The following is a 70,931-nucleotide window of genomic DNA, read 5'->3' as shown; positions in this document are numbered from 1 at the left end:
ATACTCTGCTGGTGCATAGAAGTCCATGTTGGTAATCAAGTATAGATGCTTATAACATAAGTGAAACAAATATACTTCTGATAAGAAAGCTTCCCAAATGTATTCTAAATCAAGGGGTCGTACTAGTAACACAATTTGCATGAAACAAAGTTGCCCCAGAAAATTATAACCTAAATTTCAATTTGATTTGTATAGGGTAATTTAATTTCCTCCCTAGTAAACTACATGGATTTTATCAATTACACCAATTAACTTGCCAAACAGATTTATTGGCCAGTCATTTTCAAGACACATTCTTTGATATACTGTTCCAATGTCATCAGCTGGCCCTGCCTGTTTAGTTTCAGATGTTGATATCTTTATGTGTATTGGAAAGCAAATAATCAGAACTCTTCTTTTTAAAAGAGTTCTAGTGCGTTTCAGTGAATATTTTATAAAAAGGTCTCAAGGTTGGCATTGATTTGTTATGCCAGCAGCTCGGGGCACTTATTAATGATATAAATTTTAATTCATACCATCAATTTTAATCCCTAACTGTCCAACATTTGTAACTACAAATGAGTTCTCTATATACTATTTAATACCTTAACCAAATTTAGCAATCCAGGAGAGGAATCTTAAAACTGGAGGAAGATGATTTGCTACCACCTGAAAATGGTATTTCACTTTTGGGGATTACATATCCTCCAGCCACCTAGTATTACTATCCAATTTACCTTCTGTTGACTGTTTACCTAGTCCACCACCTAAAACTAATACTCAACTTTGCTAATTTAAAGACTGCCATGTTTCTTTTTTACTTCTGCTGTCTCACAAGGGACCCATGTGTTTCACTTGGGGCTGGAGACAGATCTGAGTAACTGTTAGCATTTACATTTTCCCCCTAAAATGGGGAAATGGCCATTGTTGGGTTTATGTTCCAGCTAGATCTCCACAGAAATGGCCTATTTAAATTCTCCACCCTATTTGTGAGCAGAGAAATTGGGAGGACAATTCTGCTAAATTTCTCCGGGGGGGGGGGGAATTCCTCAATGGTTTCTCAAAGGTAGGGCTCACCATTGGCAGGGGTTGGAGAAGAGCTTCTTTTTTGTTCCTAAGGGTTATTTACCTATGTATGTATGTATTTGCACTGTCACTGCAACTGGCAACAGCATCGACTGTGTTGGCAGCATAGCCCCTATTTTGCATCCTCCACAATGCAGTTGTGAGGGTGGCAGTGTTATGCCAAATGTCTGTCCTCTGATTTCCAGAAAGTTTTCTTTCCCCATGAAAGAGGCTTCTGTTTTTCTGTCTCATTCTCAGGACATTTTACAATTTATAGTGAATTTCTTTTGGAGCTGGTTTTTGAGCTTACCTAATCACTTCAAGGTGGCTGAGGGAGCTGTGTGTGTTTCCTTTCTATTACACATCTCCCCATTGCTCTGCAGCCTCCAGGCTGCCTGCACTTCCTGATCTGGAAAGCCCTATTGAGGAATTGCCTCATAATGTCTTCCGCTGAGCTTTAACTGAAGTGTGGGAGGCTGAGAAGGCTACAGGTTGCCAGAGAGATGATTGTTCGATGAAAGACAGGACACTCTCAAATAGTCCTCAGCCACCTCATAAGTAATATGAATTTCTCCAAAATGTTCTTCTCTGAATTTATTTTTGAAAGTGATTTCTTTTCTATCAAATTGAATGAGAATGCTTGAAAAAATGTGGAAGACATTTTTGGCACAGCACTAGTTCCAGTAGCCCTCAGTGCAACCTGAAACAGCTTTGGCACCTAGCTCGTTCTACTATAATTACAGTTGCAAGCCTATATCAACTTACCTAGGAGTAAGCCCAGTTGAACATAATGGGACCTATTTCGGTGTACACATGTATAGGGTAGCATTGTATGTCTGCATGACCTCCTGCATTCCATTTTAACAATGTTACAAACTGCAAACTTTGGGATCTTCCCCATCATGCCCAGTCTTCTCTCCCCCTTCCCCCCTGTCCTTTTGTTTAACACTGAACCTGAACAAGAGTTCTGAAGAACTTGAAAGTGTGCTCGCTATTTTATGACACTGTAGTTGGTCCTAATAAAAGAATTACCTTCTAGCTGCATCCCAATCTTAAACCACAGAAATATGAACCATTGTGGTTTAGAAACCCTGTGCACACCAATGTATCATCACAAGCTGCAACTGGAGCGTGTGTGCATGTGTGTGTGAGAATACAAACGTTCCTGAGAGAGTGACTAATGCCCCATTTAATATATCTGCACCATGTACTTATCATTCTGCCAGGAGGACTACTCCACACAATGTGCCTGAAGGGATCACATCTTGTGTGAGTGATGGGACTTCAAGTATGGAAGTGAAAAGTGAAATGCTTCATAGGGGAGTTAAGCTACAATCCAACACATGCTTAAGTGGGAGTAAAGCCCCATTGCATTCAGTGAGATTTACACATGCATACAATTGGGTTACACACAATGGATTGGAATGGCTGGATTTTCTATCTCACTGGCTTACAACTTCAGCCAAGGGGAAAGGAGCATTGATTTCTGGTCAGTCAGGTGATGCTATTTTTCTGGAATCTGATGTTAAAAACCCTTAAATCCTGCAGCATTGCCACTAGACCGACTCACTGCTTGGGGAAGTGGGGAGTTTGTGACAATATTGTGTTTTCTTCAGTGCTTCTGATTATTGGGTTTTCGTCAATAAACCAATAAAGGTCCAGCAATTGTCTTAAATTAAAAATGCACAGAAGAATAAACTAGGCAAGTAGGCACTGGCAAGAGCAACTCAAAAAACCGTGGTGGGGGAAACATGAAGCTAAAACAGTGAACTGCTACCATCCGTTACACCCACACCCACTTACATTTATATTGCATCTTGTGAGGGATTTTAATTATAAGCTGCCTTTGGGGGCCAATCCTGGCTAAAATGTGAAGTCTCCCAGGCTTTTGGTAACATATAATGAGCCTTTTAGTAGGTCCTGGATTGTCCTTGGCTGATTGTTTAAAATTTGCTATCCGATATATCTTGTATCTATGTGTGTTATTTGATTATATGTTTTTACATAAATGGTTTTTCTACTTTGTATAATGCATTTTAATGGTTTTTAATTTTTGTGAACCACCCAGAGAGCTTTGGCTATGGGGCAGTATAAAAATATAATAAATTAATATAAATGCTTACTTTCTTGTTTAAGGGATGGAAGTGGGATGTGGGGAACTTAGATTGTTCATTTTGTATGCATGACTTCAATTAAAAGACTGCCTTGGTCCATGTGCTGTCTTTAGTGTTAAGCAACTTGGCTAGGAGGGGTCCCTGAAGGAAACAGGTTTTTAGAGCTCTTGCTAATAAAGAATGGCAGCAATATCCCAGTCTAAGAACCTGAAAGGAATCAATATACACAACTGGGTCGTGATGACTGGCCATAGCAAAGAGTTACGCCTAGCCCAACAGATAATACACAAGAATTGCAAAAATGTAAGTTTCATTGAAGGACAGATAATGAAGCTGAAGCTCCAATATTTTGGCCACCTAATGCGAAGAGAAAACTCCCTGGAAAAGACCCTGATGCTGGGAAAGACTGAAGGCAAAAGGAGAAGGGGACGGCAGAGGATGAGATGGCTAGATAGCATCACGGATGCAATGAATATGAACTTGAGCACGCTCCGGGAGAGAGCGCAGGACAGGAAGGCCTGGCGTGCTATGGTCCATGGGGTCACGAAGAGTCGGACACGACTGAACGACTGAACAACAACAACAACAACAAAGTTTCATTGAACTTGCACACAGTTAAAAAAAAAAAAACATGCATTACTGAGATGCACTGAAATAAATAAATTTGATGACAGTGAAACACAATAGCATTTTGATTAACATACTGAGGAAATTCTCCCCCCCCCCACCGCCCTGCTTCACTAAATGCAACCACATTCCAGAGCAATATCCCCCTTTTTGGTGAAATTTCAACAACTACAAAAGCCTATAAAACCCAAATCATTCTCAAATTAGGTGTTTGGTTTAATTAAGGGCTTACAGATTTTGTATTGTCAAAAGGACCGATCCCATTATAATCCTGATATGGAGTCCATTCTAGTATAATACCTTTTTTCTTTTTCTTTTTTGCAAATTACACTGACAGAGGTCTCAAGACTCTGGGAAATTTCTGAAGTCTTCAATTTCAAATGGACCCAGAAAAATTTAAAATTTTAAAAAGTTAAAAGATTAGGAATAATTGTTTGCAAGATCCTGGGAAAGGCAGCCCTGCCCTGTTAAATATGTTCAATAGCATGATCCAGTCTTCCCCAAACTGGTGCCCTCCAGACATATTGGACTGCATCTCCCATCACCCCCAGCTGGCTGGGTGATGGGAGCTGTAGCCCAATACATCTGGAAGACTCCAGGTTTGGGAAGTCTGGTGTAACCTTATACATGTTTCCTTGAAAGTAAATCCCACTGTGCTCAATAGGAGTACTCCCAGATATGTGTGCATAAGATGCAACCTACAGTAAACGTGATAAGCAACATCAGCCAGTAGAGGTCTCTCTATTTCTTTTATGTCGAGTATAATTGATTATAAAAACAACCAGTAATAGTTTATAAGGGGACAAAAACTTTTGCAGACATATGTATGTCCAAAACATAGATGCAAAATTGTATCAGTTACTTAAGTATATATTTGGGAATGCTTCTCCAAAAGCTCGCAAATCAAGTAAGATTTTAAAATGTACATACTGAAGCACAACATGGATTAAAGTAAAATGCTGAATGTGTGTGTATGATGTTTATATATCTAGGAAGAGACAGACTGGAGAATCTCTGAGCCAGCTTTGCTGAGACTAACCGTAAAGATCGCTTCTCAGTGCCTAGTTTCTGCAAGCCAGCCTGGAATGGTAGCCCAATAGATCAGGAGGCAGTGGAGCCCGGTGGCTCCAGTGTCAGTGGGGTGCTGCATCCACGCCAGGTTTCAGTCAGAACCAACCAGAACTCCAAGCTATCCAAGGTGCAAAACACATGATTTAACTCACATGTTCAGCCTTTTCTGTTTGTGTTTGTAATTTGATATCTTCGTTGAACAATGACCCCTTTGTATGCACATTCGAGACATAATTGTACAGTTCAAGTTCAAAAACTTGTTCAGTACACCCACACGTTTCCAGGACTGGGGTCAGGAAAGGGGTAACATACATTCACTGCAGTCACTGTAAGGCTGATATCTTAAACATGCTTACCCAGTAGTAAGCCCCCTGAACACAGTGGGACTTACTTCTAAGTAAACATGAATAGGATTGCATTGGCATGGTCCTATTTTTATAAATAAAGTAGATGAATAGGCCTCACTGGGAGTGGTGCTGCTTACTCCATACGTCAAAAAAGAACACTGGGTGCAGTGAAAACTAGGAACCTTCAGTGGATCAAATTTCATCATAGGATTACCGTATGTGGAAAGAGCAGGCAAAAATGTATTTACATACACACATATTGTACCAGGGTCACCTCTTGACAAAGCGCTGATGGTGATCTTGAAATGGGGAAAGGCAAGCAGAGCAGTGGTTGTGATAATGGGTGATTTGCTGAGAAGGTGTAGGAACGTACTTGCTGTGGCTAATGGGCATTGTAGTCCAAAATATCTGAAGGGCACCAGGTGGGAGGAGGCTGCCCTAGGCAATGTTAGAATAACTAAGAAAGTAGTGATTTTTTTATTCAGCATGGCAGCCAATGACATTTTGGTTTTGCTCACAATTGCCCCCTTGTTAGGAATTTCAGCTTCTCTTAGTTTCTCATTTTTTCATTCTAAAGTTCAGTTCATCTCAAACTTTTGAGATTTTAAAAAAAGTCTGTATGAAAATTCATAAGCATTTTTGTTCACATTTCTCCTAATACATGCATTGTTGCATGCGTTATTGCCTAATAACATATTTTTGCAAGTAATTTTCCTAAAATACTGCTCTTTTCCTAATGTACACATTTTTGTGCACTATTTTTTTAATTGGTGAACTGCATCACAAAATTCAGAGAAGTGTGAACTTTGAAGGATAACTGAGTTTTGGTTTGCATAGTGGGTCGAATGTGTGAAATTTAATTACATTAAAATGCAAACTGAATTTCTTCCCTATCTTTACTCCTCATCCAGAAACCTACTCTCAATCCAATGTACACTTTATTTCCTTCTCTTACACCTTAGAATCATAGAATAGTAGGGTTGGAAGGGGCCTACAAGGCCGAGTCCAACCCCCTGCTCAGTGCAGGAATCCAAGTCAGATTCCTTGGACTTGTCCAGCCTCGTCTTGAACACCTCCAGTGTGGGAGAGCCCACCACCTCCCTAGGGAATTGGTTCCATTGTCGTATTGCTCTAACAGTCAGGAAGTTTTTCCTGATGTTCAGCCGGAATCTGGCTTCCTGGAACTTGAGCCCATTATTCCATGTCCTGTACTCTGGGATGATCAAGAGATCCTGGCCTTCTTCTCTGTGACAACCTTTCAAGTACTTGAAGAGTGCTATCATATCTCCCCTCAGTCTTCTCTTCTCAAGGCTAGACATGCCCAGTTCTTTCAGTCTCTCTTCATAGGGCTTTGTTTCCAGTCCCCTGATCATCTTTGTTGCCCTCCTCTGAACCCTCTCCAGTTTGTCTGCATCCTTCTTAAAGTGTGGTGCCCAGAACTGGACACAGTACTCCAGATGAGGCCTAACCAGTGCTGAGTAGAGGGGAACTAGTACTTCCCGGGATTTGGAAGCTATGCTTCTATTAATGCAGCCCAAAAGAGCATTTGCCTTTTTTGCAGCCACATCACATTGTTGGCTCATATTCAGCTTGCGATCGACAACAATTCCAAGATCTTTCTCGCTTGTAGTGTTGTTGAGCCACGTATCCCCCATCTTGTAACTGTGCATTTGGTTTCTTTTTCCTAGGTGCAGAACTTGGCATTTGTCCCCATTAAATGTCATTCTGTTGTTTTCTGCCCAGCGCTCCAGTCTATCCAGATCACTTAGAATTTTGTTTCCGTCTTCCAAAGTATTAGCTATCCTGCCCAATATGGTGTCATCTGCAAATCTGATCAGCATTCCCTGCACCTCCTCCTCCAAGTCATTAATACAAATGTTGAAGAGCACTGGGCCCAGGACTGAGCCCTGCGGTACCCCACTCGTTACCTCTCCCCAGTTTGAGAAGGTCCCATTGATAAGCACTCTTTGAGTCCGATTCTGTAGCCAACTGTGGATCAAATTTGAAAATCCTTTTGATCCACTGTGGATCAAATTAGAAATCCTTCTAGCACAGATTGCCAGCAGCCTTACAGCTAATGCATAAAGCTCCTACAATAGGGGCGGGGGTGGAGGTGGAAGAAAACTGGAGTTTCCCCAACATTTTTGAGTAGTGCTCTCCAGACACAGGCTTACTATTGTTTTAGGCCTGTGCCTCATACTTAACTCTGCCCTGTATACAAATTCATATTTGATATGTTTAAATCTATGCTAGCCTACTCACAGCTGGAGCCAGGGAATCAAAATTGAACTGATCCATACTTATGCCTAAGAATAACAACTACTACTGCATTTTAGCTACTTCCTCCAAGGTGCTCCGAGGTAGGTTAGCCTAAGACAAGGGTAGGCAACCCAGTGCCTTCTAGCTGCTTTGGACCTCACCTCCCATAATCCCTGATCATTGGCCATGCTGGCTGGGGCTCAATGGTAGAGCAAGTAGGTCTCAGGTTTCATCCCTGGCATCTCCAGGTAGCACTGGGAAGAAATCCTGCCTGAAACCCTGGAAAGCAGCTTCCAATCAGTGTCAACAATACTGGGCTAGATGCACCAATGGTCTGACTCTGTATAAGGCAGCTTCCTGTGTTCCTATGATGAGAATTGTAGTTGAAAACTTCCAGAGGACACCAGGCTGCCTACCTGTGGCCTAAGAAATAGTAATTGGCCTACTGTTATCTCAGGAAGCCTTCCTCGAGTGACTGGCTGCGGTTTATTAAATTGGTTAAATTAGTTTTATCAGAACTGTTTCTTTTTTAAAAAATTTAAAAACCATTTTAACATGGTGCTTTTATTCTTTACCGTCTGCTCTTTACCGCTCCGAGGTCTTTGGATCTGGAATGGTATACAAATACTGTAAATAATAATAATAATAATAATAATAATAATAATGGTGATGATGATGATGATAATGATCACCCAGTGAGCTTCAAGGTTGAGAGGAGATATGAACCTGAGCCTTCCCAGTACATTCTACTGCACTGGACTACTGAAAGGTGGAAACAAAATTCCCTACCATGTCCTTGAAAGAGGTTTGATATTCCTGAAGTACAGCCGCAGAACGTATTTGTACGGGGCTGGGCAGAACACAGAGCCAGCACAGATGCAGCTGAATGGATGTCTGCAGTTGCACCATCCTTGATGTCAGAGAAGCTTTGGCTGTGCATTAGTGCTAGGCTGTGCATTCATCCCAGCTCAACGAATATGAGCGACTTGCCCTCTTGGCGGTGCTGTATTTGCCTGGAGTTTGAATGCCTGGAGAGAGGGTGTTTTCCACAGAGGCACTCTGCCTGTGGAACTCCCTTCCCTCTCATATACAGGCGGTGCTAAGTCTTACAAGATATTGGCGCCAGCTAGACTTTTTTGTTTGCCGAGGCTTTCAAACGAATTTTCCTCTTTTCTGTTGCTGCATCGTGTAAACCGTTATTTATCTGTTACTGTTCTTCCTTGTCTGCTTATGTTTTTGTGGGGGTCAATGTTGTATTATTTTACTGCATTTTATTGCCTGAACCCAGCTTTGGGATTATTTTATAATTAAAAGCAGGTAAGACATTACTTAAATAAATAAATACATTGATAAATACTTATGTGGTTTGTGGAATGTAACCAGTCTACCACTGGTTACATTCCACAAAGCTACAAAGCACCAGCACCACTCTTTTATGATGTCGTGTGCATGCTCCCTTTCTTACACCGAACTTCCAAATTTTGTAATATTAGTAAAACACACGGCCCCAAATAGTCTTCAAACATGTACTTGCGCAACTCTCATAAACTATTGATACTTTCTCAGCTGGTGGCACCCCAGGAGCCTTCAGATTGACACTGATCCATGCTACTTGCAGCCTTGCTCTCTTTTGCAAAGCTGCACCTATTTCACACAAGGGCATGATGAGGCAGGCTTGCAGACAAAAGTAGAAACTATTACATCAAAATGATTGGGTTTTTGTTTTCTCTTGCAGCATCAACCAGTCGGGGGAAAAGATGTACTTGACTACTTGTGCCCTATGCTGATGCCAATCATAGAAAGGAAGGTCTTGACAAAAGCTGTCAGGAACACATGCACACAACATTGGGCACCTTCCAATTAAGGAACTCCCAGGCTGCCATCAGTTGACTAAGCAACAATTGCGCTCATTTCACATGCCAGCAAGGTTATGCTCAAAATCCTACAAGCTTGGCTTCAGCAGCATGTGAACCGAAAACTACCAGAAGTACATGCTGGGTTTCGAAGAGGCAGAGGAACTAGAGATCAAATCGCCAACATTCGCTGGATCATGGAGAAAGCAAGAGAATTCCAGAAAAACGTCTCTTTCTGCTTCATTGACTACGCTAAAGCATTTGATTGTGTGGATCACAACAAACTGTGGCAAATTCTGAAAGGGATGGGAATCCCAGACCACCTTACCTGTCTCCTGAGAAACCTGTACAAGGGACAAGAAGCAACAGTAAGAACTGGACATGGAACAACCGACTGGTTCAAAATTGGGAAAGGAGTACGACACATACTGAAACCAAAGCTCAAGTATTTTGGCCACCTAATGCGAAGAGAAAACTCCCTGGAAAAGACCCTGATGCTGGGAAAGATTGAAGGCAAAAGGGGAAGGGGACAACAGAGGATGAGATGGCTAGATAGCATCACCGATGCAATGAATATGAATTTGAACACACTCCGGGAGAGAGCAGAGGACAGGAAGGCCTGGCGTGCTATGGTCCATGGGGTCATGAAGAGTCGGACACGACTGAACGACTGAACAACAACAACTCCTTTTTCATCTGACCTGCTTTCCCCCACGCTGAGGACAATAGATAAGGCCAGCAGGTGAACTGCTTGCCATTATGTTTCCTCAGTTACACAAAAGCAAGTTTAGCATGTGGGGGTTGGGGTGGGTGATATTCAGGGAGGCTAACTTATGTCAAATTTGAGAACCTTTGCTTTGGTAACAGTATCCAAACACGGAATTGCAATTCCCAATGACAGGCTTTTCTTCCAGTGAGAGTGAGTCCCAAGATAGACACTGATGGAATCGTATAGTTTGGGATGCTGTTAAACCCCCTTATTTCCCTTAGAGACAGGGACAAAACTCTGCTCAAGCCAAAGAGACTGGAATCCAATACTGTTTTCTCCAAGTCTTGATGAGCAAGCAAGTGGGAGCGCAATATGCACACAGCTCCTGTTACCTCTTACAAGAGACCATATATTGCACTTAGAATCATAGGAGGGTTGGAAGGGGCCTATAAGGCCATTGATTCCAACTCCCCACTCAATGCTTGTATACAGTAACTGAAAAACCAGTGATTTCTCTACTATAGCAAAACATCTAGTAATTGATGGTAGCTTTACAACTGATATCAAGTTGGATCCACAATCTGCCTTCTGTTGACGGAAGGGCTCTACTCACAGAAGGTGCCTCTGCCTGATTTTCACCCTGCCCCACAGCTCAACTCACAGCTCCCCTCTTTTAGCAGGGTCCCCCGATCCCCTGTGTAGCATTTCAGAGGGCCAGAGGGGCTGATATGGGGAGGAGGGATCAGCAGAGTTTGCTTCCACCAGCTCAGCTGCACCTGCCTAACTCTGGATCCAACTTATCTACTGGAGGAACAAGTAACATACAAGTACTTACTCACTCAAGGTAAGGCTACAGATTCTACTTGAACAGTTTGCATGCTAAAGGGTAGCACAGAATTTACCTATGCAGCTTTCTCCTGACCAAAACTTGGACCTGCTTTCCAGCATGGGAATAAATCTTTAGTTGCTAGTCTGATTGTCCTTTTCCATCTTATATATTACCTGCCAGAATTAGAATGATACCTTAGACCTGGGAACCTCAGGCCCAGGGGACAAATTTGGCTGTCCTGGGGTCTGAACTTGACCCTCCAAGTTTTCCCAAATCTCCATGCCCCCGTTCCTTGGCCCAGCCCCCTTTCCCTTGACCACAGATCGGGGGGAAACTGCACCAAACATTCAAAAAAGTTTAAATGCCTCTCCTAAGGCCTAGCTACTGGCAGTAAGAGTTTCAAACTAGACTATGCTGATATTCTGGCCCTACCTCTTTTCCCTTTGGCCCCACCCACCACTGGAATGTGCCCCCCAAGCGCGTTTCTGAAACTGAATTCAGCTCTTGGCTGTAAAAAGGCTCTCTGTCTTTGGTAATTGACTGCAGTAGATAGAACTGGGAAGTTTGCTGGGTTATAAGTATAGTAGTACTACCAGAAGCAGCACTTGACAATAGGGTGCAACCATCCCCACCTGCTACACTGCTATAGTTAACCCAAGCAAAACACCTGCTTCATCAGAAACAACCGTTTGCCAATGTATGCTTGAGGCAGAAAAAGCGCACCCTGGCTCGGCAGCTTCTCCCTGGCAAAACATCTTGCTTACTTGCCATGCCGCCCTGCCTATCTTTTGCTGGCTGCTACTAAACATATGTCTATATCAACTTGTCCTACTTGAGGTCTTGAAGTTTTACTCTACTTCTTTGCTCGGTATACTTACTGCAATACATTTTGTTTGTTCTTGTGATTCTTGATGGTCCTTGAATTTTTGGTGTTGTTTTTTTTTTTTTAAGTCGGCTCTGCACACAGATGGGTGTGCCTTGAGAAATGGCCAAAAATGGCATAAAATTAAAAACAGGAGGAGGAGACCCACATCTGGAAGTTTTGCAAAACTGGGGAGGGGAACAAGTTGTTTCGGTGGAGATGGATGAATTCCTCAAAAGTCACCTCAAGTAGTCACAACACTGTATCGGAACTTAACCAAACTATTTGTAACTTAAAAAATAACTGCAGTTTTTCCCATTTCCCCCTGCCTCCTTTTCCAGCCCTTTGCTCTGTTGTTTCCCTCTGTCTGTTTTTAGATTGTAAGCCCCTTAAGAGCAGGGACCTATCAACCCTGCCAGTTTGCTCATATATATATGTAATGTTAAATTATGAAGAGGGAACATTCAGACTTCACATGCTACTACTGGTTTCCTAATAGAGCGGGTGTCACTAGTGTGATGCATAACCATCCCATCCACCCTAATCTCATTTGCAGAAGCAGGACACGCTACAGGGAGTGGCATGGAAGCAACTATGGTGTGACAGTAACTGCATTGCTGCAGGTACTGTACAAAGTGGGCTCGGACTGAGATTACTGGATTTAAAATTTAAAGACGCGTATGGTCCTGAAACGACTGATTGTTAATCTGGTACTAAAAAGGGTTAATAAACAGTAAAGATGGCTGATTTAATCTGGGGGAGGCCTACAAGAAGAGCCCCTAGAAGACCCGAGACTCGTAACCAGCTTTATATTCCAGACTCTTGACCCCTGGGCAAGAAGACGTGAAGTCTGATTCTATACTAAATGATGTTATTTCACTAAGACTCCAACTGAGATTTTTCAGGACTGTCTTTGAAGAAGGGGGAAAAAACAGCTTCATCTATGGAGTGGTGAGGTTCTAAAAGAAGGAAGAACCTGTGGGTCCCATGGTGTTTGGGGCACTCTGAAACAAGGAAGTGGTGGAAATGTTCTCTTACCTAAGCTGTGGCAAACATCTGGTTTCAAGAAACCTATTATCAGAACGTGTGTGTGGGAGAGAGAGAGAGAGATAAAGTGGTTTGAGTGCCAGCCTAGGACCAGGTCCATATCCCATTGAGCCAGTCACCATCTCTCCACCTAGTCTACCTCACAGGATTGTTGGGAGGATAAAACAGGGCAGCAAGGGTGGAAAAGAACCCGTATGCCTTGGAGGAAAGTTGCAACAAAAATTTAGCTAATAACAAAAATAGTAATTGCACGTGTCCCTGAAACATAATTAGCTACAAAAATGTAGCTAATAACAAAAATAGTAATTGCACTTGTCCCTGAAAGAGAGCCAGCGTGGTGTATTGGTTAGAGTGTTGGACTGGGAGCTGGGAAATCCTGGTTCTAGTCCCCACTTGGCCATGGAAGCTCACTGGGTGACTTTGGGCCAGTCACGGACTCTCAGCCCAGCCTACCTCACAGGGTTGTTGTTGTGAGGATAAAATGGAGGAGGAGGAGGATTATGTATGCCGCCTTGGGTTTCTTACCAAAAGGAAAAATGGCGGGGTATAAATGTAATAATAAATAAAATAAATAAACCCCCCTGGAGGCTAGAGACCTGCTTCATGCTTTGAACCACCCCTTCCCCAACCTGGTCCCTCCAGAAGTTTTGGACTTCAACTCACATCAGTCCCGGCCCGCATCAGAAATGCTGGCAGCTGTCGTCCAAAGTATCTGGAGGTTGGGGAAGGCTGCTTTAAACGTTCTTCTATCACCTCCTCCCAGCTCCGCCAAGAGCGGGCCTTTCCTGGCCCCCTCCCCTCCCCTCCCATTACTCGCTCGTCCTCCGCCATTCACACGTGCTGGCTTCCCTGCGCTCTCCTCCCTCCTCCCGTGTCTTGCCCTTCTATTGGAAGAACCCAGTCGCGGCAGGGCTGGCGGAGAGCGACTTGGGGAGCTCCCCCGCAGGCTCAGCCCGCCTCCCGCCGCCGCTCCTCCGCCCAAGCGGAAGACCCGGCGCGCAAGCGGCGGGAGTCGAGAGGCGCGCCTGAGCGCGGCTCGCTTCCTTTCGCCTTCCCGCCGCCGCACGTGCTCTCCTCTCGTTGGGCTCGAGCCGGGCGGCAGGAGGAGGCATGAAAACGCCGAGGCGGCGCCGGCGCTGCTGCTGCTCGGAGGAGGAGATTTGGCTCCGAGCGACCGTCCTGCTCAGCCTCGTGGGACTCCGGCTGGACGCGGAGTCGTCTCCGCTCCGGCCGCCGAGGCGACTTCCGAACTACAAGAAGGGCGAGCTGGCGGCGCAGCAGCAGCTCCTCTCGCTGCGCCAGGCGCTGGGACGGCGGGCGCCTCGCTTCCCCGCCACGCGGGCGGGCGCTCGGCGAGTGCGCGAGGAGGAGGAGGAGGAGGAAGCGGGGGAGCGCGAGGCGCCGGCGCAGCAGGAGCGGCCCGCGCCGTCCACCGCGGGGGGCGGGCCCAGGGTCCCGGAGGGCGCGCGCGAGCCCCCGCTCTGTGGCGGCAGCGGGCAACGCCGGCGGCGAAGCGCCGAAGAAGTAGAAGCGGGAGCCGCGGCCGCCTCGGCTTGCGGAGAAAGGAGCAAATTGCCCGGTCAGGAGGTAAGGGCTGGAGAGAGACGGTAGCTTCCCGGAAGCCCTCTCTTCGTCGGGTGTGCTGCTCGAGGGGCTTTGGGAGCGGAAAGGTCGTCCCCTCAGCTGTAGCCTTCAGACAGCACCTTGGATCGGGATAAAGGGTTTTCATCACACGACATGTGTGTGAGTTGGTTTACCCGGTGCCGGGGTGTTTCTGTTGTCGTTGCAACTGTTTTGTGAACGGCTGCTGTTAGCAACGTGATGGTAATTTCCTTCTGACCACATGGGGCTGGATCCAGATTTATGCCGGGTCAAGTGTGCTGACGGAAGGGGGCTTCCTTGCTCCCTCTTTCCCAGGGCAGCCCCTCAAGCGCGCCGCAGATGATATAAAGAGAAGTCAGGAGACCCTACTGAATGTGGTGCGTCTGCCAGAAGGCAGATCCTGGATCCAACCCACTGTTCGCAGTTTTCCCCACCACATTATTAGTGGTAGTATTATTGACAGTAAGAATACTTTCATACTGCTTAATATACTGAAATCTTTAAGCACATTCAGAAATATTTAAAAAAAACCCTCATCCGGTATGGCAGGGTACAACCCTACCCCAAGCACACTTTGCAGAAGTAGACCTACAATATAGTCCTGCAGTGACATTGTTGTATTCTGTCATCTGCATAATGTCTCCAAATTTCAGCCACTTACCACTTACTGTTTTCTTTCTGGAAACAAAGAGATGTCTGGGGCATAAAATATCCCAACAATCTATTAATTTTGCCACTGGGGTATCTTTATGACCCATACAGAAGCCATGTGTTGGGGTATAAACACGTCCCTATGGTTTTTCCAAAGAAAACTGGTCTAGGGAAGCAGGCTTAGTACTCTGGATGGCAGTAGGTTGGCACAAACCATGAGATTTCATTGGGGAACATTTACCTCACCAGAAGATTTGTTATGAGGGTAGAAAAATACCCCAAAGTGTTAGTTCTTAGTAGGCAATGTTTTACGTAAAGTTTTACTTTGTCAGTTTGTGATATTTTTCTAATATTTTGAGTTTATAGCATTTTCTGACACCACGAACATGTGTCTGTGGGGGCATTTTACCACACCACGATACATTGGAAAAAGGCTTGTGGTAGTAAAATGACAAGGCCGCAGTGGCTTAGTGGTTAAGATGCTGAACTGCGGACCGGAAGGTCGGCAGTTCGAGACCCGAGTGCCATGTGACAGAGTGAGCTCCTGTCTTCAGTCCCAGGTCCTGCCAACCTAGCAGTTCGAAAGCAAGAAATTGCAAGTAGATAAATAGGTACCGCTTTGGCAGGAAAGGTAACAGCGTTCCATGCACCTCAGTGTTCAGTCATGCTGGCCACATGGCCACGGAAGCGTCTTCGGACAGCGCTGGCTCTTCGGCTTAGAAATGGAGATGAGCACCACACCCTAGAGTCGGGCACAACTGGTTGGGGACACCTTTACCTTTTTTTTTACCTTAGTAAAATGACCCACAAACATGTTTTCTTGTACATTTTACAACCATTGCATGATAAATACCACATCTCTTCCCCCCCCCCTCCCCCAATACTGTATATATACATGGAGCCCTTGATAACACTACATGCATCTGACGGAGTGGATTATTGTCCACTGAAGTTTATGCCAGAATAAATTTGGTCATCTTTAAGGTGCCACAAGACTCTTTGTTGTTTTGGCCTCAATGGGCTACCATGGCTACCCTGATGGAAATAGATACTTTTAGATTCTGGACTTAATGGTGTTACACTCCCTCCACTTCTTTAGACTGTAATGTATATTGTTTCCTTCAAACTGTGGTAAGGCATCCTGGTTGAGTTTGGGGCTCCCTCTTGCTCAGTCTGCTGAGTGGGGGGTTCTGGATGTCAGCCCCAAATTCCTGGCCTGAGTTCAAACACACAGGGGTGAGACAGTTTGGCTCCTTCTTGCTTTTCCGGTGTTTATGCTGAGAAGGGAAGTGTCTCTTGGCATGGAGGAGAAGGCCCAGGTCCACACCCAGGCATTGCTAGTTAAGGGATCTCGAGATTCATTATTTGTATATTTCATCCCACTCTTCAGACAGACGTTGTCTCCTAAAACATCTCCTATCAATGAAAAGAGACGTCAGGCCTTGTCCTCAGGCTTGTAAACTAAAAAAAGACAAGACACACCAGAGAAGCGGAGTGGAGGGAAAAGGTAGAGGAGGGAGACCAGATTGATAACGCCAGAACAAGTGGTGAATTGTAAACAAACGTTTATACATCCAGTTGGGGACAGTCGGATCTTCCCTTGCTGGTGGTCTTAGCTTGGACGGAGGTGCTGCAAGTGACCCTGCAGCCTTTGTTCCTCCTGGGTGGTGTCAGAGGCTAGCTAGGTGGAAAGTGCTTCCAACACTCGGGCCGGATATCCATTTCATGTCAAGGTAGGCTGTATTGGACTGTGCACCGATGGTCCAGTGTCTCCTTAAGGCCTTGCACAAAAAATGGCATCGGGAGCTATTGGATTTGCTGTGATGCCATACTTGGCTTCATTTCTAAAATATGATATGCAGGAGGCTCCAGCCTGCTTAGAAGTTGTATCCCTTGAAGCTCGTCCCTTCTCCCTTTTGTGTAGAGACTGGTGGAACATGAATTGTTTGCACATGTCAAGAGGTACTCTGTTCCTTGGACCAAGTGCCGGCACTGAGAAGGGATCCCAAAGTTAAGCCTTAGTGATCTTGCTGGCTCAGAGTCTCTTTATGATACAGCAGTGTCTGGTGTGGCAACTCCCAACTTCAACTTGCTATGAAATATAACAGGGTGTTGCTAAAACTGTTGGAGTGGCCTTGGGCATTAAACAGAAATATATCTCTGTGCTGAAAACTGTAGGGGAGGGAAGGGAGGGAGTTCCACTATTGATCCATCAGGCATCTGGAATATTCATGTTATTCTTTACATCAAGGGTGGGGTATGTGTGGTCCTCCAGATGTTGGTGGACTGCAACTCCCATCAGCCCTAGCCAGCATAGCCAGTGATGAGAAATGATGGGAGTTGTAAACCAAAAACATCTGGAGGACCGCTCTCTCCATGTACCTGCTTTATGTATTGTCTCTAATCTTCTGGTCCCCCAGAGTATTACTTTGGAGAAAATTTAGATCCAGTGAGCCTTTTATGCAACCCAGTCTGTGTGTTTACAGATTTACATTATTCCCAATGATAACTGGACAACAGCTTTCAAAATAAAGCACACTGTAGTATGCATTTGGAATTTGATGGAGCTGACATTCAGAAATAAGGGATATCTTTCTGTGAAGCCATGATGCTCTGGAATAAGATTCACCCTTATTTTGAGACATCTCACTACCGTAAGCAAAACTTAAAAAATAAAACATGATGTAGTTGCCAATACTGCACACTCCTAAGAAACAGCAAAGAATACCTTTTTTAAAAGATTGGTAGTTCAGACTCACATATGCTGTCTTCACAGCAGAACAGTCGGAAGGTTAAAGAGCAGGCGGTCTCTACAGCTGCACCAGATTGTCTTCCAGACGTGATTTCTCTCTTGCCTATTGGTATATCCAGTTCCATCTTTATTTGGTTTTTCAGATATCAGTGCAAGTGTCATCTTTATATTTAAAAGTCGCATGTTTTCTGGCACTTCTTACTGAAACACAGGGGAGTAGCCCTGTTGACATCACTGTGAACTGGTTTCTGCTTTGTAATAATCTCTTGATTAAAAAGAACATAATGCTTGCAGATGAAAGCTTGTCTATAATTAAATGGAGCTGCTGGAAAGCAGTGTCAAGTTTACGTGTTAGTCATAATCCTGCAATGAACTGAGCATATATTTCATTTAGAATTCGTACCCTACCTTTCTATTCAAAAGGGTACGATAGTCTCAATAGTAGCTGAGTTCACATCCAGCCTATTTGAAAAATATAAAATTATACTGAAATATAGCAGTTGTGTGAAGATATAGCTATTTAACAGAGAGATACTTTTAGCCCACTGAAATCAATGGTCTTAAGCTTGCCTAACAATTATTATGGTCATGGGGGGGGGTGTAAAATTATCACTACCCTTCCCACCAAATGTTACATTTGCCGTATCCATGTTTTAAATTCAGTAGATTCAAATGATATGTATTTATACTGTGATTCCAGATTATAGATATGATATATGGGCACTCCATTGATACTGAGACCATTCTTCATATGGTAGTACTTTTTGTAGCACAAGTATACTTTCTAAATGGGTAGCATTGTCAATATACATTTAGTGCTAAATCTTTGGGCATTTTCACAAGATAGGAAACTTAAATCTCTGTTACTTTATATTGGTCTGTCCTGCAAATGTAAACCTCTATCAGCAAGCATGTATATTTGATTTCTCTTCTGTGTTCTGCCCTGAATTCACTCTTGGAGCACAAATAGCACCCAAAAGGCACATAAGAAGAGCTGTGCTGGATCAGACCCACTGATGCATCCAGCAGCACAGATGCAGCCGCAAGCAGGGCTTGAAAGGTGCAGAGAAAAAGCTCATATTCATAGAAAAAACTCATATTCATAGAAAAGCTCATATTTCCATATTTTCATATTTCTAAAAGTTCATATTTCTATATTCATAGAAAGCTCATATTCATAGAAAAGATGCACAGATGCAGCCACAAGCAGGGCTTGAAAGGTGCATAGAGGTTGAATCCAGTTTTATGCTGGATCAGCTGTGGACTTCCCCACCTCTCTCTCTCTCACACACAGAAGCCCCTTCAGTCCCCTGATAATACTAGACAGAGGCAGGAGATTCTGCTGAATGGGGTAAGCTCTGGTGGGGGGGGGGATCCCCCCAAATTGGGTGGAGGGACCTTCCATGAGGGGAGCAGATATTGGATCTAGCTAAACAACAATCTTGTGCCGCTGGTGCTGCTTATCAGCAGTTGGGATTCAGTGGTGTACCGCAGCTTTCATATAGCAATCACAGCAAATTATTGGTGATAGCTCAGAGAAGCGTGTTAATACCTTGTGGGGCAGTGGTCTTGGATGTCACAAAAATACTTGATAAAAGCATTTCACGAGTCAGTCTGAAGTTTGCAAGAAGGCATGCTTGTTAACGAAGGCCTTGTTTTATTGCTATTGAATCCATCCCATAGTTGATAGAGATTCAGGTTGTAATCCTATACTGTGTGTTTGCACGGTTATAAATCCTATGGACTTTAGTGAAACTTAAAAGTTTGCAAACAGGTGTAGTAATCCAGCCTTTGTATTCAGTGGAGCTTTCTCCCAAGTAAATGTGCATAGAATTGCAGCCTTAGGCAAAGAGGTTCTTCCTGCGTGGAAAGCAACCCATGAAAAATTAACACTAATAAAATATTTATTATATTTTATATTATGTTCTTAATCCATCGAGGTCTTGATGCATATTTGGTGGATAATCTGAAGAAAATAATTTTCTTTGCTTTTCAATATAGGAACTTTATGCGAAACATGCCTTTGCAAAGTAGATTTCCAAGTATAACACAACTCTAGTCCTAATTTTCAGTTAGTTGCCACATGAATTAATTGCCTGTTCTATTTTAAAATATGTTTTACCCATTTGTAGTGGAATTTTGAACAAGTATTTACTTGGCTATGATTCCAGATCTGTTACTTCTGCAGGTAGTTGTATAACGAGTTTCTCCACCCTAACCTAGAGGGATCTGTGCATAGGACCAAGAGATGATTAATTTTCCATTCTAGTTACTGCTTGCTTTCTCAAGAGAACATTTGAGCGTCTAAAAGATATACAGTATAAGATTATGTTCCACTACACTAAGGGAGCAAGCCTATCCAGATAGGCAGCTGCCTCTGAACTCAGAAAGCTCTGGGGAGCTTTCTGGCTGATATGGCTGTCATGTCAAAACCCTGGTTGATCTGTGGAATGCAGAAATGACCCAGGCAGTTGACATGATTGCTTCCAAGCACCCTGAGTAGAGCTCGTATTGCTCCATGGTATACCCCAGAGCTGAGAGCACTAAAACAAAATTGGAGACAGCTTGAGTACAGATGGAGAAGAACTAGTGGGTGCAATTGAACTCTGGTGTGTGCCTATGGTAAGTTATACTCAGGGGCAGTGAGGGTAGCAAAGAAATAGCATTTCACTGCCTCCGTTCAGTCTTCCATATGCCACCCAGTGAAGCTTTTCAGGGTCGATCATGGCCTATGACATGCTGGCCCTGAGGAGACTAGACCCATCTAAGGCCCACTGTAATTCCTTTGCTAGGCACTTCCAGGATAAAATCTCTTGCATCCGCCAGGATTTAGACTCCAGTCTTATGCAGGTGAATCTGGTGAGGTGTCCAGAGCACAGCCTTGTCCAGTTTTCTTGGATGAGTTTCAGTTGGTGCAGCTCAAGGATGTTGACAAGGTGCTTGGACTGGTTCATACAGCCACTTCCATATTAGATCTGTGCCCCTCTTAGCTTATAAAAACTGGTAGGGAAGGAATAGCTGGCTGGGCCAGGGAGGTGATAAATGCTTCCTTGCAAGAGGGAGTGGTCCCAGGCCAGCTCAAAGAGGTGGTGGTGAGACCACTCCTAAAAAAAACCCTCCGTGGACCTGTAAAATCTTAATAATTTTAGTGGCAAATGTTCCTTTCCTGGGCAAGGTTCTTGAGCAGGTGGTTGCCAACCAGCTCCAAACACTCTTGGATGAGACTGATTATCTAGATACATTTCAGTCAGGGTTCAGGCCAGCTTTTTGCACGGAAACAGCCTTGGTTGCCCTATATGATGACCTATGTCAGGAGAGAGATGGGGGAGTGTGACCTTGTTGATCCTCCTTGATCTCTCGGCGGCTTTTGATACCATTGACCGTGGTATCCTTCTGAGGTGATTGTCTGAGTTGGGAGTGGGAGGCACTGCATTGCAGTGGTTTCACTCCTACTCAGATAGTTGGCTCCAGAAGGTGGTACTTGAGCAATATTGCTCATCCCTGTGGACTCTCTAGTATGGGGTTCTACAGGGGTCAGTTTTATCCCCCATGTTATTCAACATCTACATGAAACCGTTGAGCACAGTCACTCCGAGTTTTGGAGTGCGCTGTCATCAGTATGCTGATGTCATACAGCTCTATTTCCCCTTCCATCTTCTTCAGGTGAGGCTGTGGATGTGTGTAAGGCCTCGGCCCTGTAACCAAGTCACCTGTAGTTTTAGAGGGGCCTAGAGATCCATAATGCTTTGCTTTGGTTCATTATTAAGTGCAATTTCCTTGCTAGTGAGCCTCTGAGCTTGTGAGATGAGGTCAATATTGCATCCTCAGCACATTCCATGCTAACGAGCTACCGTTTATCTTATCAGGGCCTAGGAAGTGCCTGAGAAGTGAGGCTCTGTTTAGCCTATGTTTACAGGAATCTGTGCTGGGAACGTTCTGATTGTTTTCCTTCTGAACAAGCGCTGTTAGCCTATGCTGGGAAAGTTGCAGATGAACGCTAATTAACGCTTGCTGCTGTCATGCTGCCTCACTGCTAACATGTATGGTATAAAACATATTGTACCCCTTGGCTCTGGGTTCAGAGAAGCTGTGTGATCCAACCATTGAGTGCTTTGAGTACTTAATAAAGTCTCCTTGTAAGCAAACCTGGATCTGGCCCATCACTATCTCGGCACCTCCAAACCTTAGCAGCCCACGGCCAGGGAAATACAATTGGCACTGCGAGCAGGGTGCCAAGAGAACTGGTATGTTCAGATTCAAAGGAAAGGAGGATGCGGTTGTTGGCATGCAAAACTGATTCCCAGGATGTCTGCAGTTGGAGCTGTGGGGTCCGGTCGCAAAGCAATCAGCAGTCCTGAACAGACTGGGAGCATGGCCAGAGGTGGAGAAGGACTGCATGCCAGTGGCTCTGGAAACTGCGTTGGAATCTCTGGAGCTGGGAAAGTGGTCAACTAAGGAGGTGCAGAGTGCAGGAACTCTGGCATGGCTTTTGCCAACAGCATTGCAAACTTTTGGGCAGAAGAAGCCAGAATGGAGAGAGAAAGCAGAAACGAGCTGGGGAAAGAACAAGACCTGAAGATGTTAATTAGAGAAACATTGCAAGACAGCCTGGCCTCCAACAAGGCGTGGAAGCGTAAGGCTGAAGAAGTAGCTCAGAAGAATTGCCCAAAGACTGCCGAAGTGTGCAATATCATAACCTCGCCCAACTGGGATGAAATCCCTAAGAAGTAGAAACTGAAGATGAAGACCCAGAAGATGAAGACGAAGAACAGAGTAAAAGTGAAGCATCAGCACCCAGGGTATGGGCTAGACCCCTCTTAGAGCGGAAAGTGTGCCAGAGGACAGTCCCGAGGCAGAATGAAGTGGAGAAACCATGTTAATGAAGATCTCAGTCACGGTAATAGTGTTTAGCTTTGGACTGTTCTGGAATTACATAGAGCCTATAGCTACTGACCATCAGCTATATGATTTCTGAAGAGTGTAACCATTAAGCTTTTGCCATGAAATTCTCTGCAATAAAGAAATCTCACTGATTTGGATGTCCAGTGTTGGACTACCTGAGCATGTGCGCTGAAGAGATCAGGAAACCTGGACAGCATGTTCCTAGCCAAGCCAAAAATGCTACTACCACCTTCCTGCAAGCTGCAATAAACTGTGTAAGCTGGGAGACCCAACCTGATTTAGAAAAAAGAAGATATCATAGTAGCTGCCTCCAAAAACAGTGAGATGTGCATAGCCGGCTAGCTGACGCTGTAAATGAGGTTACAACTGCAAACTAAGACTGTTTTCCTTTTTGAGACCCCAGCGGAAAAAAGACCTGAGTAATTTGTCACCCCTGACAAAGCAAAGATTCGGTTGTCCTGTACCTCATCATGTCTTGTATCAAACCCAGGATTTACAAATAAAAACAAACTGTGAAGCTCTACTTTTAAGCCCTGCAAATCACCCCACCCACCTCCCAAAGAAGATGAATGGCTGTGTACAGAATGCAAGTACAAAGCGGCCCCCATCTCCCTGTGGCATCCTGAGTTTCAGCACTCTGCTTAAAGTTTGTGTGCCAAGTGAGGGAAAAGAAGGGGGGGTCATGTTGTGAATCCCTGGCTAGCCTCTTTAGTGATTGATAGCCGCAAGAGTTTTTCCCCTCACTCAAGCCTCAGTTTCCTTAGTCCTCATTTGAGAAGTGTTTAAAAGTTCCGTCGTTGTTCTCTTGCTGTTAAGATCCCTGCAGTTCAAAACAGCCTTGTAACTTAAGTTTACTTTTGCAAAGGGGAGGGGATCATAGCTGATTATAGTGTGTAAAGCCACATGATGACAGCCCATGTAGATCTCTCCTTTTCTCCTTGCAAAAGAGATGGTTTTGTTGTTTTTAATGTGTTTGAAATAACTTAGATTTAGATCTCCAACTAGACCCATTGAAAGCTCAGAAGTGCTGGCAATGTGTTTGCAAGCTCCCTAGTTTAGACAGTCACTTCTCAGCAATCTCCAAGCAACCAGCCTGAGAAAGTGTAAGGGGAGGAGAGTAAATTTTTAGAGTGAAGAAGTGTTATAGGAACAAAGATAATGTCAAGGCCCAGCATCAGTACTACAGTGGGCCTTGTAAGTTATAGCCATGATTTGATTAGAAGTAGCCTGGAAGAACCTGGTCCTGTTCAGTTTCTGAGAATGTCAGAGTCTGTGTGACCTTATCTCTGTCAGTTTTCTCAGAGTGGAGCCAGGGGGAGTCACCCAACTCCCTGTCTGCCACTGGTCTAGCCTTGGCGGGTAGAGAGGCTGGAAGATGTCTGTGAGAACCTGACAGAGGCAGAGTAGGATTTGTAGAAGGGTTGCCCAAGTTGAAGCGTCACTGCTGGAAAGCTGAGCAGTGCTGCTGTGTTTAGACAGAAGCCTTGCTAAAAGGCTAAAGGCCCTTGTCTGTCAGGGGATCTGGAAGGGGTGTACAGTCACACCTTCCCTTTCGAGCTGATGTAGAGGTGGGGAGCCTTTGCTAGGAACCTCTCATCTTCATTGCCCGAAGGCTTCTGTTTGAATCCATCATTGTCTGGGCTTTTGAGAGGCACTCCGCACATGGACTGGAACTTTGGATTGTTAAGGACTTGCCATGAAAAGTACTGAGAGGCTTTTCATAGACTTGAACTCTCGTTGCTGTGGATTGTGCATCTGTGTTTGTAGTCAGCTCAGTGTATGGCAGGCTGAGTTTAATCTATGACTTTTGGACTTTCCTCTGCCAAAACTCATGCAGCGTGGAGTTGCCAATATGAAAGCTGTGGCCTAGAACTCTTTCCATGTGTGAGTATGCCGTTCCCTTGATCTTGACGGGCCCTGATCATGTAACCTGCAGGAGCAGTACGATTGCTGAATCTGCTCCATCATGCCTCACCATCCAGGAAGTTTTCAGCTCATGGTGTTAGATTCCTATGAAAGTTTGTTGTGTGCATTTTATGATTTCTTAAATACTACATGATACCTGCAAACGTCTTTAATGTCAGTTACGACTCTGAATGATACTGAGTGTGGTTCCCAATGGATTGATGTCAGTGCTGCCTGGGACAGAGCCTCCAGAGTAAACACACAGAAGGCAAACAGATCCATGCGAATCCGAGAAGGATTTGAGCAATTACATGATGGGATAGATGGCTTACTCCATTAAAGGTGTATGCCCCACCACAGCCATTTGTGTGTTGGGAACAAGTGAGACACAATAGGGTGGCACCACGCTTTTAGCGACAAGTAGGGTTCAGTAGGGGGTGCCAGACCATTCATTCATGCCCTAGTAACAACACTCAAGGATGGGTATGCACAAATTGGAAAGAGCACCCTGGCATTAACTGGGTGGCCCCTAATGGCAGTTATTGGATCTGTAGAGAAAAAGCATGGGCGTGGTTGCCCCAAGGGTGGATTGGAAGGTTCTCCCTGGGACTGTTATGGGGTCCCCATAGGTTTGTGAATACCTTGGAGAGCCCTGCAGTAGGTAATTGCAGGGCCTCAAAGGTGAGATGGCAACGAGACACCTTCAGTTCAGCTGATTATGCTTGGAGCATGTTGCCTGGGGGTGGGGTGGCTACCATAATGTACAAGGTAAATGTTTTTGCAAAAGCAATGGACAATAGGCTTTTTCAGTGGTGGTTCCCCATTTATGGAATAATCTTCCTGACATGGCCTGCCTGGCACCAACATTGCCTGTCATCTTTTCAGCGCCAGGTTAAAACTGCTCTCTTCTCTCAGGCATTTGGTGGTGTACAATGAGTCTCTTGATTGTCTTTGGCTGATGGTTTTTTAATTGTTTTAAATATGTTATTGTGTGTGATATTTGTTTTATGTCATGTGAATGATTTTTATATTTTATATAATTATTTTAATGTTTTTTAATTTTTGTGAACCACCCAGAGAGCTTCAGCTATGGGGCGGTATAGAAATATAATGATGAAATGAAGGCACTCCCAAAACCAGGCCAGAAGCCAAATTTAAAAGGATCAACATAGCTGGTTTCTGCCAAAAATACCTGGAGCTGGCCACCATTACATGCTTGAGCATCTTGCCCAACTTTGGTACATTTGAGACAGATTGATCATTACTTAGGTGGAGTGAAGACTGTTTTAGAAGGAATTGTGCAATGGTCTCCTTCAGGGCTGCTAGGACAACACCTTCTCCTAATGATACGTTAACCATCTCAGCCACTGTGCCATTCCTGTGTCAAAAGTCAATTTCTGCCTTAGCAGGAGCAGTCCTACAATTCAAGGATCAGGAAGGCCAGGTTCTTGTCAATGTTGCTTTATGTTTCATACTGAACTTTCTTCCCTTTGACAGCTGAAATATACAAGGCAATAGGCAAGGCGAGGTTATATATATTTTTGGCAGCTGCAAGTGCGCACTTGTGCAACTGTGAAAAGCCTAATAATATTTGCGCAAATTCCTGGGGCCAAAAATATTATATATTCTGCCCCATTTGCACAAATGTCAGAGCCAGGAAAAAATGCTGGGGAATGAAAATGGAGTCATGATCGGAGCAGGGAGGGAGACAGGAAGGGCAGAGAAGACAGGTTCAGCTACAAAGTCCCCTGGGATATGTGCTGGGGCCAGCTGGAGGACCAAGCAGAAAGGAGGAGCAGAAAAACCCACAGTAAGCCCAATTGTCTTGGGCTTACCATGGGTTGTTCCGTGAACAACCTACACTGCGTAGCTTATTTGCAGGGTGGGTTGTCATGTCATGCGAATTTGCCCATTGATTCATTCCAATCAAGTCTTTATAAAAATTGATTGAAATGCACATATTCATGAATACAGTGGGTAGGAATTTCATGTTTTAAAATGTAAATCTTAATATTTCTGCAAATCACTAAACTCATACTGAGTGGTCAAGCTTTTTGTAACTTCAGAGCTTCTTAATATTTAAAAAGTTGATTCTAAAATGAAGTATTTTCTCCTGAAGACTTTTAAATTTAATTATAAAAGGAGGTGGTGTTGGTTTGTGACTTTGTGTTACCGCTCCACTGCAGCTGCATGGAAGCTAAATGCAATTGCAGGGATGGATGGATGGATGGACTCACTCCTGTCCGGTTTTGGCAGGTGCCCGCTGAAGCGCTGCCCCCACTTGAGCCCCCCGAGACCTGCGCTTGAGCCCCCATGAGCTCGCAGAGCCAGCCACACTCATTCTGGATCCTGTCCGCAAGCACCCACCATTTTCCTGAGCTTGTTTTTATGGGAAAAAATGGAGGTCTTTAAAAATGTGCATATTTAAATCTGCACAAATTTGGGCTGGGAAAGGTTGATTCATGAAATATTAGAGGTATAAATCAGCCATTTATGCCTCTGATATTGCATAGACCAGCCTTTCCCAGCCCAAATGTGCACATATTTAAATATGCACATTTTTAAAGACCTCGTTTTTTCCCCATAAAAACAAGCTTGTGAAAATGGCAGGCAGGCACACGAAGACAGGTCTGGCGGAGTACTGGGAATGTCCAGGAGGGCATGAGGCTAGACCGGGGAGCCCACGCCATCCCTAATTGTGGGTGTAACTGCTTGATAGAGGGTGGCAGGATAAACAAAAATACAAAATAAAAATAAAAACAATGCAAAAATAATCAAAATAGCAATAAAGGGCAGCAGACATGAGCAACCATAGGTGATTTACTCATCCCTAGCGTCTATGGTGGCCTGACAACATTGTTACTCTCTCCTGGTCTCCCTTACAGTTCTAAGTAGCCCTTTTCCTTATTTTTGGAGACATGCCTGTTTCAGCGTGTGGCTAACTTTTTTCCCCCCCACCAGAACCACAGCAGCACTACTGATTCTTCTCCCCTCCTGGAAGGTTACTTTCCACTGCTAACATCACTGACTGAAAATGCACTGGAAGTAAGTGTGAAAATTAAGATTGTAAACTATCCCAAACAGTTGATGTGAATTTTCTACTATGAAATGTTTAAAGGGCTGAAAAGCAAGCTTAAAGCAATCCCTTTTCAAATTATTATCTTAGAAGCCATGTAGTTCAACTGTGTACTCAGTCAGTCTAATCAAGTTTGCTATTTGCCTCTTTCCAGGTGGTTTGACTCGTTACTAAAATCTGAAGAACCTTCTAAAAAATCTCCCCCCCATCCCCCACCCCTTATTCCTAGAACTCTACCTGTTGTGACAGAAGCCTCTGCTTATGCTAGGGGAGGGCAACTTGTGGTCTTCCAGATGTTGCTGGGCTGAAACTCCCATCAGCTTTAGGCAGCATAGCTAGTGGTGAGACTGTGGGAATTGCAGTCCTAATAACATCTGGAAGGCCACAAGTTGCCCACCCCTGGCTTACACTGTAGTTACTAAAGTAGTAAGATCCATCTGTTGTGTTGCATAGCATTTGTTTTAGGTGTGTATGTGATTGTAAGTAGCAAACTATGTGTAACTTTTGAAGCCATTTTGGAGAATTTGGCATCTTGAGCAGTGTATGGTATAATGCACAGATGGGGAACCTGTGGCCCTACAGATATTATTGGACTTCAGCCCCTATCAGCCTCAGCTACCATGGCCAGTAGTTAGGGATTATGGGAGTTGTCGTCCCAACATCTGCAAAGGCACAGGTTCCCCAATCCTAGTCTAATGTATAAAATTACACCTGTGGACAGGATAACCAAATTAGCATAAAAGCAGGTTCAGCCATTAAGCCACTTGTCCAAGTCAGTCATTCACTACAGCATTGGTGATTTGTGCATGGAAGCAGACTTTCCATGACTTACCTTGCTGGATACTCTCCCTGTGCACAAAAGGATAGGAAGCTCAATATCTGGTCTGCAATATTTTGGTTCTTGAATCTATCAAATTCTGTCAGCTTCCATCAGTCCATCCAAGTCAGTGCCTGGGGCATTATGTTCATGAGCTCCCCAGCTTGGGCAAGCAGAGTACTTTAGAGTTGGGTGGGGGTGACATGTTCTGCACCTGCAGCCAAGGAGACAATATGTCCCATTGGTACATCACCCTTTGGCATGGTTTACTGGTCTGAGAAGGCCCCGTATGTGATATTAAACCTTAGGTCAAGGATAGGCATGTCAGAGAAATCCACAATGGAACCAAATGAATTCGGATTTTCATGAATCCAACCTGTGGATTCCACAGCAGACCAACTTCTACCCTCTCAGGTGGACTCTGCAGATTTGCAGACCGGTTTTCTAACTTTCCTGAATTTTGTACAAATTTTGCAATTGAAAAATATGCAAAAAAAAAAAATCAGCCCAAAATGCACATTTGGGGAAAAATTATGCATTTTTGCACATGAGCATTTGTGCTAATGCAAATTTCTGTTAAAATCTTATTCTGTCAATGGGCGGACAATGGAACAAAAGGCGCCTGACAGTCCGCAAAACACAGACCGAATGGATTTTACACAATCTGTACATCCCTAGTCAAGGATAGCAAAAACATCTCTTTCCAAGACTTTAACATAAAGAAAAGCAGATGTGGTGTTATGTTGTTACAAGCAAGTCAGACAACTACATTGCTGTGGCATGGATTATGGTGGCCTCAGACTCTGAGCAAGTGCAGAGGAGCCATTTAAGATTTCGTATCCAGAATTATTTTAGGAGACTTGACCTCTGGGATTTTGCTAGCAGGTGTTGACAAAATAGTAGTAAGGCTGGAAACCAAAGTCAAAAAAGAAACAGCTGCACCTTTTGAATTCCCAGAGTTCAGTCTTCTTTGGAAGAAGCAAAGGAGAGGGAATCCTCCACAAGAATCTCCAAGAGTTTTTCTCTTGATAGAGACCAAGTGTCAAAATGTGTTGGGAACTCAATTGGTGCAGCTGTTTTTTTTTGTTTCCAGCCTTACAGCTGTTCTATCTGATCCCTACTGGCACTATTTTTGACAAAATAGTATGCTAGCATCCTGTGTTTCTTTGGAGATATTCAGCATCTTGTTTTAGAGTAGATGAAATGCATTTAGAGGCAGTGCAGATGACTTGAGAGAGGTGTGCTTACTTGGATAAACCATGTTTATGCTTTAATCATTTTTGTAAACCGCTTTGATAGTTCGCTGGAAAGCAGTACACACATATGTGAAATAAATCATGTAGAACCTATTTGGGAACTCCACAGTGGTCTTTGTGTTTCTCCTGCTCAAGTAGTAATCATGAGATGACCCAGCCAATTATAAATCAGTGTCCAGCACCTCCACCTTTGCAAGGAGACGATAGTCTGTTTGGTAGCAAAACAGCTTGAAGCTTTCCTGGATGAGTTTTTCCCACTTTGGATGACAGCAGCATCATTACTGCTGTGCTGAAAATGCTGATTCTTCCATTTTCGGCATTTTGTGGGGGAGACAAAATGAAAACTGGTGAAAGAGGCTGGGAGAAGTGAGAATTTCAGAGAATTTTCTCCTTGGGGAGGGGACAGGGTTTCCACATACCTTTTTTAAGTGTTGGCGAACCTTGAGAGATTTAAAACAACAACAACCCTGAACTTGCAGGAGTCCAGGACTCTTCCCCAGTCCAGCAGGTTTTTCCTGAACTCCCAGGAGACCATGTGACCTCACCTTCTCCAGAAGGCATTCAGGAAGAACTCCCAGTTGGAGAAGAGACCTGGGCTCAAAAAAAATTAAAAATAGAAAGACCCCTTAAAAAGCGCATACACTTTAAAAGGTATGTGGAAACCCTGTCTCCGCACACCAAACAGAAATTTCTCCCCCTCTCCGTGAAAGAGCCAGAAACAATGCCTCTTTCACAGGGACAGAAAAAGTTCCCAAAAACATACAGGATTTGGCACAGCACTAATCAATATGCTGATGATGCCCAACTTGGTATTTTATGTACTAAGTATCCAGTAGCAGCTATCTCTAGTCCAAAGGCTGGGTTCTGGGCCAATATTCAAAGTACTTATTTTGAATTTTTCCAAACTCTCCCCTCATACCTGCATGTACCTTTCCCCATATAACCCCAACCTCTTAATATCTGTCAGGCAGGTTCAAACTGCGCCCATTTCACCAGGTCTGTGCAATGAAAGCATTTTGCATCCGTAAAGTACTACTGGGTGGGTGGATTAAAAGCCATCTTAAATAAAATGATGCTGTTGGGCCTGATAACTGTTTTCTCCCCCCCCCTTTTTTTTTTTTTTAAATCAGGAACACTTGATGGGAAATAGTAGCAACAGTGGAGGTGTCAACTTGTCAAACTTTCAAAACACTATAGATCTGACCAAAGCTATTAGCCGCGATGTGAGCCTTCATGATGCTACACTAATGGGATCAGACCACACTACTGCAATAAACACAGAGAGAAGAAATTTGGAGATACTGGAGACTTTGTCATTAAATTCTAGCCTATCCGATTTGAACACATCACTGATTGATGGTACCAACTTCCTGGAGAGATTTGCATCTGATTATTGTTGTAGGAACCTAACAAACCAGGATTTTTTCTTAGGCCTGGATGCAAATGGATTTGATGAAATTAATCTCACGTCATTGGCCTTGGAGGAAAACTTTGATCGTATGGAAGCCTCCTATCTTTTTGAAGAACCAGATTCTGATTCTGGACTTTCTTTAGATCTAAATTGCAGCAATTCATCACTTGTTTTTACCTGCGACAGCGATGCTGAATCTTCCACCTCTGATGATTTAGGAGCTGTAGGAGGTTACTGCCTAGAACATAGCAAATATTGCCACTTGGATTATCAAAACAATTATTGCCTTAGTGCAGAATCACATATAGATGTGTTTCATGATCACACATACAGTCAGATCACACATCAACTGGCATCCTCTATGTCAGAACATTACCTCACTTGGCTGGACAAATCCAGTAAAGCCAGAAACAGAAATGTAAGTAACATAGATAGAAACCAAAGCCATGATGAATACCGTGCAAAAGCCCTGAGAATTCCATTCTCTGTAAGTGATATTGTGACCTTGCCTGTTGATACCTTTAATAGCATGTTATCAAAATACTACCTGACAGATAATCAACTTTCACTCATTCGTGACATAAGGCGGAGAGGAAAAAACAAAGTTGCTGCTCAGAATTGCCGTAAACGTAAACTAGATGTAATTATGAACCTGAAAGATGATGTGTGTCACCTTCAAGCACAAAAGGAAAGACTTAAGAAGGAAAAGGCCCAGTGCAATACATCAATTAGCAATGTAAAACAAAAACTAAATGACCTTTGTTGGAACATTTTCAGTAGATTAAGAGATGACCAAGGAAGACCGGTTAACCTAAGCCAATATACTGTACATTTTTCTAGCAATGGCACTGTTCTGATTATGCCTGGAAAAGCAATCAAACTGGAACACGAACAAGGTATCAAAACTAAAAAATGACACAGTAGTTATAAAAATTGCTTTAGAAAGCTGTGGCAATGGAAATGGGTGATTTTTTAAACAATACAGTGCATTTGGAGTTAAGCTTTCACATGAGAAAATAAACGGTAAGGACCGATGTTGCCCACGCACATTATGAAACAAATGGTATTTAAGAACTTGTGTACTATTGATGAGTTCCAAATTGTACTCCGTAAAAGAATAGGCCGCTGGCAGTTTACTACATTTCTTTGGATTTGTTACCCTCAATCTAGACAATATTCTCAAATATTACTTCTGTAGAATTAAGATACACAGGAGTGTGAACACTCGGTTCTAAAACGATTAGCATTCTTGGCCAAGAAAGGACCACTCTTGACCCGAATAAATGATGTATTAAATTAAATCATATTGCATATTTGTTTTGTATAACTTATTCAGCTGCCAAATGTAGAGTCTTAAGAGCTATATGGAGCCCTTAAACCCTGCCTCCCAATGACAAGAAATCCTGCTCCCACCCATGGTTCACTTTGTATTGTTCATCCCCTTTTGAAAATGACAAGGCAGTGTTGCCTTTTGTGGACATTTTTATCCTACTGCTGTTTCTGGTCAAACAGGTTTTTGAAATAGCCCTAACCAGCTAAATATTTTTAGAGACAATAGTGAGGAGTGTACACACCACAAAGAAGTTTCTCATCTATGTACAGTCCAAACCTATCTTTGCTGCAAATACTGTCATACTTATTTTTAAAGTGGAGGTTCTTGGGACGTTGATAGCATCATCTTATGCGTGCTTCAGTCCCACTGTATTCAATAGGGCTTTTACCAAAGTGTGTTTAAGATTGCAGCCTGAATTGTGACCAATACCAAATGCTGCACTTATAGAAATACATGCATAAAAATAGAAAATATGCCAGAATTTAGCAATCAAAATGGGGTTACATGTTTGTCTGTGAAATTAACTTCACAAGTCCTGAGCACTGAACTGAGTGCATTTGATAGTATTTTGAATGGACTGTACATCTGTTAAAACAAGACTGTTCTGAAATATAAACCCCTGAAGTTTATAAAGTTATTTAAACCTGAGATTTTATATTTGTCTTTTGACAAAAGTAAATGTTTTTACTTCTTCAGTTGTCTTCATTACTTGTGTCTGCCAGTTAGCAATTATTTCATTCAAAATGGCTATAAAAACCTTAGCTAACACCATTTCTGCCTCCACTCTCCAGCCTAGGATTACCCAACAGCTCGTGAGGCAGCAGTATTTCCCTGTACACATCACAACCCTTTGGCCAAGTACCAGTAATTTTGAACACCAGGTGTTCAAGCTGGTATTGAATTTAAAGGGAAAATCAGCTGCCTACATGAATCTCACATATCCCAAACTTGCTTCCTCTAGAAAATATAAGGAAACTTCACATGAACATGGCTATGGAGAAACTTAACAGATAATCTGTTCGTTTATTACACTTATTTTGGAGCATGTGTTTCACATAGGAAATCTGAACTGAATAATAGAGGTCCAAGGTCTACCTTTCAGAGAAGGAAAGCTCTTATGCTACTAGCTGTGAACTAATTACTGATACGCTTTATAAGGCCCATGAAGATGAGTACATAATGTTTAAAGTATGAGGCATGCAAGGCTAATGTACAATCACAGTAGAATTGGAAGATGAAAAAGCAATGGGGTTTCAGAGGTAAGAAAAATGAATAGGTGCATCCTTTGCCACCAGTTTACACAGGAAAACTGAAACTTTGCTGACTACTGGTTCTCATGGTTTAGAGAACATATTCATAATGCAGACAAAATGCTCAAGAGGGAGATGGTTCATTCAACTCAGTGGCTAAAATTCAAAATACTAGCTCACGTGTATGAGCTAAGCACATGGGCAGAAATGTGTCCGCATATATTGTTTAAACATGTATTATCAAGTCTCCAGCTGGTTGCAAGTGTTTCATTGCAGATGATGCTCGCAAAGACAGTAACAGAGGATTTAACATGCCTTAATTACACTTCAATTTCTGTCCTTGAAGAGGGGTGAAGCGGACAATATAGACTAAATACTACAGAAGACATGCCATTCTTAATAATCCCTCCGTAAATACTAAATGTGGTTGCCTTTATGCATAGGCACACAACCCATTATTCAGTTCAAATATGCAATAACATTTTAAAAGTACAAAGACCATGGTATTGCTAAAAACACTAGCAGTAGCCTTTATTTGTGATGTAACAAGATCCATACAGACAATAATGCTTTCTACTTGCTTTCTGGAAAGTGTCAGAACATGCTGAAGGATGTACAGGCACATCCAAACTGCTTTTAATTTGATGAATTGGAGCTATTCAAACATTAATGTGCATCTGCAGACGAGACTCAGATCTGGCACTGTATGTTCAGCTGGCTCATAGAACAGCTTGTAAACTGACTCTTGGCTAACAGCAAGCATTTTTAACGATTAATCCTTGCTTTGGATAATTGCCCTATGTTTAGTAAAAAAAAAAGAAAAAAGGCCTTAAACAAAAAACACTTTCCAGAATGCTGTCATCAATAGGATATAACGTACAAGTGGGAAATGCAAAAATGCCACAATACTCCTTCTTCTCCCTGACTTTTTGTTCCCCACCTCTACCAATACTCAACATTCTGTGGCCATTGAACCAATTTATTCCACATTGGGCTGCTTGTTTTTTTTTTTCTTCCCTGAAGATTTTTTCTACTTCTGCAAACTTTGGGGTTCCCCCAAACATGCAGATACCTCCCCCTCTTGGTTCTCAGCAGTCCTGTTTTAACCATGTAGTTGTCATAACTCCATACCTGCTTCATTATTAGTATATAAGATATCACATAGCAACATGCCTTGTACTACTGTGAACAGTTCTTGTTTCCAAACAAGATCTACACTGAAGCGTTAAGAATTATGTTTAATTTTTTTAACTGCGTATGAAATGCTAATGTTAGACTAGGAATATTTTTGTAGAAAAGTTTATTTATATCACTTATAAAAATATGACGACACAGTCTTACTGTCTGAATTCTAAAAACAGTTGTAACTGTATTTTTATATATTTTTTAAAAGCATTACAACAGGCTGCAGTAGTATTTATTTAACCCAAACAGGTTTTAATAAAGTCAGCAAAACCAACTATTTTGTGATGACAATAGAAATATCTTATTTCTTGAAGTTTCTGTGGTTGACCACTTCTTCATTAGTTACCTGCAGCTTGGCACCTTCCTGCCAAAGAAAAAGAAAGTATCTGAAGAAGTTTTTCATATATGCCTCATTGTATTACCTACAGGAACATTTCAGCAAATGGCTATGAACCACAGATGAGGCAAATGCAGGCTTTTAAAATGTGCAGATTGTACCAAGCTATAGAATTGTCATAACAAATACTACAGCCCCCCCCCCCCCAAGTGTGATTGGTATAGATAAAGTTACAATGGCAGAATCAAACACTACACTACTCTAGGTAAAATGATATGACATTGAACACATTGTTAACAAAAACGCAGGGAAAACACATTACCATCATAGCCACTCAGTTAATAAGTAATAAATTCCACCTCAGGTATTTAACAACCCCTAACATACAACTTTTACACAGTGCTAACAAGAACTGGTACCACAAACCATTGAAGAAAATTGTTCCTAAATCTGATGTTCTACAATAAGCCTATTTTCAAATATAAATTTAAAACAGTTGCATTTCCATAGCAATAGGATTTCAGCTGCACTGAACACTTACAACTGCCCTATTTCTACAACCACCATTTAAGTATTTAGGCTTTAAAGAAAATGAAGATTGAAGGATAAACAGATTAAATTGTACCATGTAAGTGAGCTGCAACATACCATTTTAACTAACCATAGCAGGGATGAAACCCTTGCAAAGCATTAATGGACACTTGGCTGGTTCATTTGCTCAGCAGGTCTATTGGTTGTCCATGGTGCATAAAGCTAGATTCCGGTAGGGGAAAAGATAGGTTAAGTAGCTGAAGTTAAAATAAATGAAAATATAATAGCAAACCAAAACGAACAAAAAACCACACACCCCAAAACAAACAAAAACAGAATTCTTAATTCCCAATACATAATTGTTAACTTGGTTCATTGCTATGTTAAACTAGATAATATAACCACTATACTGAAACAGTACACTGTCATATAGTATTAGTTTCTTGTTTTTGGAATATTAAGAAAGGAAAAGTAAATAAGATCTTACCTAAAGAAGTTTAACTGAAGCTTAGAACTATTTTGCTCTACACCCTCAGCTTTCGTTGGCATCCTTAAAACTACTGTGGTTAAAGCTTTGCAGAAGTACAGCACAGCTTTTTAAGACTGGCTGAACTTAGTGCCGTTCTCAAGAGTTCTCTTGCACTAGACCTGTGTCCCTGGAAGAGTACCTCGCTGGGGTATTTCCTTTCCTTGCCATTGAAGAAGCAGCATCTAAAAGATCTAAAAAGGTGTTTCTCCTTGCAGAGATATCCCTTAAGTTATCTAGGTATTTTAAACCTGGTGATTTACAGAAAACATTATCTTACCAGCATTTTACATGTACAACAATGACTTTGTAGTATTTGTGGGACCTTCTACTACCCACTCCTTGCCTTAATTTACAATGTATTTTAAATAAATCTATAATTACACAACATTTCCTTTAGAATTATTTTATTAAATCATAAATGTACAACAGCTTCTTAACTCTACACACGCACTTAAATTTTTAAAAGGAAAACGTTATGTCTTATTACACCATGATCCTGGCTAATAGCTTTTCAAAACTTTGAGAAAATTCTTTAAAAAAGGTTTCACATGTCACCTGAAACTTACAAATTTAACATTATCAAAGGAATGCTTCTACACTCTTACAAAGACCACTAAAAAGAAACAACAATTAAAAAGCTAAGAAACTGTCTCAAAGGCATTTTTACAATCCTTCCTCCACAGTAAGGTATGTTATTAAATAATCCAATCCATTCACAAAATGGCTCTCTGCATCTGCTCTGGTGTCTTCTGCCATATCACTGCATATTTATGCATGACTGAGATAAGTGTTTCCTTAACAATGTTATTTCGAAAACCTGAAGCTGTTCTGTTACCTCTGGGCTCATCCTCTCCTATTTATACAGTGAAGCCTGTTTCAACAGAAGTAAAGAGTAAAAAAATAGGTTATGAAGTTATCCATCTACCCAGTTTTTTAAAAAAAGGAAAGATAATATCCTAAAAAGCTTTTACCCCTGCAGCTAAAACCAAGAAACACTGCAATTTTATCATTAAAAAGGGTACACTCACCCATGAAAAGCTTACAGAAGTTCAGTAACGACTCCTCCCTCCATATCCCCCACTTCCTCCACTTCCTCCAGGACCATAGTTTCCTGTATTTGAAAAAATGGAAAGCATAAAATTAACAAGAATGGCCTCTTAGCAAGGTGAATAAACATCTTATATTTCATGTAAATCTTCCCCTCTCCCTCCAAATCTGTTAAGATCTGTGTAATTGCTGACTTGTACTGCTCATCGCATCGTCTAATGTTATACCAAATATAAAAAAGGCATAGGGATCACCACATCTAATGAAAGCTAACACAACCCAAGTACATTTCCATTTTAAAACCATTTTGCTGTTTTACAACACAGGTGGCATCATGCTTTTCAAATGGCACACATATATCTATCTGAATCTGCATCCATGCAAATAGTTCCCAACATTCTATCACAATTTAAGCCCTCTTCAGGAGTTCTACTTATCGTGTTGAAAGACCATGTGAAGATAGAAGCATTCCAGCCCGCTCCCTCCATCATCGCATCTGTCGGCCTGTACATGTGTAGGGTAACAGCCTAAAGAACCTCTTCAGACATGTGGGGGTGACAGAGAAAATGATGGAGGGCAGGGCTAGAGCACTCTTATCTTCACATGTTCTTTCCACATGGTAAGTAGAATGCCTGAAGAGGGCTTTAGACTAAACAAGAGAACACCTCAGAAAGGGACTGTGTAGGTAAGAACAGGTATGATTCTTAATAGCTAGATCATCAGGGACAGCCCACTTCAATATGAATGGTTAACCCTTTCCTGCCTGATCCACTCCCTCACTGACCATGAAGTAAAGCACCGCCCTGGGGTACAATTGCAGTGGGAGGAGAACCTACCCACCACCTGTCAGTCCAGCCATGACCGACAAGAATACTCCTGGGGATGGGGCCAGCACCCTTCCTTCCCTTCTGAAGGCAGCTCTTCGGGGTTTGTGGAAAGGGGAAAATTTGGGTTTTAAGGGGGGAGGGGAGACTTTGAAAACATAAGCCAGGTTCAGAAGAGGAAGACGGAAGGAGTCTCAAGCACGGGCTGTAATATGAGGAGGGAAGGAGAAGCATTTCCTATTACTTTCTCATGGGCTGGCTTATATTAAGAGCCCAGTTTAGAATTGCAGGTGTACCACCCCATTTTCTCTACCTGTGACAATGAATTTAATGACAGGTAGGTGGGAGATAGATAGTTGCTACTTCATTTCAACATGTTACCTCCACCATATGGTCCCCCCATGTTCCTGCTTCCACCAAAATTTCCGCTCTTCATTGGACCATAGTTTGAGGGCTGTTGGTTGTAGTTTCCAAAGTCATTGTAATTTCCACCTCCATAATTGCCTGAATAAAAAGAGTTTATTCACAATAACCAGAATGCTAGCTTTGAATATAAGATTCCATGGCTTCAAATACCAGCACACACATGCAACTCAACAGGTATCCTTACCTAAGCCAGGGCTTGGGAACTGTTTTCAACCTGAGGACCACATTCACTCATGCATTTCCTTCAACGGGCCACATACCAGCTGTGGGTGTGGCCGAAGCAACTGTCTCCATCTCCCTTTTCTATCCCTCCTTCCCATTCTCTTGCTCTCTGTGTATCTCATTCTTAAGGCTGCTGAGGGGATCACCCTCTTCTTGCATCGCCAGCTTGCTTTGCTTCCATGCTGTGCACTAAGAAAGGGACACCTGGTTTGTTTTTAACTCACAGCATGAGAAGGCAGTGAGGTGGCAATACAGGAAGAGCAATCTCTTCCTACAACACCACTCACCCTACATTCCCCACCCTCATTTCCCTACTTCTCAGCTGTTCCCTGACGATCGGGGGGGGGGGGAGGAAAAGAGACCTTCCCTGCAATTTTTCAACCCACTCCCCTGCTACTCAGCTGATCCATAGAAAACAGCTGAAAAGTGCAGAAAACAGAGCTGCAAAGCGGGTGAGCCTTGGGGAGAGGTCTATGGGATGGACAGGGAGGTCTGGCAGGCCACATTTGGCCTGCAGCACCCCACCTCTGATCTAAGCCAACTTCTTCCACACTTCACACATTTCCACTATACATTTTACTTTCTTTTGGCACAGATATATAACCGTATAGGAATAATATCATGTGTGAAACAGCTCAATGAGAAGAAATATGATGCGTGTGCTATTAAAGTAGCAAACAAGATAAAAAGAAAATTGTTGATCATCAGAGTGCAGTAATTTGCTGCTAGTCTGCTAATGCTATACTAAAACAGCTTTTAGAAATGCCACAACATTCTTTTAAATCCTATGATTACCCAATTCTTAGTAGTTTGAGCAATAATTTGTTCCCATTTCAAACATATGTCTAGACCAACCCTATTTTAAAATTCTTTTTTTCCTTCAAGTATTACCTCCTCCATAGTTGTCATAGCCACCTCCGTAGCCCCCACCCTGGTTGCCATATCCAGGTCCTCCACCACCATATCCTCCTCTTCCTCCTCCATAACCAGGACTGCCTCCAAAATTGCCACCTATTGTAAAGCAAGACTCAATAAGTAATATGTTGCTCACCTGAGTTGATCTTATGTTGGCAATTACTATTGCCACAACCAAGAGAACTATTCTTAAAATCTTTAGTGTACAGTGGACATCAGTATTTTTATTAGGAGCAGACCACCATATCACATCACCAACTGTCCTCCCTGTGTTTCAAAAGCAGTACACCATGTATTATGGAGCATGCTATTGCTTGACAAACACAAGATCCACATCTCTGCACAGCATGTGGAGGGAGGAGCTGTACAATTCTGTGGACAGTGGCTTTCATCTTGTGGCTCTGGTTTGGCACTACTTTGCAGAATCATAAATCTGACTTATAGAAACACAATGAGATTATGATCTTATCCTGCAAACCACTTTTAGTGACGACATTCATTTAATTTCTCATCATTCTCACACACACTCTTAAACTGGGCACCACTGGAAAGGATTATTTGGTTCCAAATGAAAACTACATCTGAATTACTGGCACATCTATATGGCCTACAGAGGAGTCTAGAAATATGTTAGCAACTGGATTTATTTTGAATATTCTAAAACATGTAAGAACTGTAATAATATCAACAGAACAGAGAACAGAATGGTCATCCCATACCTACATTTGTATTACTTTTCTATTAGCATTTGGTAATTGGTTTCAAGACACTTGTACTGTTTTCATTATTAGTCAAGAACAAACACATGCTAGATCTTCTCAAATAAAAGAATTTAAGAGACTAACCTCCTGGTCCTCCACCATATCCATTGTATCCATCACCAAATCCACGACCACCTCCATAGCCATCTGTTGAAGAGAAAGTTTCTATTAAGTTATCTATAGTATCAACCATCACAGGGAAGGGTTGTCAGTCACATCCATACTCATGTGAGCACCCTTTGCTGCCAGGGCTCCTTACTTCCAATAGTACTATCTGTCAATTTTATGGAAACCCACATCAGAAAAGTGGCATGGATGAGTCTAAGAAGTGGATTTAGAGTTATTTAGAAAGATTGACCATGATCACCTGACTTACCAGATCCACCTCTGAAGTTACTTCCTGGCCCTGGACCAAAGTTTCCACCACCTCCACGTGAGTCACCAAAGCCAAAGTTACCTGAAAGTATTTCACATAAGTTTAAGGTATCTACAAGATTTTAAAAATATTTAGCATATAAATATAATGACATTCAGAATGTACCTCCTCGTCCACTCCTTGAACTCTGAACCTCTTGCATTTCTTGTCTGGATAAAGCTTTTCTTACTTCGGCATTATGACCATTAATTGTATGATATTTCTGCACTATATAAAAAAAGGACAGAACAGACCAAATTTAAGGCAAAGAGTACAACCATCAAATTAACCCTCCAAAAGAGGCTCACTTGAGCACTACATCCCAAAACAACTTACTTGCTAGTAGAAGTAGCCAGGAATAGGACCAGGCCACAATCGCATTTATATAAAATGTTTAATAGTATCAAAGCTTTACTTACACACAATTTTATCCACAGGATCATGGTCATCAAAAGTCACAAATCCAAAGCCTCTCTTTTTACCAGATTGCCTGTCTGTAATTATTTCAATTGTGTCAATTTTTCCATATTCCGAGAAGTAGTCTCTAAGGTGATGTTCCTCAGTATCTTCTTTAATTCCACCGACAAACAACTTTTTCACAGTAACGTGAGCCCCAGGTTTTCCAGATTCCTTGAAAAAAGATTTACCATTAAAACTGCTAGGTTAGTTGCTGGTCAGTTTAAAACAACACCGAATCCCCATTTGGTGGTGTTACAAGAAACAGTATTAAAACCATCCATCTTCACTATATCAGAATTTTTAAAAATAATACTATGGGATACAGCCATCAAAAGAAGAGTAGGAAGCTGATTATTTTTATTGATTTGTTTAAGGAACTTCTGAGGAATTTTTTTCTATGATTGCTATAATCTATCATCTTGACAATAAACAATATTAATACTTTTTATATAGCATTCTAGTATGCTCCAAAGCATTTCACATACATTAGCATATTGTAATCCTGCGAGACAAATCAGTTTTATTTTCCCCACCTTGTAGATTAGGGGCCTGAGAGAAAGTGGCTTGCCTTAGGCCATGTAACTGCAGAAATAAGATTTGAACTACAGACTTCCTAATTTGTAACCTACAGGGCAATCCTATCCTTGTTCTCAGAAAGCTCCAATGTTGGAGCCTCCAAGATATCCAACATCTGCCAGGCTCATGCCAGCAGGGCAGAAGTGAAGGAGAAACGTTTTTTGTTTTCTTCCCTCCCCAGCTGGGGTTTTTGTCTTCCTTTTACCTATTCCCTCCCACTGAAAACCACAGGAGGGAATTAATCTATGCCACCACCAGGCCTGGCATAGATTTCTGTCCAGTTTGGGGGTGTGTTTGGGAGGGTAGGAGAGGGGGATCCAAAGTTGAAGCTCCTCTTCTTTGGCAGATCTCTTTCCGCCCTCCAAGGGAGAGATCCAGTCAATCCTATGGCCACTGGTACACTGTTCCAGCGACTATAGAATAGCTCAGAAAACCCCTCCAAGGACAGAGACAGCACTTCGACTTGGGAAGGGAAAGTCAGAGATCCAACCCCAGGCTGCTCTCTCTTGCAGCCAGTGCAGTTACTTCTCCAAGGTCAGAAAAGCAACCTTGGAGGATGAGGAAAGCAGGTGTACAGGTGGGCAAGAAAGGGAGGGGAGGTTATCCTGAGCCTCCTCCCCTCCCTCCCACTCCAAAGCACCCTGGCTAGCCTGTCTAGTGAAAATCAGGAAAGATAGAGGATGGGGAGACGAAGACTGCCTCTGCTGCTCCTCCCACCCTGCCAGCTTCAGCCCAGCAGGGCATAGGAAACTCGGAAGCCTCTGAGTTCAGGGGCTTCCAAGTGGCGAGGGTGCAATCGATAGGACTGCACCCTTAGTTTGTTAGGCACTATGCTATACGAACTCTGTTTTTAATCAGCAAGTGCACCAAGTTTAGCCTCCTAAACTCTTATACTCTTACCTAATAATGGGTGTAGTTCATTGGCCATGACCCTCCTCCAAGTTACAGTATTCCACACCCACTAGAAATAAAGTTCCGCAAATACTACTATGAACTTTAATGCACATAGGCTGCTTTAAAAGGCAAAAACAAGGAAAAACAAGTGGGGTGTCCCATAAGATAAAGTCTCCCAGGCTCAAAACAAAACTTACCTCTCTAGCTACAGCTCTTTTAGGCTCAACTACTCTTCCATCAATTGAATGAGGCCTGGCAGCCATTGCTGCATCAACTTCAGCCATGGATGAGAATGTTACAAAACCAAATCCTCGTGAGCGTTTGCTTGCAGGGTCTCTCATTACCTATAAGATGAACAAACGTGCATTTCAACTATGGAGTTTTCTGAATTACTACACAACTATTGCTATAGTTATTTCTAATGTTTATACCCTGCCTTTCTAACACTGCTATCAAGACTAAGCAATCCAATTTAAAAAACAATATAACTCAGAATGAAGAATCTTCAGTAAGACCAAATTCTCCTTGGAATCAGAGTAACTGAATATGAAAGATTCCTAGATTTTACCAGTATGCAAGAAGTCGCAGATTTGGAGCTGGCGTGCTACCTTTTATTCACCATAGTCACAGTTGACTGACAGAAATGAAACTAAAATCGAATGTTATCTGCAGGAACACTTGCAGTACCTGCAAAAGCCACTGCTTTTCCAATTCTAAAGCTGTTGTTCTACATTTTCCCAAAACTCTGTGCTCCACCTAACATCTAGTGAAAGTCTCCAGCCATTCTTTATTCTTCTTATATCCCTCAATGCTTCATAACTACTTTCAGAAGCTCCCTGCGCATTTCTCCTCCCCTAAAAAAAATAATAATTCCCATTTACTAATTAACGTGTGATCTAACAACCATACTTTGAATGCTATGTTAGAGTAGGAACATTTCATATAAGTGAGTCTAAAATTCTAGTACTAAGGTAGAATTTAACCAGTTGCTAAAAAGACATACAACTGTAGCTTAAAGTGGTTTGAGAATTGAAATCTGAGCAAATAATTGAGCAAGGAAGAACTGATTAGAAGAAGCAATAGTCAAAGGTCATATTGTGTATGCACAACCATCAGGCAGTCGGCTGGTTCAGATGTAACTCTAGAGCAATAAAGGAACAACCCTACGTAAGCCCTGGGTTCATGTGTCTCCATCCCCCTGCAGTGTGACCATAAGGAGAAGTCTGAAAGCGCTCATTTCCATTTTTGATTATCAAAACTGAATACAACAAGCTATGTTTAATCTGAACTATGGTTAGTGCTAACCAGAGAAGCTGCCTTCTTTCCACTAACCATAGTGAAGGTTAACCACAGTTTAGGGTCTGGGTGACATGTTAAGGCTGGGGTCTCCAACACAGTGCCTAGATGCACCAATTTGCCCAGAGGCTTACCAGGTTGCTTGCTGGATTCTCTACTTCCCTCACTGCCAGCTAGAACTTCTAACCCACATTGTCTGCTCAGGTCTTCCTACTGTTCTGATTGGCCAGTAGGCTCAGATAAGAGAAGAAGCAGGTCTAATTAGTCTCTCTCCACTGGTTATGTCTAATTATAACTGTTCTCTCTCTCTGCTAGTAGTGTCCAATTAGACCCATCCTCTGAGAGGACAATTAAAACTGTTCTCTAATTGGACACTATAAGCAGGCAGACATGTGGACTCTGAGGAGAGAACAAACTAGCATCTGTGCCTCTGTGGAACAAGGAAAAATAAGTAATGGGAAAATGGAGGGGCCTGGGGAAGCAAGAAAAAAACAGACGCAGGGCCTGGGGAGGGGGAAAATGGAGAGGCAAGTAGGGGGGCTGTGAAAGCAAGGAAAAAAGGAAGCCCCAAGAAGGGAAGGAGAAAAATGAAGAAGCCTGAGGAGAGGGCTGGGGAAGCAAGAAAAAGTGGAAGAGCTGCGGCAGGAAATAAAAGTAGATGAGCCAGGGCCTATTTAGGCTGAGAACCTGGGAGATCAGTGTGCTTGTGTGTGTATAGATAGTGATCCTGGAAAAGAGTATGCGTGATTGGTGCATTAACTTTAGAGAAATGTATAGGTGATTTGGAGAAATTAATTGGCTTGCCTTCTATGAAATGGGTATTCCACTAAAATGGAAAACTGTGGGTTTAAAGGAGCAGCTTGGTGTTTGGGGGATAATACTCCACCTCTGCCTTGTTCTCAGGCAAGTTACTTGTCTTTTAGCCTCACTACTTTGCCTCCTTTGAAATGCATACTTAGTTGCAATTGTTAAACATTGTGATTGTTCACACCACTACAGCAGCTGTTTTATGGCAGTGCTGATGGCATGCGCAGGACAGAGGCAGCACATAAACCCAAGACTCACGCACATTGTAATGTTAAACCATGACTTAGCATTACATGCAAAGCAGCTCAGTGACAGAAGTGGGCTTACATGTTGCACTACCTGTAACATGGTATTACTATAAAAAGCGATTATACCAAGATGCCACAGTTCAGCACTATGAATAAAGTAGGGATTTTACAGACCACTGGTCCATTTAGCTCAGTATTGTCTATACTAACTAGTAGCAGTTCTCTAGTGTTTCAGTCAGAAGTCTTTCCCAGTCCTACCTGGAGATGCCCAGGACTGAACCTTTGACTTCCTGCATGTAAAGCATGTGCTCTACCTTTTTAAAGTGGAAGGGACATCGTTCAGAGTTACATCTTCATATATCCAGCACAGTTCCACCCTGACCACAATATAGAGTGTACCTGCTTCCAGACCAATCTTCTCAATCTTTAAAGCTTGGTAAATCCGCACTGAAGAATCACTATGTTAGGATAAAAAAATTATTTCCCTCAATTCACTAGAACATCAAAATCTGGTACTTTGAGACTGGTTCAGTGCAAAGGATCAGACTGCCAAAACCACTTCAAATATTGTTTAAACAAGTAACAAATAAAAGCACACAACTTACCACACAATCTGTTAACTTTCCCCATTGCTCATAGTAGTTTCTTAAACTTTCTTCTGTTGTTTCAAAGCTTAAGCCACCAATAAACAGTTTGCGGAACTGCTCCTTTTCCCTCTAATTCAAAGAAGAAGACAGCAATATAGCATACAATCTTGCTAAACACTTTCATAATGCTAGATGTTGTATCTCCCAACTGTGTAGTTGGGACACAGGACAGTCTCTATCTGGATCAAGCACTTTACTGTTGGTGTAACAGAAAAAAAGCATCTAATCTTAGTTCTATCTATGACTGTCCCTGGAAAGATGTGGAAGAACTCACTGAGAGCTGAATGTCTACAGGTTAAGAAGCCCAGATATTAGTGAAAACTTGAAAATAATGTGGGTAGTCTGTTTTGCTATTCACAGTAAGGAACCAAATTGAGAACTGAGAACCTTACAAGGTTCTCTAGGTTTAAAGTGAAAATACCTTTTTTGCCTTGCAAAAAGGTACTCTCCTAGTAACCTGACAAATATGAACATTCTCCAAGCAACTACAGGATCTTGTTTTTTTCTCTTTCCTGGCCCCAGTCTTGCAGAGTTCACCTAGCTAGGCAAACAATGATCCGACTCTCTGGGCAGGGAAACAAACAAAATTCAGGAGCTAGAAAATTTCATTCTTAAAACTCCCAACAGAATGAAATTATAACCTGGAATGCTGATTAAAGAACTATGCCCAAAGAAAACTTTACCCTAGATGTGCCACATGCCAATACAAATGCATTTTATATATCATAACGAGTATATTCATTAATTTAAAGGTATTCTAAGCCAAGTTTGCAGGCATCTGTTCTTTCTTGGACGCAGATGTTTCTCTCCAACCTTGTCACCAAAGAGAACTACCTGTTTCACAATGACAATGGAGCTATACATATTTGTGGCTTGTCAACACTGCTACATGGAACACTGGCAGTGTACTGAATCCTTTCTGCAACCGAGTTGCAGCCTACACGCAAACAGGTGCGTCTACATTTTCATAATATGAAGTAAGCCAGCCTTCCCCAACTTGGTGCCCTCCAGATGTTTTGAACTACAGCTCCCAGAATTCCGGACAACTGATGCTAGCTGGGGCAGATGGGAGTTGAAGTTCAAAACATCTGGCGGGCACCCGATTGAAGAAGGCTGAGGTTCGCTATTCCTAGAGTTGCTACATGGACATGTTAGCAATGGGAAAGGTGCTAGCCTGTAACAGAACTGAAAAGGACAGAGTCCAGTGGGCCATCTCCACAATAATAGAATAAGAAACACCACTATATGGAAATAAAGTTCAGCCTGAGTGTTGGACTGCAAGCTTCCTTCACAGCTCAAACAGCAAGCTTCACATTCCTAAAGCACAGAAGTTATCTCAAAGAGTCTTGCCTTATGCCTAATCTGTAAAGAAGATGTGGCTCCTGAAGGGATTTTTTGGCCATCATTTAATCACCTTTTTTATTTAGACAATCTGGCAGATTTTTTTTTTTTTTTTTAAACTATCAGAAAAAGGAAGTGAGTCCTGGGCTCTTTTTAACTGTCTAGAGAGGGTCCATCTGTGGTGTAGTGGCTAGAGTGTTGGACTGGGAGTCGGACGGTACGGGTTCTAGTCCCCATTCGTCCATGGAACCTCACTGGGTGACTTTGGGCCAGTCACAGACTCCCAGCCCAACCTACCTCACAGGGTTGTTGTTGTGAGGATAAAATGGAGAGGAGGAGGATTATGTACACTGCCTTGAGTTCCTTGCAAGAGGAAAAAAGGCGGGGTATAAATGCAATAAATAAACAAACAAACATTGTTAACTAAAAATGAATTCAAAGGAAGTTCCCCTAAGATTTCACATTTTTCACAACAACCATCCTTAAGTGAAAAACTTTTTTTTTTTAAGAAACCTTTCTCTCTCTCTCTCTCTCACACACACACACACACACACACCCACCCACACATCCACACCCACCCCTTGTTGGATTACAGGTGTTCCATTTTTAAAATCTTTGAACTATCTTATGGGCAGTATCCAACAAATACCCAACAGTATTCAATGCTTCTATCCCCACCAATTCCCTTTTGCCCTACAAACTCCCTTCTGCAAGGGGGATCTGCCGCTTATGCAAGGGAGCAATTTAGCACTTCCTAGAGGAAGCCCTGAGAAGTGCTAAATTGCCGTTGCACAAGTGGTGGAGGCCATTTGCAGGATGGAATCATTGGGAGGGCAGGAGAATTAGCAGGGACTTAAGTGCCCTCTTGAATACTGGCCTATATGTCTATGAAAGCATTAACACAGAATGTAAAGCATTTAAGAACTGTAAAAGCTTGCAAATAGCACTTAAACAATTCTTAAGATGTCAATCTGCAACACAGCAAAATAAGCTTTTCCAAGACCTTACTTGTGTGTGCATGTGTGTGTCTGCCCGGTGATATCAAGTAGTCCAAACACAGCTGGTCGCATAGACCCATAACATAATTTAAGATCTTCAAGAAATACAGGCAGGCAGGCAGGCAGCAATGTCATCAAGAAAATAACATGGGATTGTAAGTGCCATTTCAACAATAGGCTATGTATCCACCAGTAGAGGGAGAAAAATACAATGGCCAGCCCTCTGCCTACTTCAAAAGATCTGGGCTATTCTGGGTCTTCAAAGTCTTTACAAGATCCTATAAGCCTTTACAAGACCCAACTATACTTCTCTTACTACTTTGAAATAAACTCTTTCTTGTTTAACAGCTTAGTTTATTTATTTCATTTCTATACCGGCCAATAGCTGAAGCTCTCTGGGTGGTTCACAACTGAAACAACCAAGTACATCATAGAATTTTAACTGCACTTGTATAGTACTTGGGGTTGGGTACCTCTACATAAGCATGGTGATTTCTAAAACAACTTAGCAAACTGGTGTGATTTTGAAAGAAGACCAGAAGCTTAAGTGATAAGGGCCATGCTTCATAGAGTTTACACTGTAAAGACAAAAGTTAGAGTATGCAGCCGACAACTTATCCAGTGATACAAACTGTTTTCTTACCGAACTGAACGGTTTTAAATGTCTGGGAAGGGCAGATGAAGCGATAAAGAAACAAAGAACGACTGGAGAAGCGAGTCTCTAAGACTTGCTCACCCCTGAAGTAGTTAAAACTGCTTTTCAGGGACGAGCTTATTCCCCGCCCATCCAGTGAAGATGGCTCCGCCATGTGACGCCTCAAGAACCCGAGCTCCTCAGCAGGCTATGAGAGAAAATGGCGCCGAGTAATACGGGAGGGGGTTCTTTCCCAGCAGGCCAAGAAAGACTTTATTTCTCTCTTCTGCGCAGGCGCGCTTCTCCTCCGCTCCATTAGCAGGAGCGCGAGGAAGAGAAGTCGGGGCTCTTGGTAGAGACGTGCTCATTTGCTTCATGACCTCACACAGACACGTTCTCTCCCTCCCTTCTGTCATACATGGCTCAGTCCGTCCTCGTTAGGCAGGAAGCAGAAAAGCCACTGACCTCCATAATTCTCCCTAGGCCTATGTGGGGGTCCTGAGCTCGCCACAACTGCTAAGCCACCTGCTCCCTTTCTCCCAACTGCCGCTGGCCCTTCCAGAACCTTCCTTCCCACTAACGTCTTCAGTAGAAGGCACCACGTCCCGCCAACTGCGCCACCAAGTGTTTCCAACTAACGGGCTCTGCGTCATCTCAAGCATCTACGCTAATGGCGTACTGTGCCGCATTTCGTGCTCTCATCGCCGACACACCGCAATCCCGGAATACGAGAATTTTCCATCGTTAGCGTACTATGAGCCACATGTTTTGCGTAACGCAGTTTGAGAATACAGTCCCGTCTTTCTGGTAATGGCGGCATTCATTCTTACGTACTCAAATCATCGTTCGTTCCCTTCGCTCCCTAAAAGTCCCCAGGGTTATTTTAACTACGTGAAACCACGAAGTTGTCACAATACACGGGGACAAAAAGTATGTTTTGAATAATATCTACTTATTCGCTACCCTTGAGCCATTTTGTTTGGAACTATCACTTTCTTGAACCAATATAACTGACTTCGGGGGGAATGTTTTTTTGTCTTTTTAAACGGCAGTAAGGTTTTATAGCCATTAACCACGTTCATTCCGGCAACGGCCAAAATACGCATCGTCATCTCAAGGGGTCCTTTCGGCGGTTTCCGGCCCTAGCCGGCTACTTTCGGACACGGCCGGAAGACAGCCGAAGAGTATTCGTCCTTCTCCGCAGCCCCTTCGACCATTTCCGGAAAAGCCGAAGGCCACAAGAACCTATCCCTGCCTGCTTTCCGGAAATTGCCGAAGAGGCACGAAGAAAAATAATCGCGCCAAAACGGGGGGGGGGGTGTAATTAACCAAGGACCTATCCCCCTTTCTTCATAAACCAGCATCTTTGCCACTGAACCGACGGCGGAAACGGTGTAAAACGGCGTTCGCTCTTTCAAGAGTTTCCTTTTGGGGGGAGGGGGGATAATCCTACTGCTGTTTTTCATACTTCGCACGTAATATTCATTGGCCAAATCTCTCAGAGGCAAACGGTAAGTGACCGTGCAGCAGCCCGCCATTAATGGCCTCCCAAGCCCCGTCAAGCGGGTTCGCGACCGCTTCGAAAAGCCGCGGGGGGGGGGATGAATTCAACCCTCCCCGCCATTCTCCCTCCATCCTGGCCTCGGGAAGGCTCGCCCGCCCACCTGCCCCGCGAGGAAACCGGTTAAGGACACAATGGGTGTAGAAAGGTCGGCCATTACTGAGCCACGCCGTCCGTTACCTCACTCACCCAGTCGCTCTCCCGATCTCCGCGAGGCATCTCGACCAATAAGAAAGAAAAGGAAAGAAGCGGGGAGGCGAATAGGTGCTCGGGGGAGGCTGCTCTTGTGGTGGCTGAAGTGGCGCTCCGGGTCTAGCCGGTCCGGCGGTTCCTCACTGCAGGCGCGGCGGCGGCAGAAGAAGTGTGTGAAGCGGCTAACGACTGTGACGGCGGCGCAGTGAAGGGCGGGAACGAAAGAGGGCGGCGTTTGCTGTGCGCGGCGGCGCTGGCAGAGCCCTGCCCAACCCCTCGCGGCTCCCGCCCTGGCTGCGGCTGCTGCGGCCTCTCCCCCGCCCCCTCTTCCCTTCCCTTCCCTTCCCTTCCGTCTCTCCCCGCCCCCTCAGATGTCGCTGCTGCCGTTTCACTGCGCGCCTGGAGCCCGGAGACTGACTACAGGGGACGGAGCGGCTGGGCACCATTGAAGTCCGTATCTTTCTATCTTCCCTTCTTTCCCTCCTCCAGCTTCTTTCTGACTCATTTCTTAGGATAGGAAAGCGCGAGCGGGTGTGGTGAGGGCGGGTAGCGTCCCATTTTGAGAACAAGGCTTACATTTTATGTAACTACAAGAAATGCCCAGGCGTGGCCTCTTTTTCCCTCGTTCCCCCTCCTCCATTTTTTCTCGGTGCTGGTGCTGCCGCCGCCGCTTGGCTCATTGAGGGGCTTAAAAAAAAAAAAGGCCCCCAGGGCGACCTTTTTCGAGTAGGCCTCCCCGTCCTCCCTCACTTTGCTGTTTGCTTGTAGTCGGAGAGAAGGGTAAAAATGAAACTGGCACCACAATCCTCTGGGCGTTTATACTTCCGAAGTTTAAATATCGCTGAATTCCGTGGGGCTTACCCCCTAGTTAGTGTGCAGAGGGGATTGCAGCCTTGGGCCACTTCTGCCCCCCCCCCCGGGGAAAGCACCCGGCACCAAGTGGAGGAGGAGGAAGAGGCCCAGGCCTCAGACAAAGCAAGAAATTTGGAGGCGTGGACATTTTTTGAAAAATAATAATCCGTTGCAGCTTTAGCGCTTTCGATGGGTGGTTTTTCGCTTGCAGATGGGGCAAAACATATGGTGTCTGCTGATGGAGCTGAGGTGGGGGGGGTGACGGTGGCATAGTCTTAAGTGATTTGGCGTTTTTCCCCGCAACTGATCCTACCTTGTATACTTTTGGTTATGGGAGTCCCATCTGGGATCACTTTTCATCCCCATTCGCCTTGCCCTTGCTCATGCAGTTCGTGCTTAAGACGCATTTTAGGCTTCGATCCTTTTCAGTAGGCCTTTGTTACTCTCGCATCCCATTTCTTCTAAATGGAGCCACGATGCATGGCCTAAAATTGGCTATGTGATATATCGCATCTCCTGCAAGATGATATTGCTGAGTCAAAGAGGGTTTGGGGGTCTTGGGTTTTCTTCCTTGCTTTGCTGAATCTCATGGCTGATGCTCTGTATAGTTTGAAGAAGCCACTGTGAATTTGAGCTGTAGAGGAGTTAGAGGAAGGCTTTTGGCCAGCTAAGCTGTGTATATCTAATACTTAGAACTGTTGAATTGGATTATTGTAAAACTAAGTTGTATGATTATCATTTTAAGGTGCAATGATCACCTATATAGTACCTACTGCAGGTTACTCAGCTGTAATTCTGAATCCTTTTGAATAGTTAGAACTACTGTTGATTTAAGAGTGTGCAAAAGGATTCAGGATTCTGTAATGTTACACCTTACTGTTAAAGATTTTATTTCATTACAACCTGTTGTCTTAGGGTTTTGCAAAATAAGCCTTCCTACAAACTTATGTGCTAATTTAGAATTTGTGACATGGCTAGTGAAAAAGCATGGCATGTCTTGTAGGTAACTGTAACTCCAAATAATCCTAACAGAATGGAGGTATAACTTCAAACATTGTTTGTATACTTGATATGTATTTTTTAAAAATCACGTGGATAGAAAAAGGACCATACTTGTTTTGAGATGCCTTTCTCTGAGTAATGCAACATTCCTTTTGTCGTGCATTTTTCTAGTAAAAGCTCAGCAAGTCTTCAATAAAAATGGCCACCAATAAATCTACATTGGTAAGTTCATGACCACCAAAAATATGTAAGGATTTTACCACCATATTTCTTCAGATTTATTGTTGGCATCTCTATGTTAAAAGATACATCCACATCTCCCCTCCCCAGCATTATTCTACCAAAATATCAGATCCTGAAAGTAACACTACTAGAAAGAATGCATACTCTGGCTTTAATAAGTTTGCCACTTTCAGGTAAATTTCTGTAATGATGTGGTTAATTCTTGAAGCCTGTCTATACATGATACAGTTCTTCACCTCCTTGTGGGAAAGGAAATAATCCAGGTTTCACTGAGGAAATAGTATGTGAGTGGGAAGTAAGTTGCCATTGATTTAAGAGGACATGTGACAAACAGCATGTAGCAGCTGTAAAGAGACCAGTGCTGGTTCCAACTATAATAATATGATTATATTATCCCACCTTTATATATTACATTCACAGGCAGCAGACATGTAAACGTTGGTATGCTTACAGATGATAATTTTAAGTATAATGCCGAGCATGAATCCAAGCAAGCAAATATATATACTAAAAACACTTAATACAAGCTCAGAGTTGAAGGACTTGGTTTAATTAGCTTTGGGTTTCTCAAACTCTTGATGCCTGAGACACAAGCTACATTTTTTCCTGGATTAACAGTTGACATTTCACCCTTACATTCAAAGATATATATCACATAAACACACACACGAAGGAAGCAATCTTGTGTCCCCTAGACAGCATCTGGGCAACATAGTATTTTTCAGTCTCCTGGCTCCAAGCTTGTAGACAGGGTTCCAAGCTCAGAAGCAGGGAACCGCTCTCTCCCTCGTAGCCAGTGTGGAGAAAACCACACTGGCTGCTTCTCCATGCTTGCAAATGGAGTGTGGAGAAGGGGGTATTCCCGGGAGAAGGAGACCGGGGTGGTATTTCTACAATCTTTCCTATGGCTACCCTAGCCCCCTTCCCTCCCCCTGCCCAAAGCTTCCACTAGACGGGCGAATTCACCTGTCTAGCTAAAATGGAGAGAAGTAGATGCAAGGCTCCTCCCTCTCTGCATAGGATACTCCTAGCCTCCAAGTTCGGGGACTTACAAGTACTCATGGCATAGCCCGTAGGATTATGCCCTTAATTGCTCAGCTTTGTTTTTGCTGCAACTGACTACCATGGCTACACTTCTGCAACATGTACTTTTTGCAACTAGAGGATAGTCCAGTTAATACTGTCATTTGCCCTCCCATGACCTATGTCCAATCAGTCAGGGATAGGACAGTGTGTTCTGGGTAAAGGTAACAAATATTTCTGGGATTCCTGTATGTTTATCAGTTACAGCATGAGTAGCATCATGGACACAATACTGCTTGCCACTTTTGTCTGGCAAGGGTGACGGATTCATCCTTTCCAGTTTGGAGTTGGAGGAGTGGGAGGATAAATCCTTTTCTTTTGCATAAGCTTTGGAAGTTCAACACTACTATGGGGAAGATCCCTGCCCATCTCTCCAGCTCCAAGCTGAAACTGGGCATTTGGACAGCAGTGGCATTCCAAGTTATGTCTTCACCACCCACTATACAAATGAGCCCCAGCCTTTTCCCTCTGGAGCTGGAATAAAAAGCCAGCAGAGGCACTCATTGGGCCTCTGCTACCTAGCATCCAAATCAGCCCCTACTCTCCTATCCCAGCTTTGAAGCTTGAATGAGGGCAGAGTAGGGTTTCTGCAGTTGCACTGTGCTACCAATTCCCCTTAGTGTCCAGCACAGCTGCAGGGACCTTGCCTGCCAAACTTAAAAGCTGGGTGACAGGGGCAGGAGATCATCCCTGACCTCACAGATGTCAGGGGTAGACGTCACAATCTTATAATCTACTCTGAAGTGAGTTCCTCTACATTTGATGGACCTCACTCTCAGAAAAGTACTGTAGTTGAACACAATGGACTTCTCAGTGGATATGGATAGGATTCCACTGAAGAAGAAAAATTAAGGGAAAACAAGAGAGGATTGCAGTGAAGTTTGGCTTGGCTAGCAAGGCCAGCCAAAATTTGTAAGCATGTGTTTATGGAATCCAGTGCATCTTTGCTACTTCCTTTGTGATAATGTTGCTGTCAATATATCATATTAATAGAGTGGTATGATAAGTGCTGCATGGGTTCCTTCCTGTTCCACCAGGTATAGAATGGTGGATGCATTGAACATAGTGGCTTATTTTTTAAAGGCACACATCAATCCCCCCGTTGGAACAATGGTGTGCTTTGGCACACAGTTTGAGAATTACTGAAATAGGGGTAGTAACAAATTTATGAGAGCGGATTTAGGTGGCAGTGTGTAGTTCCCATAAGATCCTATGACCTACACTCCATATTTTTCCACAAAAACTATAGGAAATACGGCTTTATCGGTATGTGTATTAACCATTATATCAAATGAGTGAGAATATATTGGGAACGTCGTGAATTTAAATTTCTTTCATTTACAAAATACATCTGAGCTTTTAACTGAAGATGGAGTTTGAAAATGGAGAGCTCATTCTATCAGTCCATGGTTTCTAAGGAAGGGAGCGTGAATTCTGCATCCCACACACTCTGCAAAGAGCTGCAGTTACTATGTGACTGGCTTCGCACGATGACTGCAATTCACCATGGCTTATTTAAGCAGCTGGGTTGTGGTGCAGGCCGGCAGCTATTTTGAATACTCAACCCCCAGCAGGGGAGTTGCCTTGATTTGTCGTGTCATCTGAACTCAGGCAGCAGGGATTGTTTGAGGCTCAAATAACCCTACCACAGTTTATTTAACCCTCAAACAACCCCTGCCACCCAAGTTCTGATAACGTGACAAATCGAGGCAACTCCCTCGCTGGGGGTTGAATATTCAAAATGGCTGCCAGCACATGCTGCAACCCACCGTGGCTTAAATAAGCCACAGTGGGCTGTGGTGATTGTGTGAACCAGCCCTGTGTGTGTGTGCGTGTATGTCTGTCGCTGACATAGTGGTGTATGCACCGCCTGCTCGTGCACGATTTGATATGAATGAGCAATTGTATATATCTAAGTATGTATTGATTACATTTCTATATCTCCCAATAGCCAGAGCTCTTTGGGCGGTTCACAAAAAAACTGAATTTCAAAAGGTGGGTGGAAAATGGATTTTGATGTGTGGGAGTAGTAGTTTATGAAGGACTGCTGGGGAAAGATGCAGAGACTTAATTGGTACTGTGCCTTGTATATTTGTGTTAATCATTTTGATTTCTTTTATTCCAAGGTTTAGGGTAAATTACAGTGTATTCAAAACAAGTATGCTTTCTTCAATTCCCCATTTTTAGAGGAGAGCTCACACACACTTCCTTGTCTTAATTTCTTTTAACTGGCAGTTTTATCTTCTGGAAACGCTTCTACATTACTGTATCCACCTTCTGTTGGTAGGGATATGAAGGTCTGGGACAGTGTTCAAGGTCTCATTTTGGGGAACAAAACTCCTTTGAACTATTTTCAATTGGAATGAGTAACATGCTTTTAAGACAAAGTTTTATTCACTCAAAATGTGTAGTATGAAGATTTTTATGCAAGACAATCTGCACAGCATTAGAGCAATAATTCCTGTGTAGACTGTAGACGGGTACAACACTCAAACCCAAGATACATTTCTGCACCTAGGTTGCTGCCATTTTTATGTGGGGTGCATGCAGGGCTTCTGTTGCTCATGATTTGCTATTTTCCCCCTTTCCTCCAGAAAGGGGGTCTTCAACATTTCTTGTATCCTAATTCATAGTTTTGTTTGCATTTTGTGTGGGGTGGCACATATTTAAACTCAGTTTCAAAAGAAATTTGCTATATGGCACAGGGTAGCCATTGTTCAAAACAATGTACCTACTGTACAGTCTTGCTGGTCTTGCACAACTTGGGGCGTTTGGATTTGTTTCTCTCAATGTAGTTTTCCCACAGGATTATATACTTGTGAGGTTTACTATGTAACATGATTTTCCTATGTTTGCTATTTTGAATCACCCCCTAAGGAATGCATCCAGAATTATGTCCACAACCCTACTTTTGATTCTAACAGAACTGCAGCACTCCTAACATGACACTAATATACTGGTTTCAAGCCAATGCATAGGGGAATTGTGAAAAAATAACATCCTAGCATAGTGAACTGTGCCTTATTGAAGTTGGAATGCTTTGAGGATGATGTGGATGTAATAACTTGCTATTTGAATAATGTTTGGCTGCTAAGAACTTTTCTATGAAGTTTAAAGTCATTTTCAGTCCTATTTTAAACCTTTTGAGTTTAATTGTGCTAACCTCACAGATGCAATTGAGAGCATCAGTGGAGAAGCTTCAGTTGAACCATATTGAGAACAGCTCTATCTTTTACACAAGTATGTTCTGTTGTTTATAATGAAAACTGAAATGATGCATGGATATGATTGTAGAAGAAATATTTCAAAAAAAGCATCAGAAAAATGCCCAAGCTGCTATTTAGATTATCGCTATTAACAGGGCATATATAGCTTCTAACTTGTATGTGAGTATCGTGAGAAGCTCCTTTTCTATCTTTTGTGTGCCTTCCCACACAAAAGGGCTGTTATTTATTTAAAATTAGTTCTGAGTCATCTCACTGAGCCATATAAGAAACCTTTCTTGTCGATTGAAGTAAGAGATTGATACCAGTGTAGCTGTTGAGGTGTTTTTTTCAAATGATTTTGTTTTGCAGCATAAAATGGGGAAGAAACAGAATGGCAAAGGCAAAAAAGTTGAAGAAGCAGAACCTGAAGAATTCGTTGTAGAAAAAGTGCTGGACCGGCGTGTAGTTAATGGCAAGGTTGAGTACTTCTTGAAATGGAAGGGATTTACCGAGTAAGGAACTTCAAACCTACTTTTTCCAAAATGTCACCTGTACCAGTGCTTAATTGGGAATGTAGGCTGCAATTCTACACAGACATAGTGGGGATATAGAAGAGGCATGAGTACACATGAAAATACTTTGAAATATTTACTGCAGCCAGTAACCTAGTCAAAAAAATCGCTATAAAACTATGGCCTACCTATTTAGCTTTTTGGTCAACTACAGTAAAAAAAAATTAACACCTCTGGCTATGTGCACATGTGCATTTCTTTTCAGACCACACTGTGTGTGTGTAGGCCACAAGCAATATCTTCTTCCTATGCTCTTCAGAGTATATGTCATTCAGGGCGCAATCCTATGGTCGCTAGTCAGCGGCTAAACAGCCATAGGATTGGTCGGTTCCTAGAAACCGACCTCCATCCTCTCCTGTGCTGCCTGTAGGCAGTACAAATCGACTCCACACTCATAAGAACAGTGTAGAGTGGGGGAAACAGGGCGTTCCTGGGGGCGGGCAGATCAGAAGTGCCAGTACAATACTATCTATGTGTCGTCTGGCCGCCTCTCCCCACGCTTTGAGGTCCTGCAGCTAGACAGCCAAAATAGGCTGTCTAGCTGCGAAAGCAGGGTGGCGGGAATGTGGAGGAGATCCACTCCTTACCACTTCTCCTACCCTGCAGTGGATAGATGGTCACCCTCAGGTTCAGAGACGACCGTCGATCTGCATAGGATTGCTCGCTCCAAGTGCAATCCTATACATGTCTATTTTTCCCAGGTAAGTGTGAATATGATCTCAGCCTTTTAATAGCTGATTATGTTTCCTCTAAGCAACTTCAGATGTGAAAAGATGGAAGACAGAAATTTGTTATGCATATTGCTGCTCCAGTAACAAATCCAGATGGAGCTAGGAATTAAAAATGAGTTGATGTTGTGAAGACCCATGCTGATTTATTTTATTAATAGCGCTTATTAGTCACTTTTCCAGAAAATATTTTAAATGATAATATTGAAAATAGACTACTCTGTCCTTTTAAAAGTTCTTTTAAAAATTGGGTTGAAAATGCTTCTTGCTATTTGGTTACTACATATAGCTGTATAGTATATAGCAATATATCACTATATATAGCAGTACAGGCAGAAAGCAAGCACTACCAGGTTGTTTTAAAATAAAAATCCAGTTTACCAGGTACAGATTTATTCTCATTCTAGCTTACATGTGCATATGTGTGCACAAATGCACACTCTAAACTCAACTGAAGTTTAGAAACTTCCTAAACCTTCCTTTGTTCTTGTTTGCACTTCTGTAGATTTCCACACATTGAACTTCTCTGTACTAGTGTACCTGATACATAACTCAGTTGATCCATAGTATTGCTTATATAGTTGATATATGTGGACTTATTTTAACAAAGGTTAAATATTTACACATTAAGCTTTAATAGTTCTTTTCTATACAGCTAAGTAAACTGGGTCAGTTTTTAAGGCTTTAGGACTTTAAGTCTGAGTAACTTGGCTTTGAAATATTCTTTACCAAAGTGGGAGGTCACTTTAATAGCAGTTGGGCTGCATGAAATGATGAGGTAGGGGAGAACAGGACTTCAATGACAGTAATGTTGTCCTAGTAACTGAGCACAGCTGAACTGTATTTGATCTCTTATGATGTGTTGTTGAAGTTCAAACTCAGTCTTTCTGATCTAGATTTCTAATTTGGTTTTTTTCATAAACTTTGTTTCAGTGCTGATAACACATGGGAGCCTGAAGAAAATTTGGATTGTCCAGAGTTAATAGAAGCTTTTCTGAACTCTCAGAAAGCTGGTAAAGAAAAAACAGATGGTGCCAAAAGAAAATCTCTTTCAGATAGTGAGTCTGATGACAGCAAATCAAAGAAAAAAAGGGATTCCGTAAGTTCATTAAAACATTTGTTTTCTGTATGACTTCCTCTTGAAATGCTTCACTGAGGTGTAGTCAGGGAGGATCAAGGAGACCCTGTTCAGCTGTTATGCTCACTGGGTGACCTTGGGCAAGTCTCACACACTCTGAACCTCACCTATCTCACAGGATTAAGCGGAAGCAGTTATGGCAGGGAGGGTCAGTGCCAGATTCCAGTGGGCCCTCCTCAGCATAGTGCGGCCAATGCCCCCTGTCCCCAATGCTGTTGCTCTGCCAGCCAGCCTTCCCTCCTTTTTTTTTTTTATTGGGCAATAGCAGTTCCTCTCCTCACCCATCCAACCCTGCTTGCAAAAGGAAGTGCTGTTGAAGTTGGCCAGATAAACCTGCACACTCTAATGCAGCATTTCAGAAGAAAACCTTTTAAAAACTTGTGTTTTGAGTAGCAACAATCTGAGTCAATTAGACACTGACGGGGGGGGGGGGCACAGGCAATGAGGGTGCAGGAGCAGCATAAAGACGGCTGTGTTCTTTTGCAATGCTAGGTCTGTAGGCTTGTCCAGTTGGCTTCCATGGTGCTTGCTCTTGCCAGCAGGGCCAGGTGAGGGAAGAGGGAGTCGCTGCCGCAATCCATCCTGGCAATAGCTTCAGCTGTGGCAGGATCATGTCAGGGATAGGTCCCTCTGAGCCTCTGGACACTCAGCAGCTGCCCGCCAATGCTGACTGCTGACACTGGGTCTGATGGAGGGGAAGGACCATGCACACCATCCTGAGCTCCTTGGAGGAAGGGCTATGTGGTGACTTTTCTACAGGAGTTAGAAGATATTTAAAGTAAATATCATTCTCTCCAAATATTTAACCAAACAGGTTGATAAGCCCAGGGGATTTGCAAGAGGTCTTGACCCTGAGCGAATAATTGGAGCCACAGACAGTAGTGGGGAACTTATGTTTCTTATGAAATGGTAAGTAGTACAATGGAAATGTCAATCTGAGGTGCATTCTGGACTGACTTGATAGGCAATAGCATTTTCTGCTGTTACAAACAGAACAATAGGATGTAAGGTCTATTGGTAGAGGAATTGGTCTTTCCTTCCTAAGCATAGATAATATCAGTGCTTTCTACTTAAGGAGTTTAGAAAACGTCAGGGCAATCTTCAGTTGCGATTGTCGGTACTTAACTTACTAGTATATGGATAGGCTCACTAATGTATAAGTCTAAACTTGAAAGAACACTAGCCTTATCACATCTTATCAAAAAACTACCATTCTTGTTAGTGTTTAGTATTAATGTATCTGTATGCATGATTATTCAAACTGTTTTGGTATCAGTTTAAAGTATAATTTTGCCCCAAAGAGCTGCTAATATAGTTGCAGCCCAATTTTATGCATGTTTACTTGGAACCAAGTCCCACTGAGTGCAGTGATATTTAACTCATATTAGAACTTCAGAATTAGCAGCTGTATTCAAAAATCTTCCCTCAGGAATGTTATACTGATGGGATAATATACCCAATGAATAGCTAAATAGCTATTGCTATAGGTGGAAGTGAGATCTAGCATTTTTCTTTCTGCATTGGTGTCTTGAGAGCTGCTGCTGCCCAGTCTTTTCAGACATTAACAGACTTTGAATGACTTGAGTAGGAACTTACTCATTTGACTCTTCTGGTGATAAATGTAAAGTAATAACCGTATACACACTTTCCTGGGAATAAAATCCCACTGCATTAAATGGGGCTAACTTCTGAATAAGCGTACACAGGATTAAGCTTCATGCACTACTACTTCTGAAAGGTGCTAGCATTAAGATTCAAACTCATGGGAATACTTCTCAATATATTAATTAGAGTTCTCTCTTAATACAGGAAAGACTCGGATGAAGCAGACCTGGTACTGGCCAAAGAAGCTAATGTGAAATGCCCTCAAATCGTAATTGCTTTTTATGAAGAACGGCTAACTTGGCACTCATGCCCAGAAGATGAAGCGCAATAATTGTTTGCGTTTCTTTCCCCCGCCCGTTTTTTATATATGTATGATTTTGACTTATCAGAAATGTGGAAAGCTTCTAAGTTCTAATGAGACAAGTTTGGTTATTTTTGAAGTAATGTGTTTTGCATAAACAAAGGATAAAAGGGTTTGTGCTATTTGCTTTGTTTATTACAGGAGAGCATTTGATACTGCTTCCTGCATATTAGGTAAAGTGTTTTATAAAACTTGATAGTTAATAGTGAATCTTAATGGCAGTTTGTTCAAACTCAGAAGTGTTTTTGTAGCCCTCTATACAACAGATGTGCATGCATGTTAGCCCCAATTTAGTCCTCCTTAAATCTATAAGATCATTCTTTTTAGTATTTGTGGCTACTTGGTTCTAAGGGGACCAGGTAAAAACTTTGTAGTAAGTTGAAGTTGCGAGACTGTATATTATTTACTTTATTGTAAATACTGGTGAACAGTTATCAATAAAATAGTTTTATATTCTTGTTCCTTCTTTGCCAAACAGTGAGAAGCTAAGAGTCTTCAGAGGGTTGTTTTTCACACTGATAGTATTCTTTATTAGGTACAGGCACAGCTTTCTCCACAATTGCTGCAACTATACTTGTATGAAGTCCTTACAGTTTCTCAGTTTCTTTTCTTGGGCTGTTTCCCAAAATCAGTTAACAAATTGATTTCAGGTGGCCATAAAAGTCTCCAGGAGCACACTCATTTTGAAACATGAGAGTATTGACATTTTTAGTTCTTGGGGGATCATTGTCCAGACTTGGTTGCCACTTTTGCAGTCCACATAAGTGGCCTTGTTCAGACGATCAAATCCTAGCTTAATGAGCTCTGTCCACCTACATGCAAGCTCCTTAACTGCCGCTTTGTTCCTCCCTTTGCATGAGCTGCATAACAAATAATTCTTTATTGGTTTTGAAATTCTGGCTCCTTTTGGATGCTATTAACCATAATTCCCAGTTTGCACTTAAGAGGAAGCTATGGTTAACTGTGGCTTTGATTTGTTTCTCACACAAAGAGAAGAGCGAAGTGGCAGCAAAAGGGCTGTGTGTGGGTGCACAGAGCTTCTGCATGTCCTGGTTTATTAAGCCCAGATTTGATTATCTGAACTGGGCCACTGTCCACTCTATGCAAGAATAGCAATTTGTGAACACATAAGCATGCAAATACTACCAATATATAGCAGGCCAGCCAGATGACAGACAGTAGCCCTAGTTGGGCATTCTAACTTGCATAAAGCATGCTGTCCATGTGTTTGCAGGAAGGTTTAAAGTGGAGAGTGTACACATACAGGCTCATCATGAGATTTTAAAACCTTCACAATCACTGTTCTAATTCACTTGGAGGGTTGTCGTGTGGAGCTGCCTCTTCAAATCTTCCCCTCCCATCACGTAGACAGCAGTAAGGCCAGGTGGGCATGGAACCCCACTCTCACTCTCATGTGACTAATAGTATGAGGAACAAATACCTGAGTAGGGCTAGTGCTTTTATGTGAATATTTTGTCTTGGAAGATTTTTGGTGGGTAGGTTGCCCCGAGTTGGCTTTCCAAACATTTCCACAAGGCATTGGTGTTGTAGGGATGGTCATATGCTTCAAAAACATTCTGTTAAGAGTTACAGGCTCTACCTTCTGCGGGGACCCTTTTGTTCTCTTCACACCACGTCAGGGAAAGAGGCATCTTTGAATGTCTGTACCCTAATGCTTAAATGTAAACACTTGCATCTCTAGATCCCATTTTATGCATGTGGAAATGAAATGGAAAAGCTAGCTGGGCCTCAGGAGCTCTGTACCTTGCCTGCGCCGAAATCTCAGTTTGAATCCAGATTTATGCTAAAAGATGTATAAGTAAATGACCATTATAAAATCATTTGTTGGGTTTGACCTATAAAGTCAGAATGGTTCTGCAATGCCAGAAACTTTGGAAGTTCCATGGATATAGCTGCTGCTTTTTGAGCATGCAAGCAAATGTATTTGTGGCTGTTACTCTTTTTCTGCTAAATTGTTTATTTTGATCATTATTTGTTTCATGAATGAGCCAGAGAGCAGGTTTTGGGGACTTGACAATTATTTATCAAACTGCACAGTACCTTATATGGGCCAATATGAGGAACGTGCTAGCTTGTTGATCACATTAAAATAACATAAAAACATTCCTCCATTTTGACATTTGTTGCTAGTGAGGTTGTAAACAGTAGTTAATGGCAGTTGGCATCTGGTGTGTGTGTTTTTACCTACTTGGCAGTTGGTTTTTTTCTGGACAGCTGTGCCTTAACTACTTCAAGGATTTGCTTGAATATCACATCTAAACAAACAAGCCTGAAACACTTTTCTTCATTCTGCCTTAGCCTTAGATGCTGAGGCCCTGTAAACTACCGCAAACTGAAGATATGGAACGAACATTGTTAGTGTTCCTAACTAAACTGTTCAGTCATTAAGTCGTGTCCGACTTTTCGTGACCACATGGACCATAGCACGCCAGGCCTTCCTGTCCTCCGCTCTCTCCCAGAGTGTGCTCAGGTTCATATTCATTGCATCGGTGATGCTATCTAGCCATCTCATCCTCTGCTGTCCCCGTCTCCTTTTGCCTTCAATCTTTCCCAGCATCAGGGTCTTTTCCAGGGAGTTTTCTCTTCGCATTAGGTGGCCAAGATATTTGAGCTTCAGCTTCAGTATCTGTCCTTCCAATGAGCACTCAGGGTTGATTTCCTTTAGGTTAGACTGATTTGACCTTGCAATCCAGGGGACTCGGAAGAGTCTTCTCCAGCACCACAGTTTGAAAGCATCCATTCTTCAGTGCTCAGCCTTCCTTATAGTCCAGCTCTCACAGCCATACGTTGCTACTGGGGAAACCATAGCTTTGATTATACGAATCTTTGTCGGCAAGATGATGTCTCTGCTTCTTACTATGCTGTCTAGGTTTGCCATAGCTTTCCTCCCAAGGAGCAAGCGTCTTTTAATTTCATGGCTACAGTCACTGCGGTGATCTTGGAGCCCAAGAAAATAAAATCTGTCACTGCTTCCATTTCTTCCCCTTCTATATGCCAGGAAGTGATGGGGCCAGATGTCTTGATCTTAGTTTTTTTCATGTTGAGTTTCAAACCGGCTTTTGCACTCTCCACTGTCACCCTCAGTAAGAGGCTCTTGAGATCCTCTTTGCTTTCTGCCATTAGGGTGGTATCGTCTGCGTATCTGAGGTTGTTGATCATGGGTGACAATATGCAGCCTTGTCGTACTCCTTTCCCAATTTTGAACCAATCGGTTGTTCCATGTCTGGTTCTTACTGTTGCTTCTTGACCCTTGTACAGGTTTCTCAGGAGACAGGTAAGGTGGTCTGGTACTCCCATCTCTTTCAGAATTTGCCAGAGTTTGTTGTGATCCACACAATCAAAGGCTTTAGTGTAGTCAATGAAGCAGAAATAGATGTTTTTCTGGAATTCTGCTTTCTCCATGATCCAGCGAATGTTGGCGGTTTGATCTCTAGTTCCTCTGCCTCTTCGAAACCCAGCTTGTACTTCTCGTAGTTCTCGGTTCACATACTGCTGAAGCCTAGCTTGTAGGATTTTGAGCAATACCTTGCTGGCATGTGAAATGAGTGCAATTGTTCGGTAGTTTGAACACTCTTTAGCGTTGCCCTTCTTTGGAATTGGAATGTAAACTGACCTTTTCCAGTCTTGTGGCCACTATTGAGTGTTCCAAATTTGTTGGCATATTGAGTGCAGCACTTTAACAGCATCATCTTTTAGGATCTTAAATAGCTCAGCTGGCATACTGTCATCTCCACTAGCTTTGTTGTTAGTAACACTTCCTAAGGCCCGCTTGACTTCACTCTAGGATTTCCAGCTCAAGTTTAGTGCCTGCACTATCATGGCTATCAGGGACATTCAGATCTTTCCTGTATAGTTCTTCTGTGTATTCTTGCCACCTCTTAATCTCATCTGCTTCTGTTAGGTCCCTGCCTTCTTTGTCTTTCATCATGCCCATCTTTGCACAAAACGTTCCCTTGAGATCTCCGATTTTCTTGAAGAGATCTCTAGTCTTTCCCATTCTGTTGTTTTCCTTGATTTCTTTGCATTGTTCATTTAAGAAGGCCTTCTTGTCTCTCCTTGCTATTCTCTGGAACTCTGCATTCAGTTGGGTATATCTTCCCCTTTCTCCCTTGCTTTTCGCTTTCCTTCTTTCCTCAGCTACTTGTAAAGCCTCATCAGACAGACACTTTGCTTTCTTGCATTTCTTTTTCTTTGGGATGGATGTAGTTGCTGCCTCCTGAACAATGTTACCGACCTCCATCCATAGTTCCTCAGGCACTCTGTCTATCAGGTCTAATCCCTTAAATCTATTCCTCACCTCCACTATATATTCATAAGGGATGTGATTTAGGTCATACACAGCTTTTAAATGGTTTAAAAGCTGCTACCTATTTAGCTGAAGGGCTAAAAGCTATTACCTATTTTACAGTAAATAAAGGGTAGGAGGAGGGCATAGTCAGTGTGGGATTTAAAGTGCAATCCTAACCATGTCCACTCAAAAGTAAATCCCATTTATTTCAGGGGGCTTACTTCCAGGTCCGTGGGTGTAGAATTGCACCCTTAATGTTTCTTAGAGCAAGAAGATCCCTGTTAAAGTGGCGGGCCTAAGCTTCCTCCCTCTGCATTAGATTCAAGGCTGGGCAAACGATGTGAGGTTCAAGCGCTCCCCTGAGACGCCTTTGCCAGTGCTAACTGCCCCTTCTGTCCAGCCTGCTCGTGCATCCCTTCAACTTCCCCACACACTCCAAGTCGCATTCTCGCTCGGATCGAGCAGATTCTCTTTTTCCGGCCACCCTCTGCTCTCGTAACCTAGGGCCAACATCTCTCCCTCCGTTGCAGGCGCCATCTCCTGCGCCCCTGCTTCCGCGTGGGCGGAATGAATACAAAAGCATTGAGATGTCGGACAAATATTTGGCACTTTTTAGTGCATTACATTAATTTATTAACATTAATAAAGTAGATAACTTTAAACACTTCTATTGGCCCTATCACAACCCCACTGTAGGAGAATCCGTGGAGCTCGTAATGAAGCAGGTCCCTTCCTTATTAAGTCCCCTGTAACCAGAGACTTCCTGCCGAATGATGCGCCTGCTAACTCCCTCCCTAAATCTCATGGCCTGAATAAAGGTTTGAGTCCGACCAAGAAAAAGGTCATTCATCCTATACACGTTGACTCAAAAGCAAATCCCGCCGAGATCAATGGGGCTTACTATGCGCACAGGGCTGCGGCATTGGTTCCATTTTTTTAGGGAACACCCAGCAGAACGGGTGTTTTATGTAGCACCAGGCAAAGGCAGAACGGGGTTCAGCGGGCAGAGGTTTAATACAGTCGCATGCTTGCCTTGGGAATAGCGGTTTTTATTTTAATTGTGTCCAGTCCTCGCTGCAGAAAAACTGAAAAGGACTCTGGCAGGCTGGGGAGGAAAGCGAAGGTGTAAAATGGGACATATGGCATTAGAAGAGTTCTTGGTTTTAAAAACCTTACTCTTGAGTTACAAATGGATAGTTCGTTGAACAGGTAAAAAAGAGTTGCTCAGGTGGCTAAGGACAGATCTCACACTAGTAGATAATATTGTTATAGTGTTATACAGGATCCTTCTCAACTATTTAATCCTTGACGCTTAAGATTTCTGTAAGTAGAGCTATCAGTGTGGGTGCCTTGGGGCAATATCTCTTATGACCTGACAAAGGACCCTTGATAGCTGGTAATAATGTCTTTCAGTGGGAGCTAGGATGGCCCAACTAGGCTTCCCTGATGGGTAGAAATTACGCATCAGTCTGGGTGCATAGCAGGAAGTCTGTGTCAGAACAGAATCTGAAGAGGATGCAGAGAGCTGATTTCGCTTTCTGCACCAAATCCTATGGCGCTATGGGGTCCCCTGGAAATCTGATGGCGAGCAGGAATCTGTTGAAGTGGTAACATTGTGAACCTTCATCTTATGCTCAGCCTGTATATATGTGTAAATAAACCTTACATCACAGAAATTAAACAAGTCTCCATTATTTCCTTCTAAGGAAGCTTAATCCTAGGTAAGTGCTGGAACCCCTGAAAATTTTCACCACTCAGAAGTGGGGTGCAGTGTGACAATATCTTACTGGATCAACTTTTGTGTGTTTAGGAGAATGTACACTTGGAATTTACACAAAATTATTCACCATGCAGGATAGATGTGTATTGAATTCTCAACAAAGGAAAGACAGAGTGAGCAATCTGGATTAGTTGCTACTGCAAACTAGCTCTTCTCCTATAGAAGATAATATAGATGATGGATGATTACAGCTGATCAGAAAATGTTGCAAGAAAGCAATCAGTAAAACAACAAAACCATATCCAGTCATGTGAAAAAGAAAGTACATTCTCTTTGAGTTCTATGGTTTTACATATCAGGACATAATAAAAATCATCTGGTCCTTAGCAGGTCTTAAAATTAGATAAATACAACCTCAGATGAACAACAACACATGACATATTACACCGTGTCATTATTTATTTTACGGAAATAAAGCCAAAATGGAGAATCCATGTGTGAAAAACTAAGTACACCTTATGATTCAATAGCTTGTAGCAGCAATAACTTGAAGTAATCGTTTTCTGTATGACTTTATCAGTCTCTCACATCGTTGTGGAGGAATTTTGGCCCACTCTTCTTTACAACATTGCTTCAGTTCATCGAGGTTTGTGGGCATTTGTTTATGCACAGCTCTCTTAAGGTCCCGCCACAGCATTTCAGTCGGGGTGAGGCCTGGACTTTGACTGGGCCATTGCAACAACACCTTTTCTTTTTTTCAGCCATTCTGTTGTAGATTTGCTGGTGTGCTTGGGATCCTTGTCCTGTTGCATGACCCAGTTTCGGCCAAGCTCTAGCTGTCGGACAGATCGCCTCACATTTGGCTCTAGAATACTTTGGTATACAGAGGAGGTCATGTTCGACTCAATGACTGCAAGGTGCCCAGGTCCTGTGGCTGCAAAACAAGCCCAAATAATCACCCCTCCACCACTGTGCTTGACAGTTGGTATTGTAGCAGCCGTATAGGGGGTCAGACTAAGTAGCCTCATGCAGTATCATGCTTCAAGTTCTTGCTGAGCTCTTGCTCTCTGAAATATATGTTTGTAAGCTGACGAGACACAGGAATTTCTTATCTTGTCAACGAAGGCTAAAGTCATAGAATTGTATATCATGTTCTCTGCTGTTCTCTGCTTATCATGGCTACCCTATAACCCATTTCTTGTATTATAAACAATGGTGCTAGGAGAAGAAATGTTGAGGACTGCAACCCCACACGGGAGGGAGAGGAGGAGCCGTTTCCTATGTGTCACAATATCTATAAAAACAATCTGCTGATGTAAATCGAGGCTTTTGGCTCTTTGGAAATGATTCCAGCCTTAAGCCCTCGTGTTAAATAAAGAAACTCTTTTTCCTTCACTCCGTGGTCTCTCTGACTCTGAGTTCTGCAACATAAATGGTGCCGTGACTCGGATGTGGCAGGTGCTGAGACAGAGAGGTGGCAGTTGCCTGCTCTTAATCGCCGCACCGGGAGGGAGGGCTTGGCGCATGCCTCCCTTTCTTGGCACCACCGACCTTTTTGTCGGGTGAACGGGAGAAAACCTGTGCCAGGACCGCCCAAACGGCAGCGAGTGGCAAGAGAACCTTGGGAAGCGGAGGAAGGAACTTGAGCCCTGCCCATACTGCAGCTGCAATTGAGTTGAAACCCACATTGGAAGCCTTCAGGAGAAAGGCAAGTATATGGAGTAAAAAGAGGGCCCCGCCTTCAGGAGAAAGGCCACTGGGCAGAAAAAAAGAGGGCCCCGCCTTATGAAGAAGGTCAGTATTAGTATACGTATACAAAAGGTGACCCACCCAATTGGGGGTGGAAGGGGGGACTTGATCACTCCCCCGAGCAGGCACTAATACTCAGCAAGGCGCTGAGGAAACTGCTTCGCTCTAGTGGGAAAGTGGGTGGCGGGGACATATGAATGAAGTGGTGAAATTGATGATTGTGTGAGTGGCTACTGCGGTTTCTGTTGCATACCGTTGACCGTCCTGGTGCCCAGGCCAGTAGCAAAGTGCGTGGTGTGAAATTCCTCTCGTGTCGGTCAGTGAGACCCCTTACTCACTGACCAATCCCCTTTCCTCCATTGTGTCCGTCTTTATCTTAGGAGGGAGGCTATGGGAGGTGGGGGAAGCAAGACTTGCACCCCCTTGAGATGTATGTTTAAAAAAAAAAAGGAAAAAGATTTTTTTTTAAAGGATTCAGACTAGAGAGAGGAAACAGCAAAAAGCTCAAGGTCGAGCTGAGAGGGGAAAAAAGAGAACAAGATCTGAGGCTGTTAATTAGAGAAATGTTGCAAGACAGCCCAGCAGAACCGTTAGCTTAGTGCGCCGAGAGGGGGGGCAGGAGAATTGCCCAAAACGTTCTGAGTTGTGCAACATCATCACCTCGCCTAATTGAGATGAAATCCCTAAGAAATAGAAACTGAAAATGAAGACCCAGAAGATGAAGGCGCAAAATGGAGAATAAAAGTGAAGAATCAGCCCCCAGGGCACAGGCTAGACCCCTCTTCGAGTGAAAAGTGTGGCATAAGACTGTCCCAAGGCAGAATGAAGCGGAAAGACCACGATGAAGATCTCTGTCAAGGTAGCCATGTTTAGCTTTGAACTGTCCTAGAATTTCATAGAGCCTGTAGACCATCAGCTATATGATTTCTGAAGAGCGTAACCATTAAGCTTTTGCCGTGGGATTCCCTGCAGTGAAGAAATCTCACTGATTCGAGTGTCCAGTGTTAGACTGCCTGAGTATGTGTGCTGAAGAGACTGAGAAACCAGACAGCATGTTCCTGGCCAAGCCAAAATCACGCTACTACCATGCTCCTGGAAGCTGCAATAAACTGTGTAAGCTGGGAGACCCAACCTGATTGAGAAGAAAAGAAGATATTGGAGTAACTGTCTTAAAAAACAGTGAGATCTGTGTAGCTGGCTAGCTGACACTGTCAGTGATGTTACAACTTTAAATTAAGACTGTTTTCCTGTTTGAGACCCCAGCGAAGAAAGCTGACCCAAGTTATTTGTTGCCCGTGCCAAAGCAAAAATTTAGCTGCCCTGTACCTCATGGTGTCCTGTTTTGAGCTTGGGATTTACAAATACAAACAAACTGAGAAGCTTGCCTTTGAAGTCCTGCAAATCACCCCACCGCCTCCCCGAAGAAGATTAATGGCTGCCTGAAAAATGCAAGTATAAGGCGATGCCCATCACCCCCCAGCGTCCTGAGTTTCGGCACTTTGCTTTCGTGTACCAAGTTGAAGAGAATAAAAGAGGTGTGTGTGTGTGTGTGTGTGTGTGTGTGTGTGTGATATTGTAAATCCTTGGCTAGCTTGTCTAGTGATAGATAGCCCCGAGAGCTTCCCCCCCGCAATTGCTGGATCTGCTCCATCATGCCTTACCATGCAAAAAGTGTTTTTCATTCATTGTGTTAAATTGAAAAACATTTGTTGTGTATATTTTATGATTTCTTAAATATCATAAAATATATGTGATATTTGCAGATTAGTGTTAGTTGCAAGTCCAAATGATACTGAGTGTG

At 42.9% G+C, this 70,931-nt stretch overlaps 3 protein-coding genes across 15 annotated transcripts; 2 read left to right on the top strand and 1 right to left on the bottom strand.

Moving 5' to 3' along the window:
• Positions 1–13,651: 13,651 nt before the first annotated feature.
• Positions 13,652–34,219, top strand: NFE2L3 (NFE2 like bZIP transcription factor 3). Its single transcript, XM_084858515.1, has 3 exons — positions 13,652–14,349; positions 27,536–27,619; positions 30,854–34,219. The coding sequence occupies exons 1-3, from the start codon at positions 13,873–13,875 to the stop codon at positions 32,048–32,050; spliced, it is 1,758 nt and encodes a 585-aa protein (XP_084714641.1). The 5' UTR covers positions 13,652–13,872; the 3' UTR covers positions 32,051–34,219.
• A 476-nt stretch (positions 34,220–34,695) lies between these two features.
• Positions 34,696–50,769, bottom strand: HNRNPA2B1 (heterogeneous nuclear ribonucleoprotein A2/B1). Of its 11 annotated transcripts, XM_084858527.1 has the most exons (14): positions 50,551–50,769; positions 45,795–45,905; positions 45,589–45,647; positions 43,036–43,182; positions 41,329–41,539; positions 41,036–41,137; positions 40,871–40,951; positions 40,579–40,641; positions 39,710–39,829; positions 38,552–38,674; positions 37,328–37,410; positions 36,258–37,170; positions 35,888–35,992; positions 34,696–35,266 (listed from the first exon to the last, which is right to left on the bottom strand). In XM_084858527.1, exons 4-11 carry the CDS (start codon positions 43,177–43,179, stop codon positions 37,349–37,351), a joined length of 906 nt encoding a protein of 301 aa, XP_084714653.1. In that variant the 5' UTR covers positions 43,180–43,182; positions 45,589–45,647; positions 45,795–45,905; positions 50,551–50,769; the 3' UTR covers positions 34,696–35,266; positions 35,888–35,992; positions 36,258–37,170; positions 37,328–37,348. The 11 variants fall into 11 exon arrangements, with proteins under 11 accessions (XP_084714653.1, XP_084714642.1, XP_084714644.1 ...); XM_084858516.1 differs by lacking the exon at positions 45,589–45,647; XM_084858518.1 differs by lacking the exon at positions 45,589–45,647 and having other exon boundaries at positions 37,135–37,170.
• A 186-nt stretch (positions 50,770–50,955) lies between these two features.
• CBX3 (chromobox 3) lies at positions 50,956–61,805 on the top strand. 3 transcript variants are annotated; one of them, XM_084858528.1, is made up of 6 exons: positions 50,956–51,012; positions 52,588–52,638; positions 57,318–57,460; positions 59,182–59,347; positions 60,201–60,295; positions 61,196–61,805. In XM_084858528.1, the coding sequence occupies exons 2-6, from the start codon at positions 52,615–52,617 to the stop codon at positions 61,320–61,322; spliced, it is 555 nt and encodes a 184-aa protein (XP_084714654.1). In that variant the 5' UTR covers positions 50,956–51,012; positions 52,588–52,614; the 3' UTR covers positions 61,323–61,805. The 3 variants fall into 3 exon arrangements, with proteins under 3 accessions (XP_084714654.1, XP_084714656.1, XP_084714655.1); XM_084858529.1 differs by lacking the exon at positions 50,956–51,012 and adding an exon at positions 55,694–55,737; XM_084858530.1 differs by lacking the exon at positions 52,588–52,638.
• Positions 61,806–70,931: the final 9,126 nt, after the last annotated feature.

The sequence above is a fragment of the Heloderma suspectum genome, chromosome 5 (genome assembly GCF_057233095.1).
Source record: "Heloderma suspectum isolate Gila_16-S chromosome 5, 16-S_ref, whole genome shotgun sequence".
Lineage (NCBI taxonomy): Eukaryota > Metazoa > Chordata > Lepidosauria > Squamata > Helodermatidae > Heloderma > Heloderma suspectum.
Note: the sequence above shows the minus strand (reverse complement) of the source record. Positions and strands in the feature narration are given on the sequence as shown.

Coding starts and splice junctions, on each gene's coding strand:
- NFE2L3 (XM_084858515.1), top strand. CDS start 13,873: ATGAAAACGCCGAGGCGGCGCCGGCGCTGCTGCTGCTCGGAGGAGGAG. Junction 14,350..27,535: donor GCAAATTGCCCGGTCAGGAG/GTAAGGGCTGGA, acceptor CCCCCCCACCAG/AACCACAGCAGCACTACTGA. Junction 27,620..30,853: donor TGACTGAAAATGCACTGGAA/GTAAGTGTGAAA, acceptor TTTTTAAATCAG/GAACACTTGATGGGAAATAG.
- HNRNPA2B1 (XM_084858516.1), bottom strand. CDS start 50,589: ATGCCTCGCGGAGATCGGGAGAGCGACTGGGTGAGTGAG. Junction 41,540..43,035: donor AAAGAGCTGTAGCTAGAGAG/GTAAGTTTTGTT, acceptor TCTTTTTTCAAG/GAATCTGGAAAACCTGGGGC. Junction 40,642..40,870: donor TAACTTCAGAGGTGGATCTG/GTAAGTCAGGTG, acceptor TCTCTTCAACAG/ATGGCTATGGAGGTGGTCGT.
- CBX3 (XM_084858528.1), top strand. CDS start 52,615: ATGGCCACCAATAAATCTACATTG. Junction 57,461..59,181: donor AAATGGAAGGGATTTACCGA/GTAAGGAACTTC, acceptor ACTTTGTTTCAG/TGCTGATAACACATGGGAGC. Junction 59,348..60,200: donor CAAAGAAAAAAAGGGATTCC/GTAAGTTCATTA, acceptor TTAACCAAACAG/GTTGATAAGCCCAGGGGATT.